This window comes from Acipenser ruthenus, chromosome 2 (assembly GCF_902713425.1).
Source record: "Acipenser ruthenus chromosome 2, fAciRut3.2 maternal haplotype, whole genome shotgun sequence".
In the NCBI taxonomy this organism is placed as follows: domain Eukaryota; kingdom Metazoa; phylum Chordata; class Actinopteri; order Acipenseriformes; family Acipenseridae; genus Acipenser; species Acipenser ruthenus.
Genome location: NC_081190.1, coordinates 89,707,314 through 89,768,261, shown reverse-complemented (window position 1 = coordinate 89,768,261; position 60,948 = coordinate 89,707,314). Strand labels below are relative to the sequence as shown.

Sequence of the window (60,948 nt, the reverse complement as noted above, 5' to 3'; positions counted from 1 at the left end):
TGACAAAAGATGAATGCATATGTATGTATGTATGTGTGTATGTATGTATGTATGTATGTATGTATGTATGTGGGGGGTGGGGGTGTATGTGAGCCTCCATACATAAGCACTAGGCTCTTGCCCTCCCTGTGACACAGCAGAGAGACGGCAGAGCATGTTTGATGATTGAAAAGCACCCCTTTGACAGGAACTTTAAAGTTATTATATTATACAAATAAATACAGATGTGAAACTCGTGCTGTAGGTTCAAGCCGGAAAAAGCAGTTTGTGAGGTTTCAGTTCTCTGTTCTGTGTTCTGAAGCAAAGCTTGACAAACTGCACAAATATCAAGAGCTCTATACAGACACTGCTGTAGCGAGGAGAGACTCGAGCAAAATACAATAAACAAACAAGAGGCCTGAGTGGGATTACGGACAGCATGATGTGGAGTAACTCAGGTAACTTAAATCACTTTACTAACCAGGGTGTCTATTGTGCAAATGGAATACACAGACATCAAAGTTAGAAAGAATGGGTGGGTTACTGTAAGGAAATGTGTGCCCACAACTTCACTTTGCAGATGTTCCACTAGGGAGAAATTCAGGGCTCACATAATTATGTATAAAATGTATATACGCATATATACTGTATAGAAACTGCATGTTGTATCATGTATATTTTGCAGGCTTTTAATAAATGCAAAAATGTTATGTACAAAAAGTTAAGCTATTTTTCAGCCACTCCTTGTGGCACAGTTGTACAATTTACACATCCAATCTTACTATAATGCAGTATAGAGTAAGTTGGTGCCAATATTAAAAAGTGATAGAAGTACATATGTGTAATATAAATACATATAAGCATGAATATTTAAAGATCACACCCTACGAGTTCCTAACACCAAACAACGAACAGTACGCAATTCTTCACATTATTATATTTACAGTTAATGTAAAGTGCAGTGTGCTTACCTGTCCTTATTTAATACATATATTATTCACACCAAACATGAGTTGTATTAATTCGTGGGCTGTTAAACTCTACATGAGAACATCTATTATTTTGTTTTATATAACTATATTAAGTACTCTTGTAAAATCCTCTTTAAAATGTGACTGGTTTCTCAGCATGTTTTGTTATTTGGCACTATTCAGATCTTTTCTAAGGATCTAAATGCACAGTGCAGACTTTTATAAATATATATATATATATATATATATATATATATATATATATATATATATATATATATATATCTTTGCTAATTAATCAATACACAGAAAATAAATGCACAGCAAATAAATTATATATCAAAAGAATATTGTGCATCTATATTGTAGTTTGAGACTGTTTCAATAAGGTTTACACCCCTCTGAATCAGTGGCAAGACCCAAAACTTCTTCTTTATCAAAATAAAAGTACATTGACTTGCAAGACTCAAAAGGTCAGGATTTAAAGCTACAGTACTCGTTCAAATGTATCCTTTGTTATACCAGGGCAGGGTCACCATATGACTCCACGTCACTGGACTGTTTGGGGCCGTTCAGGCTTTCCAACTTACATCACAATGCATTCTAGTATGTTTAACCTGTCGCAGGTATCTTTCACAACAAGACTACACTTAACAGAATGCATTGGGGTACGAGTTGAAAAGAGTTGAAATGTTCTAGTCCTGTCCTGGTGTACATGGAGTCATGTGGTAACCCTACACTAGGGCAAGTTTATTTTACAAATGTTTGTGTTTGTCTCAGGCTGAGAATACTGAAGGGGGAATGTCAGCGAAAAGTCAAATATATGACACAGCATCGCTGGCTAGGGTCAGTTTAATGGTTTTGCAAAATAAGGAACTCTGGTGTTGAATGTCTGAAAAAATGAGTAAAGATATCACTGCTGGTGCATCTGCTAACAACAGAGATCACCAGAATACTGATCACCACACTGATGCTGGGCCTCATTGTAACCATGTGTAACATTGGATGATCTTTGCTTTTTGCTGTTCTTCAAAGCTGACCTGCTAGTCCTATAAACATGTCATACAGTGTTTTAGTGATTAGCTGCTTAGAACAATAGGCCTGATTTATGAAGGGTTCACATCTTAGTACAATTGATGCATAGCTTACTGAAAGGGAAATCAAACCTGTCTATGTGACAAACTAGTAACAAGCAACTGAAGAACATTTTTAACTTCTTCGTTTTTCTTGCTTCTATGGTATTTTTGTGTAATACATCAGACATTGAAAAAGACTTCTAGTCTAGTCTCACTGAATCTACATCGAAGACATTGAGAAATGCTTCCAGTGGAAACCTGAGTCATTGAATTTACATTGAAGACATTGATTAAGATTTCTAGCCTTAGTGTTTACATAGTAGTCAGTGTACATTGTAGGTCAATTTATGTATAATTATTTATAATTCGGGTTTTATTAATTGTATTTTTCGGTGCATATTTTTTAGCTATTTTCGAGTTTTATGTAAACCGTTTTTTTTAGGGCGGGGGGGGGGGGGCTTTCATTTTTGATATACTGTATGAAATTAGTGTTTTCGGTTACTTTCCAAAATGCTTGAGCGGTTTTTTTTGTGTGTGTGTCAAAATATGTATAGTAGTAACACGGCAGTACTTGCACACCTTCTTTCCTTTGCTGTCTTCCACAATGAAATCCCTATGGTCACGAGCACATTCTTCTGGGGTTTTTGTGTGTAGGCATTTTTGTACATTTCGCCACAATTCTGTTATAAATCCTCTGTATCTTAACAGTAATACAGCTTGAAATCCCAATAACAAGCCTCCATTCTGATTGTAATCTCGTTTTAAATCTCGCGGAGACTCCAATAGAAATGTATTTATTATTATTTTTGTAGTAGGTTTTATTTTCTAATGTGAAAAGGGTAAAGTCAACGTGAATTGATTAACCATTTCCACAGTTTTTCCGGTGTTTTCCGGCGTTTATTGGCTAGCCACCAATTTAATTTTTTTTTGTATCGTGGGTGTTTTATCGGGTTTTATCGGTTAAAGCCGAAAATCTGAAGCCCAATTTATAATGTAATATTTCTTGTAAGTAATTTCCATACACAATGAAATCCTGTACATTTAAGAAACTGGAGAAGCTGATGGCATGGATGAGACTGCTTCCTGTTGTGCAGCTGCATGGCAACCACTGTGTGTCTGCTGTCTTTCTTTGTGATTGTTGACTGATCTGATGTCTAGTGATCCTTGGCCCAGTCACTTACTATAACCAGCTTGATTGATTTCACTTCCCTACGCCCCAGCCAATCTTGCACATTAGTAATTTTTAAAAAATGCTCTTGGTTTTGGCAGGTTTACTGGAAGAGAGTGAGAGTACTTCCTCTGAAAATGACGAGGAAAGACAGGTAAGGGGACTGTGTTTTTTTTCTATTTTTTTCCCATACATTTAGTGCCCAATTATTTTACCTCTCATTTTAAAATGTCCAATGATGTTCCCTTACCGTACCGCAGCAATTCCCCCCACAGCTCAAGGGAATTGAAAGTTCAGTGGCCGTCCTCTGATCACACGACCAAGCCAGCTTCCTCTTCTACACCCAGGAACTGAATGTTTGAAATAAAAAAAAACTAAATCTAAATCCTTGAGACTCAATTATTTATAAGAACTGCAAGTATGGAAAAACCCAAGTCTACCACAGACAGCTGGACAGGAGGGCACCTTTATAAAAATAGTAAAAGCATGCCACTCAAAACTATTTTTATTTACCACTTAGGAGTGCTAAACACCAAAGGGTAATAAAGCACAGGCAAGCATTGTAAAGTACATTTCTGTGACGTCACCCTTTGGATCTTTTGACTGATTAATTCTACGAATCTTCTAACGAAATGGCTGTGTGGCTTTGAAGAGAATGGAATGTGAGGCTGATATATTGTTGATTAATAAATCCGGTTTGTGCTACGAATCCCCAGAAAACTAGATTCATCAACTGAACCACAGTAAGAACAATTCAACAGAAAAGTGAATACCATTTTATTACGCAACAATCACTTTCAACAATTAGCTAATTATAGTATTACACATTTCAAACCTAACGCTTAGCAAAGGGCTTGCGATTTCAGTTTAGCATTTCATATTGTTTGCTAAAAGTAATGCAATTATACATTAACAATGTAAAACGTTTTCATAATTACAAATTCATTTCCACATAAACACCCCTCTTCTGATTTTTATTTCACATATCTTGTGGACAGGTTCAGTAACAAGAACAATTTCATTATTCCTTATTAAATCTCCATCAATTACACAGACGTTAGATTTAAACTCAGCTTTTGCATGTCTTTGGTTTAGCCATTGTTCAAACAAGTTTACAGCCCACTTACATTTTTCCTGAGAACTTCTCGAAACCGATCGCTGGCAATGATATTTAGGTCTTCATCTGTTTTCGGTTCGGCAAAACTATCAATAACGTTATCTCCGTTCCAGGTTCACATTCCTTTATTTTTCTAATGCCACTTCCATGTTGTACATTGAAAACACAGTCCTCACGACTATTGTAAGTGGGATTTCAAAATCACGCTCTGAGGAACTCATGACAACATTCCCACAATATGAGAGACAAATATTTCAACTGTTTGAACTAATAACAAAAGAGCAAAAAACAAACAAAAAAAACAGGTCACGTTTTATTTTAAAGGCCTTTTTTTAGTTTATTAACTGTTAACAAACATTGTTAATTTATAGCTAAGAATTAGGGTTAGGGTTAATAAATACCTGATTTAATTTGCTAAACATTACTACAATTTGAATCGATTTCAAGAATATGATCGACTGGGTATTGATTATCCATAGGGCTCTGGTGTTTGATTGATCACCCATAGGCCTCTGGTGTTTGATTGATCATCCATAGGGCTCTAGTGTTTGATTGATCATCCACAGGGCTCTGGTGTTTGCTTGTTTTAGCTGGATTATTATACATTATTAACTAACAGTCATCAGAAAACAAATAATGTACATTAACATGTTTATTAGCAGTTTAAAAAAAAAAAAAAAAAACATCCCTTAAAATAAAACGTGACCAAAAAACAAATATTCAAATTACAAAATTAACAATCAACAGAATCTCATTATCAGACAAGTATCAATTAGGAAGAAATGTTTTACTTTGCATAAACAACTCAAAGTGTTGAATAGGTAACAAAATAATCCAGTTTCTCTCGAAACCACCCGACCCTCGCGGTTGTACATTCATTGAAGTGGTAAAGTAGCGGAATTTTTTATGCAATACGCCTTATTCACGCAGCGGCCATGTTTGGTTGAAAACGAGGCTTGGTGTGCGAGCAATTGTCATGGCCGCCGCAACTACTGATAATATCACTGTGTGGACGAAATCTTTAATATGTGTCCTCAAATAAAAGTAGAAGAAATTGATAATTGGGCAGATAATAATGTGAGGATTCCAAAAAACATACAGCAGAAAGGGTACAGCAATTGGATGGAGGGTTATATTCATGAAGTAGAAGGTAAATTAGCAAGAGTATTTGTGATCGGAAAGTGAATAAGCTACTAACCTATACTAGATTCGTAAAATATGTTTAGATCTCACAGTTTTAGTTAGAGAACGTTTACTTTAATTAATATTGATGTTGATATTAAGCCTCTGTATTGTTTCACGTTTATTTGTTTGGTATAAGCATGTGTTAATTGTTTTCTAAATACAGTTAAGAGGCAGGAGAATGGATGTAGCGTTAGGGCTAAGGCGTTCCGGTCAATGAAAAAGAATGAGTCACTTTACAGAGTTCAGGTAACACCATATCCGAAAACCTAGGCTTGGTTTGTTTCTCCAAGTTTAGTTCTGTTCCGTTATTAATCCCATTATTAAGATTCTGTTCAGTTGTATACTAATCCGCTGTTCCATTAGCACATTCAATGTTTTGTGTGTAGAACAAGTGTAAGTATAATAATAAGAAGGAAAGTAAAGAAATTTTAAAAACAAGAATCAAACGTCCCTCATTCTGTTATTCCTGTACAGTTTATTTGGAGTTAATGTAACGTTAAGGATCTCCTTTCTGACCAAGTATTGTGTAACTCAACCATATTTGCTGTTAACTCGCGTTACTAAACGTTTTTGTAATTTTGTTCAGTCGTGCTTAATAAAGACTCTTATTACACTCGGTGTGTCATATACGTTTTTTTTAATACAAAATGGGCATTGCATCCCACAAGACACATTCCCTTTAGTATCCATGCATAATCTCAAGCTTCTGCATCTTACTTATCTATTGATAAGGACTGATTGGAAATGCTCAATTGGCTCCCGGACAGTATAACTGAAATGTAATCAAATTTGTGATATAATGAAGAATATGTACATTCACACAGAAATGAAAGTTGAGATTTCTCTCCAGGAAATATATATATATATATATATATATATATATATATATATATATATATATATATATATATATATATATATATATATATATATAAATAATACATGTACAGAATTTGGAGTTTTAATATCTAAAAAGGACAATGTGCACTGGGTTATTTCTTAAATCAGAACCACAAAACGGAACGCACCAGTGCAACGCCCGCATAACTTCTCTCCACTGAGTTGGAGACATCAGCGACCGGAAGCTAGCAGCTGCACTCTAAGCCTCGTTTTGAGTTTGGCGTGACTAAGGTGTATGGTTGCGAGTTGGTGGCTGCCCCTCTTCTGCTAAAAGCAGATGTATACGCATTTAGGCTGCTAACGGTAGCACCCCATTTTAGTGTATGGAGCACCTACGATCTCTGCAGCAGCCCCACTACAATGCTTTGCAGGTGAAATTGTGATGTTTTCAAATATTCCAATTGTTGCATTTATACCGAGTATTTATTTGATTTAGAACGACCAATTTGTTTGCTTTTAAACCAATTAAATTAAAAAAAGACTATTTTATGTCCTTTCATTTTAATTCCGTACATGGGCTTGTTTTTTTCTTTATACATTTACACGAAACCTCACTTAATATAATTGTAGGAGTGTCAGCACTGTACTTGCATCCAGAGCGCTTCTGCCAATGAAAATAAAAATACAGGTATTATTATTATTATTTGTTTCTTAGCAGACACCCTTATTCAGGGCGACTTACAATTATTACAAGATATCACATTGTTTTTACATACAATTACCCATTTATACAGTAATTACCCATACCCAAAACAGTATTCGGTTCAACAGAGACAGTCAGTAGCTTAAACACAAGGTAAGTGCTCCGTGATTCTGCTTAGTTTGAAATTTGAATGTGCGGCGGCGCTCAGCCAATAGGCAGGGACCGGACGTTGAAAATAATTGTGGGAAATGTGGGATCAGGCGTAGAAGCAAAGGTATATTTCAAGGTTTTAAAACAACATTTCCCACAATTCTTTTCAACGTCAAGTTGGGCTGCTGCAGAGATCGTAGTTGCTCATACACTAAAATGGGGTGCTACCGTTAGAAGGCTAAATGCGTATAACTTGGCTTCTAGCAGAAGAGGGGCAGCCCCCAACTCGCAACAATTGCATAAAACATTCCGCTACTTTACCACTTCAATGCATGTGCAACCGCGAAGATCGGGTGTCGAAACAGTGAATTATTTTTACTGACACTTGTCATTTTAACATTTACGTAAACCATGGTAAATGCATAGTACAATCATGGGGAAAACTGCATAATCACTGTACACATTTACTGTGGTGAAATTTAAAAAGGGACAAATTAAAGTTGGGAGCTCTTTCTTTCTTTCACCGAGTTGGAGATGAAATGTACCAAGTGATGTATTGTTACTGTGTTGTTGTCTGTCCTGCAGAGCGAGGCCCTAGCTCAGGAGAGAGATGAGGCTGAGGAAAAGCTCACTCAGATCGAGCAAGGTAGAGTCCTGTGTACCCTTGGCCTGGGCCACTTCTGCTACTGCCCACAGTAAAAGTGAAGCAAAGTGAAAGAATGGTGAAGCATAGATTAGCATTGTGAAGCCGTGAGAGGTATGGTAAGGAATAAAACAAATGGCAAGCCATGGTAAACTATTGTAAATGCATAGTGTAACCATTGGGACACTGCAGAAATACTGTGCAAATTTATCGTTGTATAGTTGTATAAGGGTAGTGTAATGTGCAGTTCAGACTGGAGTGATATAGCTTTGAGAAGAGGCTCCATTCACTCTTGTCATCGGTTTCATATTCCAGCTCGTCACACTGTCCTGCATTACCCTCGCCCAAGAGGAAGGTTTGCAAGTTATCTTACCACAGTCTTGTCAAATGATATTCAGAAAGTCTTCAGCCACTGTTGACTGCTATATCTTACGATCTTCCTGCTGTCCTCCTTCGGGACACGGATGCAAATTGCAAACACAATGAATCACATAACTTTTACATCAACCGACCCTTTTAAACTGTTTTCAAGAAACTTGTAAGTCATACAATTGAGCTGCGAAGAAAAAAACAGTAAAACTGAAGTGTGCACATATGAAACAGCATACAGATAAAAGGTACACAGTACTATTTGCGCTCCACCAAAAATCTCCAACCACCAGGAGTGTGTCAAGCCGGAACACGCTGGAACACTGTTCCGGTGTCACAGGAAATTGGTAGACCGTGAAAAAAAGTAGATATCGCCTATACTGCACATGCACGAATATTTTTCAGAAACAAAAACAAAAGGTTTCTTTTCAAACTAAATTCATGTTTAATTGTTATCTTCAGATCGATCACACCGTTGAAATGTTTGTTTTTTTGTCTTAGTTTTTAACAATGTATTTAAATCAAGGCCGTAGCCAGCTATGAGGCATGTTCCTTGGTTAAAATCATACTAATAATTATTTATTTAGATCCTTTTACACGTTGCTTTGCCGCAAATAAAAATGCATTTCAACCCTTTTTTGCATTTGAAGTAAGTGAAATACTTGAAAGTTTATTTCAGACAGTGCGTGACTGACACTGGTAGTTGAGTTGAGGGTTGTGTCGAGTTCACAGGGCTGTGGTTTGCAAGGAGTCTCGCAGCTGGCCAATCACATTAGTAGAAGTCAAATGCATATTCATGAGTATAAATCAGAATACAGCCAAACAGCCTATCAAATAGACTGGTCCGCAGAAAAGCTAGAGCTGCAACCCTCACTGGTTATGATGTGCTTACGCAGCTAAACTCTCTCCATCTTGTCAACACGCTTAAACTCGTTTTATTGCTGAATGTGATTTTATAATTAATATCACACAAAACATTATGTATGCAAGCACTCTTGTCTTCTCGGTATTTGAATAATGACATCACTGTTAAAATGATTTGTTTGTTAGATTAGGATTTAAAACTAATTAATATTTATTTTATTTTATATTGAATTGGAATGTTGCAAAGAAAAATTATGTACAAAACCACGTGGGTCCTGCAAATTTAGAACCTCAGGTACTCAAAAATGAATAGTATTTTATTCAGAAAAAAAACCCTGTTAACTAAACATTGCTATTTAAATAAACAGCACACAATAATGACATCTTTTTTCTTCAATTAGAAAAACTTTGGGGGCAGGGGTGAGCACGTGCATGTGTCGCGGTCATTTATCATGGCTGGCTACGGCCCTGTAAATATTTAAATATGTTTTTAGCAAAAAATATATGATTTAAAAAAAAAAAAAAAAAAAAAAAAAACATTTTTAGTCACTCCTTGACAAACGCTTACTTTCTGCTAAAAAAAAGTCGTTCCTGTCATACTGTAAGCAAGACGTGTTTATGTAAGCTCCCTAAAACTAAAAGTTCCACGGGAAATTTGCAGTGATTTTTGCAGTTTTCCAAATGCATCCTGTGGATTTACCATGTTTAATATGCTGGACCATACCTTACTGCTTCAATATGTATCCATGTTCTAATTCCACGACGATAACAATAAGCTAATCTGATTGTCATGCAATACCTGTAATACACACATTAACGAAAATAATTAGGCCTAATGTGGTTGCAATATTGATATGTAGACTATATTACAACTTAAAAAAGGTAATTGTAAGTCATACACATTTCTGTTCAATTTTTATAAAATTCCAACACATTTTAACATAAGTATAATTGCACATAAAAACTATTGCACGATAAATGCATGATTAGTCACATATACAAAATAATGCATGTCTTAATTTTAATATTTGCACCACGAAAAATAATATACAGTTCCCAGCGTTTAAAAATTTAACTTTACCTTACCACCCTATGTAAACAGGGTAGAAAGGTAAAGTTAACCACTATGATTAAATCATAATAATAGATAATAACGAAAAATACAGTGGATCATAATTAATTTAACAGTATGTCATATTAAAAAGTGTTATATTATTAAAACCATGTGAATTATGTCTAGTACATTAGCGATATTTTTTCTTGTTAACTGTAGTTTGTAGCGGCGATAATGGGTGCTCAACGATTAAAGTTCACGGATAGAAAATGCCAACTAGCGCTGTGAATCCTCCCTTTAATTTGTGAAATTCGCGCATGTGCAAAAAGGCGATATTTACTTTTTTTCAAGGTCTTGATCTGCCCATTTCCTGTGACAGTTGTACTGTTTTCTGTAGGTAGCAGTATAAAATGCAGGTCACACGACTCACAACTCCCACACAACTGTCTGATTCAGTCAGTACTCACGATGCAATGAACAGAGCATTAGGAATTTCTTCTATATGAACTTCTTTAAGAAGGCAAAAAAATGCTGACGAAGATGACAGCAACAGTGCATCGACTAGCTATGGACACAAACACAAACAATGCCATTGACACGCAGACACGTAAAGCAAAACATTCTGACAGGATGGAGAAAAACTCTTTGTGGAAATGTTTGTAGAAATTAGATAAATGCATTACCAGTTGTTTTACTAGAAGTTCACTATACAAATACAATGTTAATTGGTATAATAATTCTTGAAAATATATATTTTACTGGCATTCTAGCTTCAGATTTAAAACTACAACACTGTCCAACACTCATTGGATTGAAATACAAATTATTGCAATTAATACAATATTGCAATTTGTGTTTCTTCTGGAAACCACACACACACAAAAATAAATAAAAATAACGAAAGCTGAGTTATATTGTGCATTTTGATTGAAAATTAAAGTTTATGAATAATAATACTAATACTACTACTAATAAAATAATAATATTATTTGGATCTGTTTGTAGTGTCGCAGCAGCTGCTGGAGGAGTTGAATGCCCTGGAAATGCAGTTTGAGATTGAGCGCTCCTGTCGTGAGAATGCCGAGGTCTTCGCTGCAAAGGTACGCAGTGTAACAGGGCTGAGGCTGGGCACAAACCGGCATTCATGGTTTTAGAGCTTTTAATCTCTTTTCATCCCACCGACAGGGGACAGGACAGAATCCGCAATGGCAGTGCATCACACAGCACTGCCTGTTACAGCAGCAACACTGACACCCTGACTTCCTGGTGGCTTCCATGTTTAGACATCTCCTCTAAGTTTCAAAGTATCAAAATATCTGTGATTGTTATACATGTCTGAAACACTGCTGAAGATTCCTGGTACCTGCTTCCTAGTGAGACTTATAAAAACTTTGTTAGAAGGTTTAAACTCAGCTGCTCAAAATCATTTCAATAGTCTTAGCTCAGTATCTCACAAGGGCTTTCTGTGGGAGACTAAAGGTAAGAGAGTGAAACTACATTAGTGATTATGAGTCTCAACCTCAGCACCTGTGCAGGCTTCCCTGCTGACAGGTGTGATGTGATGTACTGGTTGAGTTATTGCTGCTGTTAAGGCAGTTGTCAGCAGGGAATCTCGCACGTGGGTAGGAGAATAATACTTTTCATTCATAAGTCCTTTCCATTCTACCTTTAAACTAATTAAAAAAAAAATCAGCTGCAATGTTAATCTGTAAAACCTTGTTAAACAACAGTAGCAATTTAATTCCTAATCTACTACTAACCTCCTGCCTCCCTGCTTTCTCCCTGCTGTCCCTCCTGTCTCCCTGCTGTGTCCCTCCTGTCTTCCTGCTATGTCCCTCCTATCGCCTTGCTGTGTCCCTGTTGCCGCTTCCAGGTATCCAAAGAGAACAAGATGCTGAAGCGGATGAGCCAGGCACTGATGCCCATGATCACAGAGCTGCCTGAATACCTGGAGGAGGTGACACTGGAGGCAGAGGCCAGCAGCGACCCTGCCACTGAATCCATCCAGCAATACCAGCAGCAGATCAAAGGTACCAGCAGAGGACCTGAACCAAGGTGGACGGTTTAGTGGGTGATTAGGATTGTGTTAAAAAGAAGACACACTAGCTGCAACACAAAGCACAACACACCTGAAACAGCTACACTATCTGAGGTCGTTATGGTCAGCATCACAGATGATTAGTAAATGGAAGGCACAGCGATGTGTTGCGTGGGAGTTTTAACAATAATCTTGCAGATATTACAGATTGATCAAGAGCCATCAAAGTTTACCATAGTAACATCACAGCAAGCATAATAATGCACAGTAAAAGCATGAAACAGGAATAGGTAAGCAGTGTAAAGCACAGAGAGGTCTGGTAAACATTGTATTGTTATTTATTTATTTTATTTAACCAGGATAGAACCCTGGGGATATACATCGCATTTGCAAGGGGGTCTGGCAAGAAAAGGGAACAAGAAATAACACATTATAAAATCAATGGCAAAAAGAGACAAATCATTCAAACAGGACAAAAACACAATCATCAAAACAAAAATACAGAATCACAGTCATCATCAGTATTTACAGGATTTGTAACCCTGTTCAGATTTAAAATAAATATTTATGAGAGATTTAAAAAGAGGCTGTTTTTATGTTCAAAGGCAACGATTTCCAAACATGAGATGCTTGGTTTACAAAGGCCACGTTGGCATACCGAGGTAAACTATAATAAATGCATAGTGTAGTATAACCATGGGAAAAACATTGGAAAACTGTAAGAATGCCATGACAAAATACTGTGATCACATTTTATAAGGGCGACTTGCACCACAATTTGGGAGTTTCGCGTCTGTCTTTTTAGAAACTGAAAGTTTGATGTACTAGGTAAACACAGATATCCCAGGGGCTCCCGAGTGGCGCATCCAGTAAAGGCGCTCCGCGCGGAGTGCAGGATGTGCCCTAAAGCCTGGAGATCGTAGGTTCGAATCCAGGCTATGTCACAGCCGACCGTGACTGGGAGTTCCTAGGGGGCGGCGCACAATTGGCTGAGCGCTGCCTGGGTAAGGAAGGCTTAGGTCGGCAGGGGAATCCACGGCTCACCATGCATCAGCGACCCCTGGGTCGATAGGGTGCCTGTGGCTCTGCAGTGGAGCCGCCAAATCTGTGTTGTCCTCCGGCACTATAGGTCTGGTGGCATTGCTGTGGATCTGCAGTGCGAAAAATGACGGCTTGGCAGGAGCACGTTTCGGAGGATGCATGTTCCAGCCTCCGTTTCCCGAGTCGGCGGGGGGGTTGCGAGCGGTGAGCCGAGGATACAGATAATAATTGGGCATGCTAAATTGTGGTGAAAAACCAGGGTAAAATGATTGGCGACAACTAAATTAAAAAAAAAAAAAAAAAAAAAAAACACAGATATCCCAATCTTTGTTTTTCTTGGTAAAGACCTTCAAGACAGTATCGACAAACTGCTGAATGAGAAGAAGCAGCTATCGAGTCAAGTGAAGGAACTGCAAGACAAGATCTTCAAACTGACAGAGGAGGTAAGTGATGCTGTGCAGCACAACACAGATACCTCACCCTCCAGCTCTCACAAACTCACCTCTCAACAGCAGCATCCAGCTGTTTCTGCTCCTCCAGCTGTATCTCAAATGTGGGGTCTTAAAGGATTTTAATGATTCAGCATCACCAACAATATGTAGCCCATTCAATACCCTCCCCTATACCTAAACCTAACCCTAAACCGAACCCTAGCATTATTCGTAATTGTAGAAAGCTATTCAACTCATCAGTGCTCGGCCGGTTCCTAGTTGCTGGTTGATCTCATAACTTTGTTAAGTTGGATATTAAAGGATCCCAATGATTTAGCATCAACAACACGGCTGTGTCACCCATTTCATACTCTCACCATTTTCTGTTAAAGCAGCGTCTCCTTCCCTTTGTCCTAGGTCAATCTCCACTTAATTTCCAACTGTGTCCTCTGGTCCTGGTTTCTGTGCTGTGTACTAGCTAGAGTTAATGTGGTCAACTCCTTTTAAGTCCCCCCCCCCCCCCCCAATTCTTCTTTCTACTTTTATAAATTCGGCTCCCTTAACCTCAATCTGAATTCTGGAAATGTAGATGATATAAAGTACCCTTTTAGATGTAGACTTGGTGAGTACTCAGCCTGGTTCACATTCTGTATTGAAATAAATGCATGTGTGTTGTACTGAAGCCTCCCCTCTCGTTGACAGCTCACAGCAGAGAAGGAGGAGAGAGAGTCCCTGCTGAAGGTCCTGCACCAGAACAACAAGGCCATAAAGAGGCTGAGCAGAGGTGGGTTCCCATCAGCTGACCTTTCGATAGGCTCTGAGCCAGCTACGCCCTTGGGTGAGTCTGTCTGAGGGTCCACTCAGGCATCAGCACTCCTTGGAACTTCATCAGCCATGAAACAGCAACAGTGAGAGCTGAGGTCAGAGCAGGCGTGTGGAAGGGGCAGTGCTGTGTGATACACTGCCTTTACGGATTCTGTCCTGTCCCCTGTCGGTGTGATGAGATGAGGTTAAAAGCTCTTAAACCACAAATGCAGATGAGCCCGGAACTTTCACATTGTGGTTGAGACGCTCACTAGCGGTGTGGGGGGTCGCCGGGTCATGCCCAGTCTCCGCCCTGTTACATTGGTGCCGTGACTCGAATCTCATAGAGTGGCTGCAGCCGATCACAGAGGTTAAAGGAGGGAAGAGTGTAACACACGCTCTGCAATGTCAGGTTGTAACAGGCTGCAGGTTCAAGTGTAACAGTGACAGAGAACAGGAATCTGGAAGAAGGGTTGGGTGGGATTCACAGAAGCAGGTTTTCTTGTTTATTTTATTTTGAATTTTGTTTGCATACTATTACTAATATATAATATATAATATATAATAACAATACATTATCTGTGCTTGACCACTGTTCAATAAAGTGTTAAGAAATAAATTGGCAGAACTAAGAACTTTTTAAATAATCAAAATCCTATGGAATTAATTTGTTACAAAAAATGCCAGTACTGGCGTTATATATTTTTTTATTATTGTAGAAAAGATGGCAAGTGCTAAAGCCTGCAGGCATCCCTGTGTCACCCTGTACTCATGTATTGATCTATATTGATGCACAATCTGTGTGCCAGTGTGCCAGCGTGCATATTTTTACTCTGTCGCCTTCCACCTGCTCCTTACTGAGTACAGTGAGTAGAAACGAAGATCATCTATATGCAAAGCACCAGGCTTTACTGCTATAGGTATCTATCTCTCTTAGTAAAAATTGAAATGTTTTTGTCTATTCGGTGTTCAACAGTTTTCCAAACCTAATTAAGGGGGGGGGGTTCTATTCCTTTATTAAGTTTTGTTGAAAATGCCCCTTCATTTAAGGGACATCAGTGTTGGACAGGTTTGCACAATAATATGAAGGTGGTCCGGTGCTTGTATGTTGGACAGTGTGTTGGACAGTGATTTGAAGGTGGTCCTGTGCTTGTGTGTTGGACAGTGTATTGGACAGTGATTTGAAGGTGGTCCTGTGCTTGTGTGTTGGACAGTGATTTGAAGGTGGTCCTGTGCTTGTGTGTTGGACAGTGTGTTGGACAGTGATTTGAAGGTGGTCCTGTGCTTGTGTGTTGGACAGTGTCCCAGATGGTGTCCCAGGAGTACAATGAGGTGTCCACGAGGCTGGAGCTGGAGCAGGATCTCCGGCAGCATGCAGAGGTCTTCGCTCACAGAGTAAGGGCTAATGCTGCAGCTCACCAGGCTTCTCTCATGCCATGTCTAACCATAGCTTTTACCACATCTACTAGGTATCTGCCCCAGTTACAATCAACATTGTCATCTTATGACCTTTACTTTTCTGCCACACTGTTTCCAAACACTAACAAGGCTAAACAAGCAAAACAACTTTCCGTACCTGTGCCTACCTCTACACTGTACTAAATGTGCTTCACCATTCGCTACACTGTACTTTACTATATGGTGACCACAGTATACCACTGTCAACTGCTAACAGAGAGCGTTCAGCCACGAATTATGATTGCACGGATTGCCACTATTATTTTACTTCTGTCCACTATAATCAGCTTAAATAAAAGACATTGCGCTTTGCAACTCCTCTAAAAATACCACAGAAAAAGGATGATTGTAAACTTTGACTTTTTGAATTATAAAAACTTCTTTTTTTGCATCGACTCACAAAGGTTTCAAATAATTATTATACCTGAAGTGTGCATGTACTGTAGTTGCGGATGCTCAAAAGAATGAATTACCAGTATTTTTTTTAAAGACTTGCACGTTTGACACATCAAAGTCTGTGCAAGTAGCCCCTCTAATATGATTGCTGTAGCAATCTTAATAATTGCAAAACAAGCTGTTTAGAGCAACCGTAACTACTGTACTCCTCCCCCCTGTGGACCCTCACGCACACCCGCTTTCCAATACGAACCCTCTTCAAGTCAGAGACTAACGTCATGCCAGACATTACAACAGCGCAGCTGCTCAACTCTTGCAAGACATATATTTAAACTTGTCACACACTCTCCTCCTTGAAAATTTGGTGTGTCCTGCACCCCTCCTCCACCTTGCTGCAAAATCTCTCTCCCTTGCCATCCTTGTTTTATTTGGGGGTTTTCTTCCAGCTCCTTCTTTGTATTTTTAAGTGAATGTACTGGTCTTGAAGGATGAAGGACAGTGGTACTGGCTACAGTCAGGCGGAGTGCCCGCTGACACACCTCTAATGCCATGCTCCTCAACTCTGGGTCTCGTTCAAGCTGCCAATTGTGCCCAGATGAATTGCATTTTTAATGTGGACGAGGGGGCTGATTTACACCCCGGTGCTCATGCCACTTGTGACCCAAGTCAGATTGGACCCAACTTAACCAAGCCTCACGAGGAGAAGGGCCACCGAGCCCCAGCAGTCGTGCCTTTTCATTTCAGGACCAGGGTTAAAGGTTGGAGCAAGATTGTGTGTGAATGAGTTCGAAACTCCAGGTGCAGGTTCGTAATTGAAAACTAAATAATTATGCGATCGATAATTGCCTCAATTCAATGACGACTGACAATAAAACAAAACAAAACAAAACAAAAAACTAAAAAGCGCCTGTCTTCCGTGCCAGTCAAAGCGTTGTTTCAGAGTCCTCTAATGAGGAACCCTGTCTTTTCAGCTCCGAAGGACAGCTATTCATCAGAGTGTGTAATTAGCAATATTGTGCTGATTAAGAGACAAAGAAAAGGTGTTAAAAAAGAAACTGCTTTTAAATAAACTTATGTTTTGACAAATGATGTTTGAAAAACTGCTACTTCCTTTTAAACACAAAAAACGGTGCCCTATTGAAAAGTGTATCCATCCCAGGCTCTAATTGAACTTCAAAACAAGAGCAGCTTTTCTCAACCTCCTGACAGCTCTCCTGCAACAGCCCAGACACTCCAGGGTTGGGATGCTCCTTTCAGCTGGGCTGCAGACCCTTCATTGATTGTCCTCACAGATAGAGACCTTTGTGTACGGTTCAGAGCTGCTTGAACAATGGAACACAATCTCTATCTGTTTGAAGGGGGTGTTCCTGTGGTTCACATACCAAAAGCAAAGAAAAAAAAAAGAGTCGGCGAGTTTTGTGAATCCCACATTTCTTCTTTCTTTTAAAGGGGCGTCATGAAATGTTTTATAAAACTGTCAGTTATTTTATTAGTGAAGGTGTAAAAAAAAAAAAAAAGCATTTGCTTTTGTGCATAAATGAAAGAAAAAAATTCACGACAAAGAAACTATTTGTTTATTTAGTTTTGCCCAGACCTGTCTTGAGCTCCCCCTAGGCCCTAAAGTATGAACTACACCTGAGCCCAGTTCTTAAACTAAAAGGTTGTTGAGCTGAGTGGACAAGTTCCTCATTGTTTCTCCAGCTTCATTCACAATGAAACCACATGTCCTTCAACCATAAAGATGCATAGTTCCTAAAACGAGATTGGGAGTGAGTTTTTAGATCTCTCACTCTCACGCGATGTACAGAGAGAAGGGGAGACACATCTGTAGAAGAGTGGCTAAGCTAGCAGAGAGCATATCTTAAAGAAATAAACAGTGATGTAGTCCTAAATCTGAAGGTACCGGAACACTAATGAAATATTATACAAATTCAAATTGTATTTATATCCTGAACTTCTAGTAACACGTATAATAGGCAATACATTTATCTAATTTCTACAACTATTTCCAGTGTCTTTCTCCGTCTTATCAGAATGCTTTACTTTACGTGTCTGTGTGTGAGTGGCTTTGTTTGTGTTTGTGTCATATTCGACAGTCATAGTCGATGTTGCTGTTGCTGTCGTCTTCATCAGAATTTTTATATTTCTTAATTCGTAATAGAAGAAGTTCCTAATGCTCTTTACATTGCATCAAGAGGACTACTGACTGAATTAGAGACAGGATAAGACATGTGACTTAGATTGCCTATTATGGAAGTTTCTGCTTGGCTACATCACTGCTGCCTGTAGAAAACAGTCCCGGAACTACACCACTGGATATAATGCATGGCTTCTGTGTGTGATGTAACAGGCGGTCATGGATGCTGTGTAGACCACAGTGCTGCTCATGCTACGTGTTTACAAAGCCTGCGTGTCATGATTATGATTGATTGAGGGATGCTTTGCTCCAAAATTGACAGTATCTGCTGCTATTTTATTTTTAATTGATGCCTTATCACATGTAAAGCCTTTCATTTTATTTTGCAAACTTCATCAAGCACTAAAATGAGCTACCAATCAAATATCGGACCGGTTATAATCATCAATAATCAATGCATTGAGAACACGTTATGTTCAAAATCAAGAAAATGTGTGTAGACTTCACAAAATACAACTGAAAATATATGCATTGAGAAAACTATATAGTCTGGTCTTAAAGGATCCCAACGATTCAGCATAAACAACATGGCTAGATAACCCATTCCAAACCCTAACCCCTCTCTGTGTGAAAAAGGGTCTCCTACCTTCTGTTCTAACTCTGTTGCGACCTGATTTTCCACAAGAAAGTGCAAGTCCATCAGAAAGCAAGGCCAGCAAACAAAGATTCCTTAAGCCAAGTGTACTACTACTGCACCTCTGAGGCCTTTACAGTGAATGTATGTGCATGACAGGGATGATTTTGTTAGATATAATGATTTTAACGTGCAGGGTCTCCCCCCGTCCCAATTCTTACCCTGGCTCTCTCAGATGCTGGTGCGTCAGAAGGAGGCGTCCCGTCAGAGCATGATTCTGCTGCAGAGCGCAGAGCCCAGCCAGCAGCTCCTGGAGGCTCTAAACAAGGGGGCCGAGATGAACAAGACCCTGGAGGAGCTGAAACTGCAGCACGAGATCAAGGTGAGCCGTCTATACCTAGTGATGAGACCCAGGCAGCACGAGATCAGGGTGAGCCTCCTCTACTTAGCGATGAGACCCAGGCAGCACGAGATCAGGATGAGCCTCCTCTACCTAGTGATGAGACCCAGGCAGCACGAGATCAGGATGAGCCTCCTCTACCTAGTGATGAGACCCAGGCAGCACGAGATCAGGGTGAGCCTCCTCTACCTAGTGATGAGACCCAGGCAGCACGAGATCAGGGTGAACATTCTCTACCTAGTGATGAGACCCAGGCAGCACGAGATCAGGGTGAGCCTCCTCTACCTAGTGATGAGACCCAGGCAGCACGAGATCAGGATGAGCCTCCTCTACCTAGTGATGAGACCCAGGCAGCACGAGATCAGGGTGAGCCTCCTCTACCTAGTGATGAGACCCAAGCAGCACGAGATCAGGATGAGCCTCCTCTACCTAGTGATGAGACCCAGGCAGCACGAGATCAGGGTGAGCCTCCTCTACCTAGTGATGAGACCCAGGCAGCACGAGATCAGGGTGAGCCTCCTCTACCTAGTGATGAGACCCAGGCAGCACGAGATCAGGGTGAGCCTCCTCTACTTAGCGATGAGACCCAGGCAGCACGAGATCAGGATGAGCCTCCTCTACCTAGTGATGAGACCCAGGCAGCACGAGATCAGGGTGAGCATCCTCTACCGAGTGATGAGACCCAGGCAGCACGAGATCAGGGTGAGCCTCCTCTACCTAGTGATGAGACCCAGGCAGCACGAGATCAGGGTGAGCCTCCTCTACCTAGTGATGAGACCCAGGCAGCACAAGATCAGGATGAGCCTCCTCTACCGAGTGATGAGACCCAGGCAGCACGAGATCAGGATGAGCCTCCTCTACCTAGTGATGAGACCCAGGCAGCACGAGATCAGGATGAGCCTCCTCTACCTAGTGATGAGACCCAGGCAGCACGAGATCAGGGTGAGCCTCCTCTACCGAGTGATGAGACCCAGGCAACACGAGATCAGGGTGAGCCTCCTCTACCTAGTGATGAGACCCAGGCAGCACAAGATCAGGGTGAGCCTCCTCTACCTAGTGATGAGACCCAGGCAGCACGAGATCAGTGTGAACATCCTCTACCTAGTGATGAGATCCAGGCAGCAAGAGATCAGGGTGAGCCTCCTCTACCTAGTGATGAGACCCAGGCAGCACGAGATCAGGGTGAGCATCCTGTACCTAGTGATGAGACCCAGGCAGCACGAGATCAGGGTGAGCATCCTGTACCTAGTGATGAGACCCAAGCAGCACAAGATCAGGGTGAGCCTCCTCTACCTATTGATGAGACCCAGGCAGCACGAGATCAGGGTGAGCCTTACCACCTCAAGGATGAGACCGAAGTAGTATGAACTCAGGGGGAGCCATGCTGGAAATAGCTTTATTTATCAAACCCAGGTAATATGCAAAACAAATTCATTTCCATCACTGGTCTGATGTGTGTGTTCGTGTTTGTCTCTGTGTCTGTCTATCTGTGTGTGTGTGTGTCTCTCTTTCTGTATGCGTGTCTCTGTGTGTGTGTGTGCCTCTTTGTGTGTATGTGTCTGTCTCTGTATGTGTCTGACTGTCTTTGTATCTGTGTGTGTGTCTGTCTCTTGTTCTGTCTGTGTGTCTGGGTCTCACTGCCTGTGTGTGTGTCTGTGTGTATCTCTCGCTCTGTGTATCTGTCTCTGTCTGTCTGTATGTCTGTGTTTTTGTGTGTGTGTGTGTGTGTCTCTGTGTCTCTGTGTGTGCAGGTGAAGGAGCTGAAGGCTCAGTTGGAGGAGAGTGCTCTGCAGAAGGAACTAAGCAGAGTGAAGGTGGCACTGGATCTCAGTGTGGAGGACAAGCAGGAAGCTGAGACCCAGCTGAGCCGAGCCCAGCTCACCATCCTCCAGTTGCAGGAGGAAGGTATGAGAGACAAGACCACAGAGCAGAGCTCTCCTCTCCTCGCTACACCGGCTCTCCCTTACACAAGTTAACCACAGTGAAACATAGCAAAGTGTAGAAGTGAAAGCATGGTAAAGCATACTGTAGGTAAGCATTGTAAAGTCCAGAGAGGTATGGTAAAGCATATTAAAAAACAAACCATGATAAACTAACAAGTGTGCCATAGTAAATTCATAGCAAAGTGTAGAGGTGAAAGCACAGTAAAAGCATGTGAATGAGGAGCTCCCAGGGGGTGGCCCGGGGTAGGGTGGAGGGGGCGGGGGTGGCTTAGGTAGGCCAGGTTGTCCACGACTCACCGCGTACCAGCAACCCCTGTAGTCTGGCCGGGCTCTTGCGGGCTTGCCTGTAAGCTGCCAAGCGCTGTAGCTCTGAGGTGGCTGCATGGTGAGTCTGCAGTGTGAAAAAAGTCTTCAGCTGACGGCACACTTCAGTGGACAGTGTGTGTTCGTCTTCACCGCTCCTGAGTCAGCGCGGGGGTGGTAGCGGTGAGCTTAGCCTAAAAATAATTCGATATGCCAAATTGGTAGAAAATATTTAAATAATTGGCGATTACTAAATTTAAAAAAAAAAAAAAAAAAAAAAAAACACTGATGTGACACCTGGTAGCTACCTTCACTCATACACCTAGCGTTCATAACCCAGAATCTGAGACAAGCATAACCCGTTTCCTTTCATCTTCCATACAGACAATCAAAACAGAGGAAGACTTCCAGTCAAAACGTCTGTCATTGAGTTTATTGAGTTCTTTCAGTATTTTTTAATTCAGCCTATTGAGTGTTTAATAGTTATGATTGAAACAGTTTGATGGGTCTATTTCCAAACAATTATCAAGTTTAATATTAATATTATAATTGCATACTTTTTTTACATTTAAGAATATTTTTTTTTCTTTTCTAGTTAAACAGATGAAAGATGCACTGAAACTGGCTGAATCTCATTCTGCATCAGGAATGAACGAATCAGAGGAAAACACACCTGCAATGGCCCCTCCTCCTCCCCCTCCCCCTCCCCCCCCCCCCTCCCCCTCCACCTCCTCCTCCTCCACCATCCAGCATCACCAGGTAGGACATCAACTGAGAGGCAACACTGATATTACAATGCCTGTCAAACGAAAATATGAAAAAGTTTAATATTATAGCCCTTATAAAAGTTTATCATCGTGAAAGCATCACGAAGTGTAATAAAGCACAATGAAAGCATGGTAAAACATAGGTAGCTAAGGTAAAGCATACTAAAAAAAAAACCTGGCAAGCCATGGTTAACTATGGTAAATGCATAAGTATGTAACCATAGAGAAAAGCATGGGGGAAACTACAAAATGACAAAATGCATTTATAAAGGACCCACTGTTTTTGTCGATCACTAGAATACAGTCTGTTGTTTTATATGCATGGCATGTCATTGCTCCTCTCGTCTTTCTGTAGCCCGCTTGAAGAACTCAGGAACCGCAGGAGGAAGGGCCAGGCGAACCCCCGAGCTACAAACAGTGAGAGTCTTTCTGATCTTCATCCGATTCATACAGATATATTACGAGAAAACAATGGTATTAAAAGCAGGAGCTCGTGTGGTCCAGGTCTAGTCTTCAGTTTGGTTACTGTCACAAACCTGATAGGGAAGGAGCTTGCCGTGCTTTATACAGGAGTATGCATTCATAGTCCTAGTGGTGTAGTGCTAAATCTGAAGGTAGCAGAACGCCACTAAAATATAGCTTTTCTTAAACAATCGTTATTATACAAATCAACATTTCATTTGTATTCTGAACTTCTAGTAACACATATAATAGGTAACGCATTTATCTAATTTCTACAAGTATTTCCACAAGGTGTCTTTCTCCATATTGTCTATGTGTCAGTGGCAGAACTCTGAGCTGCCTATAGAAAATAGTACCGGAACCATGTTCCAGCGCATTCCGTCTCTACTGCTCGACTGCTCAGTGCAAGTGTAACAGGGAGGAAGCTGGGCACAAATACGCAAGTGAGAGTCTTAACCACTGTGCTAAAGATCTAGACTCCTCTGCATTCCTGATTCTAGAGCTTTTAACCTCATCTCAACGGCAGGGTTCAAGATCCGTAACGGCAGTGCATCACACAGCACTGTTAAAACAGTGACGTTTTATAAATGTATAAAGACCTTGGTACATATCCAGAGCAAAACCTTGTTGACTGGTACAATCACAGGGCTTCAGTAACTTTATGCATGCTTCTCCCAGTTTCAAACAAATATTATTTATAAAGTATGTGTGATACACTGCCATTACAGATTTTGTCCCCTGATCAGACCTAGACAATGAGATGAAATGAGGTTAAAAGCTCTAAAACCACGAATCCAGACAAGCCCAGCTCTTCTGCATTGTGGTTAAGACCTTGCTTGTGGTGTGCAGGGTCACCGGTTGGCGCCCAGCCTCCGCCCTCTTACACTCTTCTGTTGATGTGCATTACAGCACAGCCAACTGCTCTGGATGTCAAATCCAAGGCTGTGAATGAGATGATGGAGCGGATCAAGAATGGGATAATTCTGAAACCTGCAAAGAGGAGCACACAGGTAAGGGCAAGGTCTCTGCGAGATTATCATACACTCGTACAAAACAGATGCTGGCCACTGCATATACAGTGTGTCCCATAAGTCAGGCGATGTCATATACCGTGCCAATCAGGATGTCCGCTGCTGAATCAGGTAGCCGTGCCCCGTACACCATGCTTCAAAATTATCTGGATGTGACAGACAATATTAGCAACATCCAGCAGCACTGTAAAGCTGTTTAGGGCTTTCTCTGGATTCCTAATAAGTTTCTGTAAAGGACTGTTCTGATAAGAGTCACAGCAGTTACTCCTGTCTAGTTAGAATAATGGGCAGAGCTACCGTGACTCCAAAGTTGGAAGCTGGGGCAATTATGCTGCTACTGTTCCTGTACATTCATAGACACCTCACACAAAGCCTCACAAAGTGTCACTCTCTGTCAGTAGATTAGGAGCACTCAAAAAGTAGAAACTCTGTTTGTTCTTATTGTTTATATAGAACAGGCAGGAAGTGGCAGGTTTAGGGTAGTGGGTAGACAGGGGGTGTTTGGGGTTCTGCTGTTTAAGGGTACCAGTGTCAGAAAATATATGTCGCCCCCCCCCCCGAATATTCGTTCCCCCTAGGAACCAATATTCAGGAATATAGGTTACCCTTCTGAATATTTGTACCCCTTATTTTTTATAACAAAGTAATCTTACTTTGCATACAAGTCTATTTGCATGCACTTTCAATCAAACCCTTACATTTAAGGGGAGACAGTCGATCTTAAAAACACTTATCTTTTGGCTCGTCCTGTACAGCAAAGAAAACTAATTATAGCCCTGGTTACCACTTTTTCCCAATATAGTCTCTATTTAAATGCAAAGGAAAACTTTAAATGAAAGCAGCAACAAACACATATTTCCCCAGACGGTGAGGTTATATTGGCATATAGAAGCAATACAGATTTGCGAGATATTTTGGTACATAGCAAATATTCTGTAAAACAAAACAAGACCTCAGTCCTGACTAAATATTTTAAACAATTACCTTTTATCAATAATTCAGCTTTGAATAATACATATCATATTCAATGAGGCTTGAATTTAAATATATGCAACATAATCTGTAGTATTCAATGTATGATCTGTACAAAAATATACATACAAATATACAAATATACAAATATGCCTTCTCTATAACAGGATTGCAAGTTAATCTTAATTGGTCTATAACTTGCAGGAAAATAATAGAAGAGCAGTGGATTGTTAGGTTGGAGACGGTCTGTCCCCAGATCGGCACCGTGAGAAGGGAATGAGAACTGCTGCCGGTTTGGTCCGAGGGGATATTTTTATTTCATCTTTGTAGTTGGACTAAATAATATAGAACACAAGTTAACATAGTAGCCTTAGGGAGCCCATGCATATTGTTTGTTCTGGGTACCTGGTTTCAGATGCCCAGATAAACATTTCCCTAACCCTAACCCTAACCCTAACGCTAACCCTAACCCTAACCTTGTCCAGTCTCACTACAATAATACATGATAACAGCCTGCAAACATTGCTTACATTTACTAGCATTAGTACCCTGGGGGTACTAATATTCATGAACCAATATTTGTTTATACCAGTAACAGAGGTAAGAGAACTCAGCATATTGAATGTATCCCTGTGTTTGCCCATTCTAGGACGTTGCTGTTGATGACAGTAGCAACAGCGAATGGAACGCAAAGGTTAGTTCTGTTTTCTTAAAGTTCCGTAATTCTGGAATGTGACAAGTAGAACACAGGAGAGCAGGACACTGGTTTGGTGAGGAAAGTTTGGGGGTTTAAGAAAACAGTGCAACTCATGTGGGCACTACTGTAACTGTAAAATATCTAGCTTGCCTTTTAGTTTCATCTATTTTGTAATTCCCTGTTGGTATCTATGTTACCACTACATTAAAGCTTTGTATGTTGAGAATGTCATTGCTTTATTTGTTTAAGACACAACAGTTTTAACATATGTATAACTTGCTACAGATTCTAATGGGGGCATCATCTATAATAATAATAATAATAATAATAATAATAATAATAATAATAATACATTGATGATGAGACCTGTAAGCATTTTTAGTTTTAGAAAGCAGTAATTATGTAGTATTAAACTAAATGGTCAGTAATTCTTTGATAAATAAAATCTAAAACATGTTTGGATTCAGATATGTTTTATTCCTTTCAGGAACAGCCATTTGAAAAAAGACAGATCGCAGCAAAGGAGTTGCAGGGTCTTCTGGTAAGAGACAGGGTGAAAGCCTGTACAAATACCTCTCTTTGTCAAACTGTCCCTGCTTGTAATAGATGTGAGATACATACACCAGACAAGCGTTTCTTCATGTTTAACACCTTTTAGACTCAGCTTAACACACTTTCAGGTGTGGAAACTTCACTGTAAGAGGACTTCAATACTGCAGCTCACTCTGATGCTTAAGTAAAGAACCTTCAGGCCGTTGGGTCACAAATGACTTTCATACAGAAAGATCAGGACTGACAGGGGACACCTGCGAGTCTGCACTCCCCTAAACTCTAAAGGGGAATGTACTCTGAGGGAATACATAGCCCCTTTTTCAGGAACAGTGGCTTGAAACCTGGTTCCAGGAGACCGGGAGACCTAAGAACATAAGAAAGTTTAAAACGAGAGGAAGCCATTCGGCCCATCTTGCTTGTTTGGTTGTTAGTAGCTTATTGTTCCCAGAATCTCATCAAGCAGCTTCTTGAAGGATCCCAGGGTGTCAGCTTCAACAACATTACTGGGGAGTTGGTTCCAGACCCTCACAATTCTCTGTGTAAAAAAGTGCCTCCTATTTTCTGTTCTGAATGCCCCTTTATCTAATCTCCATTTGTGACCCCTGGTCCTTGTTTGTTTTTTCAGGTCAAAAAAGTCCCCTGGGTCGACATTGTCAATACCTTTTAGAATTTTGAATGCTTGAATCAGATCACCGCATAGTCTTCTTTGTTCAGGACTGAACAGATTAAATTCTTTAAGCTTGTCTGCATATGACATGCCTTTTAAACCTGGAATAATTCTGGTCGCTCTTCTTTGCACTGTCTGCCCAGTTCTGAATGCTGTCTAGATTATTTTGAATGACCTTTGCTGCTACAACGGTGTTTGCCACTCCTCCTATTTTTGTGTTGTCTGCAAATTTAACAAGTTTGCTTACTGTACCAGAATCTAAGTCATTAATGTAGATTAGGAATACCAGAGGACCCAATACTGATCCCTGTGGTACACCACTGGTTACCTCGCTCCATTTTGAGGTTTCCCCTCTAATCAGTACTTTCTGTTTTCTACATGTTAACCACTTTTTAATCCCTATGCATGCATTTCCTTGAATACCTACTGCGTTCAGTTTGAGAAGTAATCTTTTATGCGGGACTTTGTCAAAAGCTTTCTGGAAATCTAAATAAACCATGTCATATGCTTTGCAATTATCCATTGTCGATGTTGCATCCTCAGTAAAATCAAGCAGGTTAGTTAGACACGATCTCCCTTTCCTAAAACCATGCTGACTGTCTCCCAGGATATTGTTACCATATAGGTAATTTTGCATTTTGGATCTTATTATAGTTTACATATATTAGAAGTTAGGCTTATTGGTCTGTAGTTACCTGTTTTTCCCCCTTTTTTTGTCTCCCTTTTTGTGGATTGGTATTACGTTTGTAATTTTACAGTCTGTCGGTACAACCCCTGTGTCAAGAGACTGTTGCATGATCTTGGTTAGAGGTTTGTAAATAACTTCTTCCATTTCTTTGAGTACTATTGGGAGGATCTCATCCAGCCCAGGGGATTTGTTTATTTTAAGAGCTCCTAGTCCCTTTAACACTTCTGCCTCTGTTATGCTAAAGTTATTTAAAACTGGATAGGAACAGGTCGACATGCGGGGCATGTTGTCCGTATCCTCCTTTGTAAAAACTTGTGAAAAGTAATCATTTAATATATTTGCTATTTTTTTCTCTTCGTCTATGATTTTGCCATTAGACATTTTACAACCTCTTTGAATGTTCTCTTGCTGTTATAATATTGGAAAACCTTTTTGGAATTGGTTTTAGCCCCCTTAGCAATGCTCATTTCTATCTCTCTCTTGGCTTTTCTAACTTCCTTTTGGATTTGAGTTTGCAGTTAGGGTTAGGGTTAGTACTCTTTCTGTGTACTTTGTTCTTGGTCCCTTTTAAATGCTCTGTAAAGTGCCTTTTTTCTCTGAATATGTTTTTTAATTGATCTATTAAACTATTTTTGCCATTTTGTTTTAGATTTTGATTTGTCTACTTTTGGGATGTAATTGTTTTGCGCCTCTAGTACTACATTTTTGTAAAAAAGCCACCCTTTTTCTGTGGATGTTTTCTCTATTTTACTCCAATCTACTTCTGTTAGTCTCTGTTTCATTCCTTCATAGTTTGCCTTTTTAAAATTGTAAACCTTAGCTTTAGTCATTACTTTTTGTGTTTTAAAAAGCACTTCAAATGAGACCATGTTGTGATCTGAGTTTGGCAATGGTTCTCTGACCTCTGTTGTAGCTATTCTGTCTTTGTTATTTGAAAAGACTAAATCAAGGCATGCCTCCCCTCTAGTCGGTGCCTTGACAAATTGCGTTAGGAAGCAGTCATTTGTCATTTCTACCATTTCAATTTAATCTGTCGTGCTCCCCATCGGGTTTCCCATTTTATACGGGGGAAGTTGAAATCCCATATTAATATGGCTTCTCCTTTGCTGCATGCATTTCTAATGTCATTGTATAACAGCTTATTTTCCTCTGTATCTGAATTTGGCGGTCTACAGCATGCCCCTATTATTATGCCCATTACATTTGTGTCCATTATTCTGACCCATATTGATTCTGCGTTGTTTTTTTCTTCCAGATTTAACACCTGGGCTTCTAGACTATTTTTAATGTATAGCGCTACCCCTCCGCCTCTTCTGACCTGCCTGTCTTTCCTATACAGTGTATCCCCACTAATATTATATTCGTCTCCATCACTTTCGGTTAACCAAGTTTCTGTAACACCTATCACATCGTAGTTACTTGTTAGGACAGTAGCTTCAAGTTCTAACATTTTGTTTTTGAGAGTTCTAGCATTTTGATAAATACATTTAATGGCTATCTCACCTGAGTTGTTGCCCTTGTTTTGATGTAGTCTCACATCTGTTTTTTTGTTGATTTCTCCCCCCTTCCTTTCTAGTTTAGATGCTTCTGAACCTCCTCGACTTTGTTGTTTCAAACCCCACGTCTCCCCTGGTGTTCCATGCAGTGGCCTGAAACCTAGTCTCCTGAAACCAAGTTCCAAGCCACAGAGTGGCTTTGTGTTCCCTCAGCTTAAGTCCAAAGCACCCAATACTCAAACTAAGGCATGACACCAGCCCGGTACCAGTGACTCGCTCTGCCGGTACCAGATGGTACCACAGCCTGTACCAGTGACCTGGTCGGTACCAGAGCCTGTATCAGTGACCTGGTCGGTACCAGAGCCTGTACCAGTGACCTGGTCGGTACCAGAGATGATACCAATTGGTACCAGAGCCTGCACCAGTGACCTGGTCGGTACCAGAGATGATACCAATTGGTACCAGAGCCTGCACCAGTGACCTGGTCAGTACCAGAGCTGATACCAATCGGTACCAGAGCCTGCACCAGTGACCTGGTCGGTACCAGAGCCTGCACCAGTGACCTGGTCGGTACCAGAGCCTGCACCAGTGCCCTGGTCGATACCAGAGCCGATACCAGTCAGTACCAGAGCTTGTACCAGTGACCTGGTTGGTACCAGATCCTGCACCAGTGACCTGGTCAGTACCAGAGCTGATACCAATCGGTACCAGAGCCTGCACCAGTGACCTGGTCGGTACCAGAGCCTGCACCAGTGACCTGCTCGGTACCAGAGCCTGCACCAGTGACCTGGTCGGTACCAGAGCCTGCACCAGTGACCTGGTCGGTACCAGAGCCTGCACCAGTGACCTGGTCAGTACCAGAGCTGATACCAATCGGTACCAGATCCTGCACCAGTGACCTGGTTGGCACCAGAGTCTGCACCAGTGACCTGGTCGGTACCAGAGCCTGCACCAGTGATCTGGTCGGTACCAGAGCCTGCACCAGTGACCTGGTCGGTACCAGAGCCTGCACCAGTGATCTGGTCGGTACCAGAGCCTGCACCAGTGACCTGGTCGGTACCAGAGCCTGCACTAGTAGACTGTTTCTTCTCACCGCTCTGCAGTGACCCCTACAGGCCAGGCGCCCAGTTAGCTTGGGGGAGGAGATTTGCTGCGCTGGTCTTTTTTCTCTAGAGGCAGGTAGCCTGCAGACATCCGCTCTCAAGTTCCTGGGTGTAAAAAGACGCCAATTGGCTCGTGGGATAGGAGGACGCCCACTAAGCCTCGGGTCCCTGAGCTGTGTGGGGAATCGCTGTGGTGAAGGAGAAAAATAATGATAATAATTGGGCATTGCAAATTGGGAGAAAGTCTGCATCTCTGAAACCGGCGCAGCATGACTCGCCCCATTTGTCCCCTGCAGTGTGGTCAACACAGTCCCCACTCCCTGTTACACCGGGAACTAGGATGACGTCTGACGTATATGGGGCTCTTAAAGGAGCAGCTTTGATATACATGCCCAGGTAATTGAGGATATAAGAGATTATATCCCATTAGGTAATGGTTACATTTCTATCAGGGAACCAGGGTTATGATAATAACCAAACGTTCTGCAGTTTGGGAGAATGTTAGAGAATAAAGGTCCTCCTGTGTTGCAGGACTCCATGAAGAAGCCTGTGAAGCGGAGGTCCTACCGGAGGATCAGCCGAAGGATCCCTGACCAGGAGCTGACCGCGATCCTCCAGAGGAGGAGGAGAGCTATGGAGGACAGGCCGGTTTCCAGTGAAACAAAGCCCCCAGCCACGGGACAGGGGGAGAGCCAGCCCGAGACCACTGCACCATCAGGCACAGTATTCAGGCAGAGAGTCGCGTCAAGCTCTGTCCTTTTCACAGTTTTTATTTCATATCTTATGATGTACAGTTGAGCCTGATATACATGGTATAAAAGTGTCTTCTCGTTGGCAGCTCAGTGGTCCTGTCACCCAAAGTGCAAAACGACACCATAAGAGACATGACATATTGTAATATTAAATTAAAAAACACTAATGCAGACACCCTCATTGAGAAGGTCCTCCAGTTCCAATGCAGGTCCCAGTTTGCAAGGCTGCACGCTGGAATGTTTACCATTTGTGCAATATTGCAACAATAAGCAGAGGCAGAGCTTGAACCAAGGAAAGTCATTCTCTGAATGCAGACATTGTACACTGTACTAGCTATATAAACAGAATACTGTTTCATTCATATATATATATATATATATATATATATATATATAATTTGGATAAAACTAAAACAATGCTTGTTCATGTGTAAATAACACATCAGCCCTAATATTTCACTCCAGTGCAGTCCTGTGGTTGGCTGGAGTGTGCCTCTAACCCTGAACCTAGACAGTGTTAGGAAGCCAAAGCAGTCAGTGAGTGTTTCCTGTCTTGTCCCCTCAGGCTCAAAGGTCTTGTCCTGGGGTGCAAGGAGCAGCAATGCTCCGGTCCTGCGCAGGCTGAGACAGACGAGAACAAACCGGGATTCCAGGATCAGAGCCTCTGAGAGCACCACCTGGTGGAACAGTTAGGAACAGTGCTCCCGAACGCAGCACTGTCTGAGGAGACACCTGGCCCAGGGGTATAAGACTCACGAGAACTGTGAACTACTGAAGATCAAGCAAAGAGATGGTCTTAACCCATGCATTAAAAATATTCATACTTTTCAGCTTTTAGAAGTATTTATCGGCAGATATAAAATAAATCCATTCAATAATGTGTTGATTTCAAAACAAGAAAAGCTGTCCTCCCTTCACCTTTACAACCAGTACCAATCAATGGTAATTAACTTCCACATTGAGTGTTTTAAAAGTCTGGGGGAAACCAATGAAAATAGGATGTGACAAAATTCCATTGCATCTTATCCTGGGTATAGATGTCACCCTGTGCATACAGTAGAACACAGTTCCAAAGTTTTAAAAAGTTTTTTTTTTTTCTAATGTTTAATAGTACTCTGTGAGTTGAATATTTTGTTTTTGTGATATTAAATAAGTAAATGTTTTTTCTTTACTCTCACATGAACAGCACAAGATGACATTTCTTCTTCTAACAATAAGAGAGTTTTAACTGATTTCAGTACCCACAGACTGTCTTCATTTCACTACCCCAGTGCTGTTACACTCCACTCTGTAAAGTAGCACCTGTCTTCATTTCACTACCCCAGTGCTGTTACACTCCACTCTGTAAAGTACCACCTGTCTTCATTTCACTACCCCAGTGCTGTTACACTCCACTCTGTAAAGTACCACCTGTCTTCATTTCACTACCCCAGTGCTGTTACACTCCACTCTGTAAAGTAGCACCTGTCTTCATTTCACTACCCCAGTGCTGTTACACTCTACTCTGTAAAGTAGCACCTGTCTTCATTTCACTACCCAAGTGCTGTTACACTCCACTGTGTAAAGTAGCACCTGTCTTAATTTCACTACCCCAGTGCTGTTACACTCCACTCTGTAAAGTAGCACCTGTCTTCATTTCACTACCCCAGTGCTGTTACACTCCACTCTGTAAAGTAGCACCTGTCTTCATTTCACTACCCCAGTGCTGTTACACTCCACTCTGTAAAGTACCACCTGTGCTTTTATAATACATTCAGATCAAACAATCAACATTCATGAGAAAAGAAAATATAAGAAAATCTACAAACAAGAGGATTTGGACCATCTAAGCTATATAAGCTATAAAAAGTACATCATTAGCAATGTATTAAATTACATCACAAGCACGTTAATAGAGTTCAATAGAAATAAAACACCTTTCACAATGGCACTCGTGGCTACCCGGGTCACAATCACCATGTACCTGGGTTAACCCGGATCCCAGCGACCCACCTCAGGATGTGGATAAACACGCTTTGACCCGGCTTGAGCGAGACAAAATTCATGACGGCAGACAAAATAACAAATAGCCACATCTGCGTGAAGATTTCACTTCCGCATGGAACATTTCTGTTTATTCCGTTTAGCCATATTTGTGTTGCTTGAGACACACCGTAAGCCAGATTAATACTTGTGTCTTTCACCCAGGTCAACGCAGCTTTATCAAAAGCAGTGTGAAATCGCGTGCCCGACCCCGCATGAAACAGGGTCCTGAACTGGGTAGAGCATGCCAGTGTGGAAGAGGCTTAAATGAGTGTAGTTAAGATTGCATCAAATTCCTGAAAGTACCAACACTGTTTGTTTTCAAACACACTGGTAAAAAGCGTAGCAAAGTGTAATAGTACATTAACAGTGAAAATAGCACAGATCAGGTAACTATGGTAAAATATAACTGGAAAATATTTTTTTTTTATTATAATTTTAATTATTATATTTAAAAAATAAAACAGTTACATGCTTAATGGTACATTTCGACTACATGTACTACTGGGATATACGTCGGCCAAACAAATCAACTGAATTCCAAACAAATTCCAATCCCTTCCCTTTAATGTCCCGACGCCTTGGTTACAAATGCAATCAGAGTTTAATGCGGGCAGTTTACAAACACGGATACAAACATCTACGACTCTTATTACTGACAGAGCCATGGCTTTTTAAACATGTAAGTACTGTACATCGCGTTCTTGAAGCAGTATTTTAAATCAATTTAATTATTTCATTTCCTAACCAGAAAGGGTAAACAGAACTAAATAGATTTTTTTTAATTATTTCTAATTAAAAATTAACTAGGATATTAACTAGAAGTTGCTTAACTACTAAAATAGTACATGTACAATGTAAACATAAAAAAGAATTATAATAAGACAAAGGTATTTAGTAATCTTGTGTAGTGTGCAATCTCTTGATCGTAGTTTGTTTCTATGGCAACGTCAAGTCAGCCGCGCACATTGTTTGTGTGTTTTAAAAGAATAAGCTGAAGTATCCTAGTGCTTTCTATTTGTTTACAATGTGTGAAATGCCGGAAAAAACTTAAATAAATAAATAAATAAATAAATAAATAAATAAAATCAGGTCAAACAGCTGGATATGCCCTTTTCTTTCCTGAAGCAGAAGAGAACAGACGAGACCAGGATATGAAATAAAAATTTAAAATCTTGTTCAGCAGAAAGTTGCTTTCTCAAAAGGTTAACTTCATACAGCACTGGATGCAACAGAAGACATAATGTGTGACTCTCAGGATCAAATCCAGAATGTTTCCAAAAAGAACCTCCAACTGCAATTCAGGCCAAAACGCTTGTAGTGTGTGTCAAATGAGTGTTATTACAACACCACAAAAAACACAATTTAAAACCATTCCTCTGTTCCAATTATTATTTTTTTGTTATGTGAAATCTGTTCATGAGAAAATTCCCAAATTGTTGTATTCATGGAAAAATGGACAGAATAATAATAATAATAATAATAATAATAATAATAATAATAATAATAATAATAAAGGAGGTAGCCTATTCTAACTTTTGAGATTGATGTATGTGCTTTATTTTCCATTAAAATATTGAGTTAATGCAGATACATAAACAGATTATGAATAAGTACAGAGATAAACTAATTATCCTTCACAGTTATATAAACAGATATATACATAAGTTGACATATAATATAGAGTTTATAATTTGTAGGATGATCGATGCAGTAACATGTAGTGGATGTTTGTATGTGGAGTTCTCTTAACGCTTACACTGGTCATAATTTTGAAAAAGCATTAGTTAAAAGGAAAAATATCGACTGCAAAAGAAGACCAACAACACATTTATGTCATGGCTTTATTGACTAGTATCGGGATTCATTTAAATTTGTACAAATCATCATTGGCATAAATATTTCAATTATTTTCAGTTTGAGACATTTTTCTTAGTGTTCGTGAATTCCGCAGCACTGCCTTTTTCTGCTTACTACTGAAAACAAATCACAAGTCTTCAGCTTTCTTCAGTGATCATCAGCTGCATCATACATTTTAGATACTTAAATGTATTTTTCTTAAGATGATTACTTAAAAAAAAAAAAAAAAACTGAAAAAAAACAGTCAATTATTTTTTAATAAACAGTCATTACTATTATAACATAGACCAATTAATTGTAACAGTTTTTGAAGATCCAGTTTCAGTTGCTTATAAATAATAATAATAATAATAATAATAATAATAATATTTTAAACTCAGTCCAAGTTATGAACTAACACACATTTAGAGATAAGCAACCACAATGATAAATAAAATATATACTGTTTATTTATGGCCTAAGGTTTTGTAATTGCTCTTATTTGAAATCGTTCTCATCCACTTATCTTACTTACTACGTGCTCTTAGTGAACTTCACTCATATAATATTTTGTATATCTGTAATGTGATATTCTGTAATGTGATATTTTGCAAAGTGATACTTTTTATTGTGATATTTTGTAACAACTGTAAGTCGCCTTGGATAAAGGCGTCTGCTAATAAATAAATACATAATAATAGAGTTTGAATTTATACAGTTAACATACACCTGGATGATTTAACCAATTGAGATTACTGTGTGTATAATTAGTTTCAATACATATTACCCCTTATAAAAATGTGCACAGTAATTTTGCAGGTTTCCCACACTTTTCCCATGATGATGCTATGCATTTTTATTTATGAATTGAATTGTGAGTCGGTGGTAGTTGGATTGGTGCAGCAAGGTCGTTCTTGTTGATATAACGTTGTTTTCGGTTACCTTGATGATGTTCAAAGGGCCTCCAGCATGGGGACTCCCAGGCAGCGCCTGGTCGTGCGCAGGACAGCCGAAAGCGACATGTTCGAGGCGGTTCTAGCCGGGGACCTGTTCTTTCTCCAGTACACTTTGAAGAACGTCACATCCATCACAGTGATGGACAAACAAGTAAGGACCAGCTTTTTAAAGACCAAGTGGAAGCTGGGAAAATGCTGGGTGGTATAACCTCGATTATCCAAACTCCAATTAATCAAACAGCCCCCAGTTAACCTGTCCTGTTGAGTACTGTGCTCTTCTGTCCTGTTGTGTGCTGTGGTCTTCTGTCCTGTTGTGTGCTGTGCTCTTCTGTCCTGTGCTCTTCTGTGCTGTTGTGTGCTGTGGTTTTCTGTCCTGTTGTGTGCTGTGCTCTTCTGTCCTGTTGTGTGCTATGCTCTTCTGTCCTGTTGTGTGCTGTGCTCTTCTGTCCTGTTGTGTGCTGTGCTCTTCTGTCCTGTGCTCTTCTGTCCTGTTGTGTGCTGTGCTCTTCTGTCCTGTTGTGTGCTGTGCTCTTCTGTCCTGTGCTCTTTTGTGCTGTTGTGTGCTGTGGTTTTCTGTCCTGTTGTGTGCTGTGCTGTTCTGTCCTGTTGTGTGCTGTGCTGTTCTGTCCTGTGCTCTTCTGTGCTGTTGTGTGCTGTGGTTTTCTGTCCTGTTGTGTGCTGTGCTCTTCTGTCCTGTTGTGTGCTGTGCTCTTCTGTCCTGTTGTGTGCTGTGCTCTTTTGTCCTGTGCTCTTCTGTGCTGTTGTGTGCTGTGGTTTTCTGTCCTGTTGTGTGCTGTGCTCTTCTGTCCTGTGCTTTTCTGTCCTGTTGTGTGCTGTGCTCTTCTGTCCTGTTGTGTGCTGTGCTCTTCTGTCCTGTTGTGTGCTGTGCTCTTTTGTCCTGTGCTCTTCTGTGCTGTTGTGTGCTGTGGTTTTCTGTCCTGTTGTGTGCTGTGCTCTTCAGTCCTGTGCTTTTCTGTCCTGTTGTGTGCTGTGCTCTTCTGTCCTGTTGTGTGCTGTCCTGTTGTGTGCTGTGCTCTTCTGTCCTGTTGTGTGCTGTGCTCTTCTGTCCTTTTGTCCTAGAAAAGCACGCTCACCAACCCTCAATCTCTGCTATTTACAGAACAGCACAATGCTGTATGTTACATACCGTATTTCCAGGTAAAGAGGTTGAATTACATCTTTTTAGGAGGTGTCGTGATTGGGAAAGTCATCTAAAGAATTTCACTGTTGTAATTCAATTACCCTGCTGTACCTCTGGCACTTGTTTGTTATGTTGGCTTGAAACTGGAACAAAATAATAAACACTTTTAAGGGATGTGTAGAGAGGAGGGGAGGGGGGGGGGGGGTGGTGGTCATTCTACTTCATAATCATTCGTCTTGGCAGGACCCATTGTTACCTTGATTGCTTCAAAACTGCTGAATTGATTTCCTTGAAAAATGCAGAGAGTGATTACCCTTTCTGTCAAGGTGACCACACTTGTTTGTTTTCCATTTTTTCTATGGCCGTAATCTGTACATTTAGATGAATGCACCACTGTGCACAGTAAGGTGTTACAAATATAACTACTGTATACCTCCTTATGTGGCAAACACTGACTCAATCATAAAACGGTGAAACTAACAAGAAACATTGTGAAGTGGACTTTTTTTTAGTTTTATATCAAAGTTTGCATTTATCACAGAAAGATCCCAAAACCCCTGCAGTGTTTATAGTCATAGGCGTTAAACCATTTTGTAATGGTGGTGCAGATTGCTGCAGTTTGGATCTGTTAAGCGTCCCAGTTTTCATAGCAGAACATCCTGCTGACTGGTTGCTTAGTATTTCTTCTTTGTGACGCGGCACTCTGCACATGTCAATAGTCTATAACAGCTGCGGTGCAGTAACATTCACTTTTGTGATCTAGTTAACTATCCATTATTGGTATCACTGAATTCCAATTTAACCAGGTCCTTTACATTTTTTTATGAGAACTAGACACAACATTATTTATTGTAATCAAAAAAACAAAACACAAAAACAGGTTAGATCATATCTGTCCTGAAAAGGCAGCAGTGTGGAGTAGTGGTTAGGGCTCTGGACTCTTGACTGGAGGGTTGTGGGTTCAATCCCCAGTGGGGGACACTGCTGTTGTACCCTTGAGCAATGTACTTTACCTAGATTGCTCCAGTAAAAACCCAACTGTATAAATGGGTAATTGTATGTAAAAATAATGTATAATGTGATATCTTGTAACAATTGTAAGTCGCCCTGGATAAGGGCGTCTGCTAAGAAATAAATAATAATAATAATAATAATAATAATCCATTTCACAGAAGTGCACAGTGTAAGAAACAAACAATATGCATGTGTAACAGTACAGTGTTGTGTGATGCCCTGCTGTTACAGATTTTGACCCCTGTTGGTGAGATGTTAAAAGCTCTACAACTACCCCTACAGATGTCCCTGGCTCTTTTGCATAGTGGTTAAGACACTCGCCGGTTCATGTCCCAGCACTAAAATTGCTACAGTCTCCTTAACCGCCTCTGAGTCACGAAAGCTGGTACGGTTTAACAGCTTTTGAATCCCTGCCAGTCTATGAGCTTAGTGCTGCCCTCTGCTGTCTGTGTGCTGCAGGGCTACACCGTGCTGCACCTGGCTGCGTTGCAGGCCTCGCTGGACTGCATGAAGCTGCTCGTGGAGCAGCAGCACATGGACGTGAACATCCTCGGTGCCGCAGGGAGGAGACCCATCCACCTGGTTATCAGCAAGAAGAACGGGGTCCGCGCTCTCCACTGCCTGAAGTACCTGATCCAGCATGGAGCCTGGGTCAATGTGTAAGACACTCAGGTCAATCCCACTAAGTCAATGTGTAACACAGTCAAATCAAACCCAATAAGTCAACGTGTAACACACTATTATTGTGTTTTGCACCCAGAATAAACGCGAAATGGGTGTAGGTAAACATAAAAGTATTTTGGAACTGTTTACTAGACTGCTGTTTTGAGTCGCAGTCATATACTGCTCAAGATAGGAGGCTGTGTGGTCCAGTGGTTAAAGAAAAGGGTTTGTAACCATGAGGTCCCTGGTTCAAATCCCACCTCAGCCACTGACTCATTGTGTGACCCTGAGCAAGTCACTTAACCTCCTTGTGCTCCGTCTTTCAGGTGAGACGTAGTTGTAAGTGACTCTGCAGCAGATGCATAGTTCACACACCCTAGTCTCTGTAAGTCACCTTGGATAAAGGTGTCTGCTAAATAAACAAATAATAATAATAATAAAATATACTGCAATACTAGTCTGCAGCGTTCAGTGAAAAACTTTTGTTGCCTTCTACTCCCAGTCTGTCTGCAGCATGGGGCCTGACTGTGGCACATTCCAGCTTTACGAAATAGTTGGAGTACAATGGATAAAATCATACATCAGTGATGTTATGCTGCTTTCACACACAGGAACATTGCTACATGCTTTTTAACTCGCTCAGCTCTATATGCTGAGCACTGAGAAGGTGGTGTCATTTTGAGTACAGCGACCATACCACAGCTTCACTATACCAGCATACCTATTTAAAATACATATTGTCAAACATACTCAATATTGTGGCACCTACCACATAAAGTGACGCAATAAGCACATCATCTGCCTTTTCTTAAATGAATAGTAGGCTTCTATATTGGTCATTTTCTTTAGGTTAGCTCCCATTCCAATATATATGTACAACATATCGAAACGTTGGGCAGCTGGCTCTTTGAGCTAATATATATATATATATATATATATATATATATATATATATATATATATATATATATATTCAGCACTCACATATCCAACCCTATAAAATTTGATTTCAGTGATGGTTAAAAGAGTGTGATGCATATCTGATTATTTCATTTTGGCCCATTCCAACCCTTGTCAGTTTTTCAGGGAAGACAAAAACAATGTCAAAAATTCATACCTGAAAGAAAGGACTGTGTTTTAAAATAAGCAGGCTTCCATTTTGTTGGTACAGTGCTATATTTTCAACATAAGTATTTTAACTCAGAATGATATGATTCTAAAAATATCACTTGCCAAAAGAGACGACACGTGGACTGTAATACCGTACACACTTTTAAATCCGGTACGTATTGTAGCAGCATGTCAAATTCCCCATTAACGACCCAACAGCAAAATTCAATCAAAATGCTACCCATGTACAGAACTGCATACAACGTAAAAGGCAATGCAATTAAGCAAAAGATTTAAAAAACCAACAGTTTCCAGAATTAAAACAGTTGCCAAAGTCAGTATTCTCTGTGCAAAATATAGTTCACTTGCAAAAAAATATACATCACAGTATCTAAAACTGTTTAATGATTGACATTACAGTAGCTGGTCTCGTTCGCTTTGTTTTTGCTGCATTTTCGTCAGGTGAAAGAAAAAAAACGCGGGCTATGACAGTAATCAAATAAATTGTAACATTGAAGGGATGGGCTTTGTATCAAAAAACTGGTGATGGGAGTCAGGAATTGCATGTGACAGGTAAGTGCGTTAATTTGTTACATATATATAATGAATTGATTTGTTTCTTAATACAAGGACGGTAAAAGGTGACTGACGTGTATCTGAGTGTCGTATATCCGAGTGCTGACCATATATACTTACACCTTTTAGCTGGATTTTAGCACTAGGGCATTATAATAAAGGTAATATCACCCACCTTCTGCCTATTATCACCACACTGAAATCTCCTGTATGCCAGAATATAATGGACATCAACGGGGACTAGCTCCTGATGTAAGTGAATATGTACTCCCTCCTCCCCTTCTCTGTTTCAGTGAGAACCAAGAGCGCGAGACGCCCCTGCACAAGGCTGCCTGCGAAGGGATGCTGGATTGTGTCACCCTGCTGGTGGATTCAGGGGCCGACCCCAGAGCCCAGGACTGCCGAGGGAACACGCCGCTCTCCAACACCAAGCTCTGGGGGCACCAGGACTGTGGCAGGTTCGATCTGCTTTTACACAGCATTTTATTGTGCTTTTATTTGAAGTGCAGTGGTACTTGCTCCTTTTTCTTTAAAGACTTGGAAACTTTCTAAGTTACAGAAAGCTTACCCTTGGAAGGATAGTTGGATAGTTTCAGTCTTATACTGAGAATAAAACATCTGGGGACACAGAGACTGCGACAGGTTTGCTCAAACTATTTACTGGATTTTATTTGTGGTAGTGCACTTGTAGGTCTTTCAGTGCATTCTATTCCAGGGCCTTGTTCCAACCAACTCGTGGTTGCACTAGTTATGTATAAATTAAAATGAAGCTTAGTTATTTTGTTACCAATACAGAATGACAAGATTCACTCTAGTGGGGGACAATTGTTCATTTTACCCCAAAACATGTTTCTGCAGTGGTGACTGATACGAGTAAGTAGCAAGTAATGTCTTGTTTCCAATGCTTTTGCACAGGTATAGTTGAGCTAGCCGGTCTGGGCAGTGTAGCTGGAAGGTGTTTCCACTACAGCTCCACCTCAGACAGTACAGTTTTGTATCTCATACCAACAGGGCCAAACTGTGCCGTGCGGAAGTACATCACCGAAAGGCATATGCTGTTTGGAACAATGCTGCTTTTCTGTTATTGCCTGACAAAACCTCACTAATAAGACTACTGACAGCTGTGTAAAGACCAGAAATAAAAACAACCATAAATGTTTGTTCAACTCCGTTAATCTTCGCTTGTTTGCATATATTCAATCAATCCCAAAATCCAACGTGACCTTTTACTGCTGCACTACTACTTCCTTGGTCACTTATACCTGACAAAATGACACTGGAATGCAGACAGCCATCTTTAACTACACCTCGCCCAGACCATCCAGCAGCTAATCCAGGGAAAAGGCAGTGGAAACGAGGCATAGGAGGCCAGAGAGGGATACAAGAGGCAGTAAATGTCCCACCCCTAGTTTCCATGCTGGAGACTGTCGGTGTTCTACCCCTGTGAAGGTACGACTGGATGCATCGTCCTGAGTGATTGTGTGACCCCAGAGGGTGCTGCTGTTGTCTTTGCAGGTACCTGAAGGACGTCATGTGGAAGAAAGACAAGGCGGAACAGGCTCAAGAGCTCATCAACCTCAAGCACCTCAAATGCAAGATTCTGAAATGTGAAATAGACAAAACGGAGGAATTCACAGTAAGTCAGGCAGCCAGAAAGTGTATAACGGTACTACTTTCTTCTTCCCATTTAGGCAGCTTGCACGGCCACATCCTACAGCAGCTTCCCAGTGTTCTGTGTGAATGGGCCCTAGCTATAATTTAAACATGCACACACACAAACCCGGAAACAGAGAATTCTTACTTCAAGAATTAACCAGCAATGGAAAGCCCAGCTGATCCGCTTTTCATACTGTAGTTAAGTTGTCTGTTACTAATTGAGACTAACATAAAGCACTGTGTGAGCGAGAAGAGGCTCGATCAAGGCACCTCCCTTACTAACACACCATTTGCCACATTTAGACAGAATCCAATAGTTTTTGTAGTGTTCCTAATGTTTTAGATGCTAATTCTTCACCTGCTTTTTTCTATAAAAAGGGAAATTACCTGCAAGGAATGATCAAAAATGCAACATTTCCTACGAAAGTTGTTTCACCTGTAATGGAACCACGTGGCAAATTTTAAGAAATGTGTCTATTGCCACGTTGTTATTTTTGTCCCACGTGCATTGAATCCCATGTATGCAATTTTGCTGATTTTAAAGGCATTTTCCACTTTGTATCCTTTGTTTTTAATGGGAGCACATCTCTAAAACAATTTAGTCTTTTAATATTTATCACATCTCATAATGGTAGACAACATACTCTCAAGCTGTTTAAAGATTGTGTAAGTGGACCTACATAGAATTAAATACACTTGAGAAAAAATAAGTACATGGCAATAGACAAGTTAATTCATGCAAATATACTGTGATTCCATAACAGGTGAAACAACTTCCTCAGCAAATACTTTTATGTCCATCAGCTACAGGCACAATTCCATATCTTATAGAGACGGTGTCAGTTCTCAGCTCTGACTATTTCTTCCAGTAATAAAATAAAATAAAAACCAAGGGTCCGAGTCTCGCTCTAATATCAATCCTTCCCCATTTTCATCTGATTCCAGAAGAAAAAAGAACAAGTCAACCAGTTGAAGTTTGAGAGCTGGATCGACCAGAAGGGCTTTTCAGACAAGCTGAAAACCGTCAAGGTCCCTGGAACTAGAACCCCCCACAGTCCCCACTCCCTCGCTAAAGGGTTGAAGGGCACAATTCCCGCTGGAGAGCTGCCTGGGAGTGCTGCTGGAAAGGGGTCCTGGAAGAAAACTACCAGCATGAAGAAGCCCGAAGCAGATAAAAAGGCAAAACAGATGGGACACCCAGCGGAAAAAGTACAGCAGGTAGAACCTGAGGCCACAGCAGGGAACGTGCCCTCCATGGCCCCCAAAGAGCCCTGGAACCTCAGCACCAATCCTGCCAGCCCACTTGTCACAGAGATCAGCCGCCCCCCTGGGGTCAGACTGGGCACACACCCTGAGGAGAGCCCGGGGCAGCACGACTTCAGGGAGTTCCTGTGCCTCTCGCAGGGGAGCGACGGCCATGTGCAGATCCACACCTTCCGAGGAGACAATGTCTTGCCTGCGCCCAGACTGCCCCTGGAGGTGCTGAAGAAGAGCCTTTTCCCCGGTGACCACCTCGGCAGGATCCAGGTCCCACAGGATTTCCACTCGAGATATATCCTGGACCTCCAGAGGAGACGTCCCCCTAGCCAGGAGCAGGTGTGGTCAGAGATGGCAATGCACCTCTCTGAAACGCTGGAGCCCAGAAGGTACTAGCCCTACGCAGACCCCTGTATCCCTCCATCCATCTACTACAATTCTGGCTTTTCCATTCCTGATGCCGTTCATACACAGCAAGGTGGTATTCTGTGCAGTAAAAACCTCTATAATCCCAAGTGTGAAAATGTTTACATGACTTTCCAAAAGAATATACATTTAGCCTATTTACCTGTAGATAGAACACATAACAGTACTGCACGGTTCTGTAAACAGCACATACTGAGGGCTGGTTAGCATGTTTTCTGTGACAACAGGGCAGAAAAGCACAGCATGCAACAAGGCAGGTTACCAAGGGGCTGTTTTGATAACAGAGGGGTTCAGATAACCAAGGTTTTACTTTATGTGATCATTCTAATTCTAACAATTATAATTATGCATGATACGAATAAGAATTCACAGTTCCACAGAATAGTGGGACTTCAGTTCCTACCAGCATACTCTTCTCCTGTACTAGCAAGACCCCAAACACCTGCTGAGATGCTTTGCTTCCGTTTCTGTTGCTCGCTGAGGCACAGCCTCAATGCTTTCTATGTTCAGAATCACTAACCTTGTCAATCCTAATAAAAACAGACTTGCACTGAAAACTCAACCCGCTTTTGACTTTTTTTAAAACTTTTTTTTTTTTTTTTAAGTCAAAATTCACATACAGTAGGCTTGCAACACCATATAGTGTAATTTGGATGTATGGAATATCATTGAATGTGCAATAGAATATACAGAACACAATTGGTCAGATGTGTAAAAAATTTTACTTGGGTCATAAAAGATCATTATTAAAAGGAAACTCCTTTTTTCTTGTTTGTGATTTTCCTTTTGATAAGTTTCCAGTTGGGGGTTGCTATTCAAAATCATTTTGGAAAAGGGGTTCCCCCCCATCCACCACCAAACAAAAAAGTTTGGGAACCTCTGGTTTAGGGTCAGTTTAATGAGCTTGGTTGCACATCGGGGAACGTGCCCTCCATAGGCCCCAAAGCAGCCTGGAACCTCAACACCAATCCCACCGTCCCCCTGGGGTCAGAGTGGGCATGCAGCCCGAGGAGGGCCCGGGGCAGCGCGACTTCAGGGAGTTCCTGTGCGTCTCGCAGGGGAGGGGCGGTCATAGGCAGATGCACAAGCTCCGGGAAGGAGACAAGGTCTTGCCTGCCCCTGGAGGTGCTGAAGACGATCTTGGACCCCGCAATCACCATGGAGAACGTGTGGCAATGTCACAGAATCACATGCACTCTGGACAAGCATGTCTTGAAACAGTGGTGCCCCAACCTTTTCGTTACAGAGCCCCTTTATGTTTAAAGTAAGATATAACTTACTATGAGTAAGACAGTTGATGTTTTTTTAAAAGCTTACTTTGAATAAACCATTGTTGTAAAAGTTCAGGAAACAAAAAATACATATTCATATTTTGTATGTTATTATTAAACTAATGCAAAAAGGACACAGGTTTACACTTGAAAAACAGAATTGATGCCAATCCTGGTCCAAAATCACTGTAAAAAAAAAAAAAATTATATATATATATATAGAGAGAGAGAGAGAGAATACAAAAATAAATTCATACTAAATCAGACCAACACTGGCTGTAATATCATTCCTTGTTTTTCTGTCTTTTTTTTTTTTTTTTTTTTTTATTAATTTATTTATTTAATTTGCTAACAGCATCTTCTTTTTTCCTTCCGGGTTTTATGTTTTATCTAGCAGGCAAATCACAGACCTCCTTTTTCCATTTCCATCATTAAAGCAGAAATCTCCAGTCAGACTGCCAATAACAGGCATACGATACAAAAACAATGACAGTTAATCCCAAATCATTCAGAGAAGCACAGGCGGTCTGGAGGGCAGGCACGAACACAGCCACTCGGATCTGCCCCTTACTCTGTGCTCTGGCTTCTCTCCAGGTCGCTTCTTCTCTCGCTCACATCATCCCTTCCTTTTCTTTGTTTCCCTCTCATGCCGTACAGTCTTTGTGTTCTCAAATCAAAGTGACAGGATTCCTATTAAAATAAAAAGTCAAAGTCGACAACCAGGATCCTTTTTTTTTCCCCCCTCTTTCCCTTAAATTCTTCTCTCCACAGAGCGCAGATGTGCAAAAAGCAATGTGGTGTTTTTTTTTCCTGGTTTCTTATACCTACGTTTTCCCTGTTCCTTCCTCTCCAATGTTCTCAGTACATTTTCTGCCTGCTGGGCAGCACTGCCTCTTTGAGGAATGAGAATATGACCAGGATTCCAGAGCGCTTGCCTCTCTTTCCTTTGGTGAAGTAGTTTGATACCACGTCATCTGCAAGGTGACAGAGGGAAAGTGTAAACAGGTTAAAGTATAAATAAATAAATAAATGAATAAAGTAAAGTCGGAAGTAAGAGCTGAACTGAGGGGTGTCCTGAAAAAACTTGATAACCAATCACTGCTTTTTATTACCAATCAAATACAATTCTGTTTGTGGGTTATCATTATTTTTTTTTTTCAAAGCAGGTGGCATCTGAAACTGTGGGATAACAGAACACACCTCAATACAAAACACATCTTGATCACTATCACATTAGTAACAAGTATCTCAGTAACTTGCTTACAATGTAATTCACATCTTTGATCAAATAAAAAACTACTCTGAACTTGCTTACTGCACTGCTATAATGAGATCATTTTTTAGGCAGTTTTAACATTTCAGCTTTGTCTATCAAGTGTTCGAAAGTTTGAAAATTTACTTTTGTAGGTATCTGAACACACACAACACACTGTCACCTCCAGGCACATGCAACAGGGTTCAATTTCCTCCCCCGAAGTCTCTTACCTCCGTGCTGCACTGTGGAAGGAAGCACGTTCTCCCCGGCCGACAGCGATACGAAGAAAGCGAAGGGTATTACCCACAGGCAGATCGTGAAGTACGCCAGGACCTGAAAGTGCACAGGAGGACACATTAAAAGGGGGATCCCAATACAGAGGGTCGGACTACAAGCACCTGACTAAAGCATCATCTCTCTGCGCAAGCTCGGATGCCTCCTAAACGATACTATGTGTGGCATTAAGGGGACTGGGACTAGTTTCACAAAGCATTTCTGGGTAGCAGTCTTCTAAATCCAATTCACTTCCATAAAAAAAAAATAACACATTTATCCTTCAATCATACAGGATTGAGGAGTGCATTTCTACTTAACTTTATTGTTCTATCTGAAAATATTGTTTTTTATAAAACAGGTAGAAAGAAATAAGATAGCTTGCTAGCTAGCAGTGCTTTGTGAAACTGGCCCGATACCTGAAGCAATTGTGCCGTTTTTAGAGCCAGGTGCTTTCACTCTACCTGCACACATCTTGTTTAATAATATTATTATTATTATTATTATTATTATTATTATTATTATTATTATTATTATTATTATTATTATTATTAATAATAATAATAATAATAATAATATTCTTATACATTTCTTGTTTTCAATTGTTTTATTTAGATTTTTTATTGTCATTATTATTTATTCTGTTTTAACCGGCACTGCGATACTGACGTACAGTATGAACAGCACAAGAAGTTAACACTTGAAGGAATGTTAACAGTACATTGTATTACGACCTTTGCGTTTACAACTCTTGAATTTCAAATTTAGAAACTACAATATTTATGCAAGATAGGTCGACAGGCAGAAAAAGTAACAGAGATTTCTTACCTCAGAGAATGGATAATATTCCTCTGCAAAGAACTGGAATGCCATGTAGTGATTGACAATGACCAGCACTGAGAGAGAGAGAGAGAGAGAGAGAGAGAGAGAGAGAGAGAGAGAGAGAGCACAAATGCACTAATAAGAAATGCAGCAAGGGCAGCAGTTTTTAGTTTTTTTGTGTAAAAATAGGTTAGCGCAGAGTCAAGTGACTTCTGCACAGCAACCGATAGCCTCTGAAAACAAACCGTTGTCAAGCTGTGTAACATACGACCGGAGGACATGGCTAATTATGTTCACAACATACGTGACCAAAAAAATAATACATACAAACTAAAATTAGGTGTTGTAGATTTAAAGCAATGCCCATACAACCAGCCGGACGATTTCTAGGTCATTATTATTATTATTATTAATATTATTATTATTATTATTATTATTATTATTATTATTAATAGCTAGGACTTAAGAAAGCCCAAAAAAATTGAATGTCTTCATTTTATCAACTCTTACAATATTAAAGTCATACAGTAAACTAAATCATACATCTATATATATGTTGGGTTAATTTGACTGGAGCAACGTGGGTAAAGTAGACTGCCTTGCTCAAGAGTACAGCAGCAGTGTCCCACGGGGGATTGTTAGTGTTCATTTGTTGTTCAGTGTTTAATTTGTAATGCTTCTCATTGTGTGTCGTGTCTGTGGGTGTTTCTGGCTGCATGATAACCCTAGTGTGTCCAGCTTCGACGCTGCACCCTGAGAAGGCTGGCTAGCGATAGAAGGTTAGCGCTGCCCCCCACGTTAACGTTGTTTTGGGGTGAGTGTTTTACCATAATTTTGTTTTTTGGGTATGTACCTGTTCAACTAGGAACCTGGGTCACAGACCGTGATTATCACTTATCTTGGACTACCTGATGTTAATGTAGGTAAACTAGTATGTAGTACTAAAAAAGACATTGAGCAAATTAATGCATAATGCACTTATTACTAAAATTAATCTTCACATTACTAGCGTGTTACAATACTTTTTTTTTTAAGTGTTATAATTGTGTATTACTGTAATTTGTACTGTAAGTATAACTATGTTTACCATGAATAAAATGCTCACTGCAGATGGTTCTTGAGTCTGGTGGACTCCATTTAGACCCTTCTTCATGCTGCCAATGTATAGCAGAAAGCCACTTCCCTTCTATCTGGGCCTAAACGCCTCTTCAGAAGTTCAGAAAATGACAACCGCTTGTCTTTCATGTAGTCGTGGTGGTGGCCCCCAACAACACAACTCTTCAGCATTGTATTATAATAGGTGGTAACAACTCTTCAATTAATAAATGAAACGGTGTCTGCCTTGGTTTGTTTTCAGCGGCTCCGTATTTGCTATGCGGTTACTATGTGCGTGCGCACCAAATTGCCCGGATGTCACGATATGACATGCATCACAATACTTGTGATGACCCTGATGGGGCTACTTCTTCGATGCATGATGAGATCAAATCAACATTTAAAGATATTTTGTTGAGAGAACAAATTTAATTATATAGGGAGAGTATGTATTCACACCAACTACGTGCACATTCTTCATTCAAGAACCACTTAGTGATCCACAATGAGCTATGCTGTGCTTTTGGTCTTGTATCCCGTTACAAGTGACAAAAACCTCTATTCTGATATCATACATTATGTTTAGAAAGTATCACAATTCATTAACACACAATTAACCGTTTTATCCCTAACACTGGGGAGGTAACAAAGCTTTACAAGAACTCTCCTCACATGGATACTTAATTACATAGAAGAGAGTGTCATTGAAAGAACATATTCTCTACAGCAATGACACTATATTATAATTGAACTCTGCTCATCACATCAGGCTGTATCTGTAGTGTAAACACAGTGATGGAAATAATCCATTCCTGGTTTTACTGTGAGTTTAACAAGACACACCTGAGCTTGTCACCTGTACACTAGCTAATGAAGCTCACATTAAAACCTGGAGTGGGTGAAACCGCTATGCAATAGGAGTCTTGTTTCCATTCCTGAAACAGGTTTGCCGGAATGAAGCATTCGAACCTGAGACGTTCCCCACTCACCGCAGGACAGGATGAAGTTGGGCGAGGTGAGCAGGATATAAGGGAAAGTCTGCAGCAGCCCAAAGTAGACAAGGTTTGTGAAGAGCCCCACGCTCATCATCACTGCAGGGAATCCCTCGAACAGGTAGAGCCCGACCAGCACCGCCGTGGAGAACTGCAGGACAGGGGCAGACGGCAGCAATTCAGAACCTTTTTATTACTCTGTATTAACAAACAGCAATGTCTTCCACCGGTCAACTGAGCTGTGGAAAAATGTCACAAGTATATTATGAAGATGAAAGCAGTCCCTGTATAATACTACTGCACTATACTGTATGTGCATTCCATATCAGAATGTAATTCGGTGCCTTGGGTTGTGTCGTTACTCTTTGGGATTCCGAAATGCCCTCCCGGATTCCACTGCGTCATTGTCAAATCTCTCTGGGTTTAAATTTGCTGTTCAGCATCATCTGTGCTTGAGATGAACTTGTTTTATTTTATGTTTCAATTTGTCTTTGTATGTGCATGTGTGTACGTACTGTACATGTGTAAGTATATGTGTAAGTATATGCAGTATTCCCTCAAACTTAAGACGCAGCCCAAACGCCCCACCCTCCATTTGAGGAAAAAATAAAACACATAAGAAAATGACGTATGGAAGCAGTTTGCAGCCATCTGCTGTCAAAAAGAGCATTACAGATAAGCGCTGCTTCTCATTTCCAGTCGTGATTACTCACACCTGTTTTTCTCCCTTTTTGTGAACTGTGACATTGCTTGGCGTGTTGAAAAATATGGGGGTCTGATCAGCATTTCCAATCTGTCCAAGCTGGTACAGTTTGTTGGAATGAAGCCTACTAATGAAACGCTGAAATTGTAAAAGCTTCTCTTTGAATTCCTCAGGAAGCTAATGACGCTTGTTTGAAAACGGGTCATGGATGATTTGAGATTGGGCAATAACATTTTTGTTTGTCATTTTTCAGACAGTGATGTTCCTGTTTGTGTACTCCGGCAGTCACGTCTTTTGATGGCAATTTAAAAAAAAAAAAAAATGAAAAAAAAATACATCTCTCTACATCTGTATACTTGTATTGTATTCACTTGTATGCTGTACTAAGAAAATCCATGGTACTGAGAAAAAAAAACATAAGTTCAAAAGTTCACCTCACATATTTTGGAAATGAGGAAAGGTCGGACATGAGATCATATCCAATACATGTTAAAGGAGTTACTAGCACTTTTTAAATACTATTCATTCGTAAAACAAACCAAATAATTCGATTTAATTGGGTCTTGTGACATATGAAGCGAGACAGTACAGCAGCCACATACATGAACGAGAAAATAAAAGCGTCACATATTACGCCTGGGTTTTCAACGTTTACTCTAAAAATCGATGTCCTGTCCGTACCACGATCGGGACACGGGGCAAAGCCCCTAATATTGGGAGAATCCCGATTTTAACGGGACGTCTGGTCACCCTACACATAAATCAAGCATTGTCAGTTGTTTCACATGCAAAAACATGTTTTGAAAGTTCTACTGACAAGCTTGTTATCCCGAATAGTCTGAGTTTTAAAGCCAACTGAACGAGAACTAATTCTCATTATGAACTGACACTGTAACCAGCTGCACTTGTAGTTGTGAATGAATGAACGAACGCTCTGTTTCCAGTCAGAGGTCAGTCAAGTGAAACAAGACTGTCAAGTAGAGTTCAGTCATGTAAAACGACAGTGTTGAGTCATCCACCAGTCTAATAGTTTTTATCCCTTCGGTTCACCAACATTGTTCAAAACAGTTTGTCTCTTTAGCACACGTCTTTCGGTGATGTACTTCCATACAGCACAGTTTAGTCCCATTGGTATACAAAACTGTCGCCCCGAGGCGGTCCAGTTCAGCTAAACCTGCGGAAAGGCAGTTGGAACAAAGCATTATATATAAAGCTTCTGTTTACTTACCCATATCATGTACTTGATGATTCTGCTGGTCGCTACTGTGTATTCTTCTATTACCTCTGCCAGGTAGTAGAGCCCTGCAGCTGTGAAAGAGAAGTTATAACAGAGCCGTGTGGTTGTTGTTTAGGGTGAGTTACACAAAGGATTGGAAGCAGGACTAGTGCACATTTCTAATGTTTCTTATGCATTGTTCACGTGTCAGGCAAACGCAAACTCACACCGTTACCTGTTCATTCAAATGCAGTTCCACGTCTTTGTGCTGCAAACTGATACAAAATAAAAGCGTGAGTTTCACACTGTCAAGTGTACTGTTTATATCAACAGATACTGATGCTGAATGAGGAGGAGAGAGAGGGAGGGCGATGATTGCGTGTACGTATCAGTGTGTATGTATGTATGTGTATCAGTGTTTGTACAGGCCTATGGTGGCAGTTCAAAGTTTATATTTCTGTAGTGTGTACAATACATAAATTGCACACAAGGTTACCGTTTGTAAACAACACAAATGTAAATGTCTGAAGCTAAAACTGAGAAAGAATGGCCTCCTCTTGTTTGTAAACTGTCATGTTTTTACTATTACAATAATATTGGAAGGACAACACATTAACTGTATAAACAACAAAACGAAGGAAAGCGTGCAATATAAATGTTACATACATTTAAATTATTATTAGTCGTAGCAGTATCATCATCATCATCACCACCTCTGCGTCGGGAGAACAATCAGATATTCTTTTCTTGATCGGCTTGCATACTACTAGTGTCTGCTTATTTATGGCGTCTACGTGGACAGGTTGCAAGTTGCTTAAGTTTTACATCTTGCAGAAAATGTAAACAGAAACGACATCCTGCATTCTTTTAAACTACATATGGACTTTTCTTGCAAATACACATCACCATACGATATTGTTTGTCAAGCCCCGGGAAAACAAAGTGTAGCTGCAACACATAAAGTGACGCGCCGCCACCCCTCGATTACATCTTATTCCAGTGCAGCTGACTTAAACTTGGCCTTCGTCACTGAGAACTACCGAGGCCGCACACAGAATGAGCGCAGGGGGCACTCTTTTTTTTTTTATTTAAGAAAAGTAATTGCCACTCACCAATTGCTAATGTGACAAATAAGATTTGTATCACCAGGGAGAGCCAGCTGAGCAAATAAGTAAACCACATTGCTTATATAAAACTATTTTTAAAAAAAAACAGTGTTAAGAAGACTAAATAGAATACAACAAAGTTCCTCCCACCAAACGCTGGAGCCAGGGAGGCAAGAGCGGTGACAAAACACTGAAGGGAAGGTTTGAAATTCTCCTTACAAAAACGACAGCGACACCTACAGGTTAGGAAGTTATAAACAATCTCACTCTGAAATTGAAATTGAAGTTGAAGATGCCCTCTAACGATATAATTTGGAACTGCACCTGGCTGAATCAGCGCCACATCTGTGCAGGTCAGCTCCGTGCAAACCCGGTGTCACGTGACTGTGGTTCTGCTGTTGATTAAAAGTAGCGGTAATGGTTTTATTTCGGGCAGTCACTGCCATTTAGCATGCTTTGTTCTTCATGAAGGTTTGCTCCACCGTATTACACTGTTTGGCAATGCAGTCTTCATTTATATTTAAAAAGATGTAGCAAGCATTCATTTATAGATTCCATTGTGGTTTGAATTACTAAGAGCAAGGGGGCTGACGTATGTGGTGAGCTCCAATTTCTATTATTATTATTATTATTATTATTATTATTATTATTATTATTATTATTATTATTATTATTATTATTATTATTTAAATTGCTCTTGTACATTGCCATGGGATGGGCTTGCCATGAAAGGTGCTATATAAGTCTAATTGTGTCATTGCTGAAGACAGCAGTCATATCCAGTGGAAATCTTGAACCTGGAAAAGAAACAGCTTTTGAAATCAGTCCCATTGCAGTCCCACCCCCTTGTCTTTTCCAGCACTGACCTGCATGTGTTCATTTTTACAGCTGAGATACAGAAGTGAGAGTTGTCCCTGGCTCTTATCATCAAGTTTAATGCATCACTAGCCTGCTTGCTCATTAAATAACTAGGGGCCCCTGAGTAGATAATTGTCTCTGTGTTATTAAAAATCCATCCCACATGTGCAGTGGTACCGCAAATATTACCCATTTCCTACCAATGCACAATGGCTGTGTGCATGTGACAGTCGTTCTGCATTGGTGACTGGTACAAGACTGCTACAGAATTCAATGTGTTGAAAAATTGAAATCCTAAGCAATGAGCGCACACACGCGTCGCTCTTGTTGTGCAGCAGAGGGTGCTGTCAGGGACTGAGTGCATGGAACGCCCCCCATTATAAAAAAACACACATGTAGTATCACAAACCATTTAAATTTTCTTTTTAACCTTTCCCTTACTATGTACGGTCTTTGCAATCATTCTTGGTGGTTTGGGTTTTGAGAGTTGTTCCAGTATTGCGTTATTATCATTTTTCTCTAAATCTGAGCTTCTTTGAGCTTGTCTGAAGAATTCTACGTGCCGGACTGGACAGCATTCCTAACCCATTCCATACCCTCACCACTCTGTGTAAAGAAGTGTCTCCTTAGCTCTGTCCTAAGTCTATTTCCACTTAATTTCCAACTGTGTCCTCTGGACCTGGCTTCTGTGCTTCTCCTAAAGTATTGGCGAGGGATAACATTGTCAACCACTTTCAAGATTTAAAAAAAAAACAAAAAAAACATTAAAACACCATTAATACTTCCATGAATTAAATGATCTATTAGCATCAGCAGAACTGACAACTGTACCTCCTGTAATCCTGCTGGGTTTCTAATTGACATCCCTATAGAAGAAGTGTGAGATAGAGCTTGTTTAGCAGTGTGTGATCAATCAGCTTTTGGTATTCCTGGGAAGAAAAAGAAGCAGTGAAGAAAGAGAGTGGCCCTGACCTGTATCCGTGTTTTCTTTGGCAGAGTAAAGAGTCAGACGCCTCTTGAAAGCTTTTAATCCCGTGTTCCAGCGAGGCGGACCGAGACTAGAGAACACTTAGAGCTGCTGACCGATGACTATTTAACTGCAAACAAACACTCGGAACAGAAACGTTTTTTTAAAAGCACATTGGTGTTATTGGCTCCGTTTAATGAGCTGCATGCTGGTGCTGCAGTAACAGAGCTACTGGTTCTTTGCAGGAAGAGATTACAGTGTAGTTTACCACTCAGCATTGGATCCTAGTTTTATATTGTTTTATATATATATATATATATATATATATATATATATATATATATATATATATATATATAGTGTTTTTTTTTGGCACCTGAGCATACTCCATGATGCTTTCAAATTAGACTTTACATGTAGAATCTACACAAACTACTCCACATTGATAAAGTTAAAAAATGCATATATAATATAAATAAGTAAGATGTACAGAGAAAAACAGATTCATCTATTTTGCTACTGCAGCCCTAAATGAGCTCAGGTGCAAATGATTTGTTTGAAATGTCACAAAATTAGTGAAATGGTTTCTGACTATGTGTACTCAAAGTGGTTTAACTTGTAGATAATTTCCCTCAGGTATATAAAGACTTTCAAGATGCAACTCACATAGTGATCCAACAAAACAACCATGAAGACCAAGGAGCTTTCGAAAAAAGTCAGGGATAAAGTGGTAGAGAGGCACAGAGCAGGAGAAGGGAACAAGAACATTTCAAAGGAACTGATTATCCCTCTCAGCACAGTGAAGTCCATCATTATGAAGTGGAAGATGCATCATACCACCCAGACACTACCCAGATCAGGGCCCCCTCCCAAACTGAGTAGCCGCACAAGCAGGAAACTGGTTCACTCTGAAGCCAACAATGACCTGGAGAGATATGCAAAGTTCTGTGTCTGAGATTTTGTGGTCAGACGAGACAAAAATGGAACTTTTCGGTCTAAATTAGAAGCGTTACGTCTGGCGCAAGCCCAACACTGCACATCACCCAGTCAACACCACCCCAACTGTCAAGCATGGTGGTTGCAGCATCATGTTATGGCGATGCTTCTCTTCAGCAGGGACTGGGAAGTTTGTCAGGATAGAGGGGAGAATGGATGGTGCAAAGTACAGGCGAATCCTTGAGGAAAACATGTTTGAGTCAGCCAAGACTCTGAAACTGGGGAGGAAATTCACATTTCAGCAGGACAAGCACAAAGCCAAAGCCACACTGGAGTGGTTGAACAACAAGAGAATTAATGTTCTTGAGTGGCCCAGTCAAAGTCCTGACTTGAATCCAATTGAAAATTTATGTTGAGACTTGAAAATTGCAGTCTATCGACGATCCCCAACAAACTTATCAGAACTGGAGCAATTTTCCCGTGAAAAATGGGCAAAAATGTCACCATCCTACTGTGCAAAGCTAGTAGAGACCTATCCAAATAGACTCATAGCAGTAATTGCTGCAAAAGGTACTTCTACCAAGTACTAACTTGAGGGGCTGAATACTTATGCAATCAGTAAATTTCATTTTGTACATTTTCTTCCTCCTTCTCATAACAGTGTTCAGTTTAACCACTACAGCTTTGAATAAAAAAAAGTTCATTTGAAAAACTGTGCACACATTATTTGTAATTCAACAAAATGTGACATTATTGGTAGGGGGTGAATACTTCTGCAAACCACTGTGTATATATAATTAATTAAATATACTATAGCTAATTTTAATGTGACAGCATTTTCATCTGATGCAAAATATCTGATATACATTTGATATAGAATATACATGTTATACAGAACTTTCAAATGGCTTGTTGCGGACAGGCTCTGTGGTGACATCAGACCAGGAAGTATAAGACACAGTTTTGTCCGCGGTCCGCTGTCTGCTGTCATGTGCCGTTTTGTTTATTATTATTATTATTTATTTCTTAGCAGATGCCCTTATCCAGGGCGACTTACAATTGTTACAAGATATCACATTATACATTATTTCACATTATACAGATATCACATTATTTTTACATACAATTACCCATTTATACAGTTGGGTTTTTACTGGAGCAATCTAGGTAAAGTACCTTGCTCAAGGGTACAACAGCAGTGTCCCCCGCCGGGGATTGAACCCATGACCCTCCGGTCAAGAGTCCAGAGCCCTAACCACTACACCACACTGCTTATTTGAAGAGTTGTGTAGGGTTTTTGTTTAACCCTTTTGTTTGTTCCTGTGTTTGTAAATATATAATAAAGTATGCCAAGGCGCTTTAAACTGAAGTTCTGTGTTTGGGGTTTGCTATCTCTGCCGCTGACCAGCCTTGACTGCCACATTGTTCTTTTAAAGCATGTGAGCAGGGGTTAATTGACAATCAATAAAGTTATTTACAAGTTATTTACAAACCGCTAACCAAGATCATGCAACAGTCTCTTGAATACCGATCCACAAAAAGTGAGACAAAACCGAATCAGGTAACTATAGACCAATAAGCCTGACTTCTATTATATGTAAACTTATGGAAACTATAATGATCCAAAATGGAAAATTACCTATATGGTAACAATATCCTGGGAGACAGTCAGCATTGTTTTAGGAAAGCGAGATCGTGTCTAACTAACCTGCTTGACTTTTTTGAGGATGCAACATTGACAACGGATCATTGCAAAGCATATGACATGGTTTATTTAGATTTCCAGAAAGCTTTTGACAAAGTCCCGCATAAAAGATTAATTCTCAAACTGAACGCAGTAGGGATTCAAGGAAATGCATGCACATGGATTAGGGAGTGGTTAACATGTAGAAAACAGAAGGTACTGATTAGAGGAGAAACCTCAAAATGGAGTGAGGTAACCAGTGGTGTACCACAGGGATCAGTATTAGGTCCTCTGCTATTCCTAATCTACATTAATGATTTAGATTCTGGTATAGTAAGCAAACTTGTTAAATTTGCAGACGACACAAAAAAAGAGGAGTGGCTGTTGCAGCAGCAAAGGTCATTCAAAATGATCTAGACAGCATTCAGAACTGGGCAGACACATGGCAAATGACATATAATAGAGAAAAGTGTAAAGTATCGCATGTAGGCAATATAAATGTGCATTATAAATATCATATGGGAGATACTGAAATTGAAGAAGGGAACTATGAAAAAGACCTAGGAGTTTATGTTGACTCAGAAATGTCTTCAACTAGACAATGTGGGGAAGCTATAAAAAAGGCCAACAAGATGCTCGGATATATTGTGAGAAGTGTTGAATTTAAATCAAGGGAAGTAATGTTAAAACTTTACAATGCATTAGTAAGACCTCACCTAGAATATTGTGTTCAGTTCTGGTCACCTCGTTACAAAAAGGATATTGCTGCTCTAGAAAGAGTGCAAAGAACAGCAAGCAGAATTATCCCGGGTTTAAACGGCATGTCGTATGCAGACAGGCTAAAAGAATTGAATCTGTTCAGTCTTGAACAAAGAAGACTACGCGGCGATCTGATTCAAACATTCAAAATCCTAAAAGGTATAGACAATGTCAACCCAGGGGACTTCTTTGACCTAAAAAAAGAAACAAGGACCAGGGGTCACAAATGGAGATTAGATAAAGGGGCATTCAGAACAGAAAATAGGAGGCACTTTTTTACACAGAGAATTGTAAGGGTCTGGAACCAACTCCCCAGTAATGTTGTTGAAGCTGAAACCCTGGGATCCTTCAAGAAGCTGCTTGATAAGATTCTGTAATCAATAAGCTACTAACAACCAAACAAGCAAGATGGACTGAATGGCCTCCTCTCATTTGTAAACTTTCTTATGTTCTTATGTTCTTATGTACTTATGTTCTTATGTAAAGTAAAAACAGACTCTCAAACTCACACACACACACAGTAAAGTAAAAACAAGCTCAGTAAACCACACACGCATACAGCAAAGTAAAAACTGACTCTCAAACTCACATATGCACACACACACTCACACAGTAAAGTAGATACAAACTCAGTAAATCACACACAAACACGAACACATTCACACACTGACACTGACACACTCACTCACACACAAACACTGACACACTCACTCACACACAAACACAGACATACACACTCACACAGAAACGCAGACACACTCACTCACACAGAAACGCAGACACACACACTCACACACAAACACTGACACACTCACACACAAACACTGACACACACACTCACTCACTCACACACACAAACACTGACATACACACTCACTCACACACAAACACAGACACACACTGACACATACACTCACACAGAAACACAGACACACACACACACACTCACACACACACACACTGACACACACAAATACTGACGCACACTCACACAGAAACACAGACACACTCACTCACACACAAACACAGACACACACACTCACACACAAACACTGACACCCAAACAGCCTGTCAAAATGAGCATTAGAACTATGCTGTGGGACTCGGAATATACTATTGGGTATATGTGATGGAAATATAATGAGTTCTAGTTGTAAATCTCCCTCTCGACCTGTGAGGGTACTAAGTAGCGAAAGGTAAAGGCTTTGGACAGGTTGGCCTGACAGTTCATTCCCTGGGTCAGGAAGTCAGTCAGCCTGGAAGAAGGCGAGACTCTGGTGAGGGAATGTATTGACCTGGAAGGTAAATGAGGTAGCAGCTGCAGGCAATAGAGTCAGCTGTAATCGTTTACCAAGGGGTCATGCATAAATGCATAAAAGGGGCCAGAGAATTGTAAATCTTTTCCTTCGCTTGGGTTTCAGAGATACGAGGAGTCTGAAAGGACCGGGAGATATCCCCAAAATAAAAATAAAGAGTTTGTGAGTGTTTTGTTGGTATTTTCTGTTTAGTAACTGTCTGTGTTTTTTTTTGTTAAATAGCACTAAACGGCTAAACACAAATCTGGATCTGTCGCCAGGGGCCAGCACAAAGCCGGATCACCACAGCACTTGTTTTTCACCAATAGCACGTAATATATTGCACTTCACCACAAGCACTGAGAGCACTCACTTTGGACCTGTGATTGTGTGTGTCTAATTGTGTGTGTTTTGTACCGTGTTTATTGTTTGCGGGACTGCAACCCTTTTTTATTACTGCGCAATACACATTGCTGTGTATTGCCAGCTCATTATTGTTTTCTGGCTGGTCATCAGACAATTGGATTTCTAATCATTAAAACCCTCATTTCACCCGTACTTTGTTGTATGTTTGTTCTTGGAATTACTGCATCTGCACTGCACCTGATATGCACCTGCTACCAATCTACCACTTTGCCACAGTATATCATTGATTACAATAGTGTTCATTATTAAAATATCTTCTAAAAATACAGAACATTGTGCTGTATGTGTACATCATATTGTGATATACAGTAAGACAGCCATAAACATACTCATTGCAGTGTGTGCTATATTTTTCTACAGTGCTTTTATGTCATTGCTTTTTAATAATGTACAGCAACTTACTTGCATGCAAACCTTCCTAAAGTGATATTACATGGGGTGCAAATCAGTTGTATCACTGATAACTGTGATTGATGTTAACCAGAGTGAGACAATGATCGCTGTACTACAATACAGAGTTCATCCCCTATGACTTTCATTATATTCTGTCCAGGACTTTACAATGTGTTGACAGTAAGAGGAGGACCGTATTAACAGGAGCGATGCTGAGTGAATTTGAGTGGATTTGAAAAGAGGACCGTTGAGGGATGCCATGATATTTAGTAAGTGAGCTGGCAGAGTGCCTGAAATGAAACAGGTAAGTGAATATCAATGTAATGCTAGAGAGTAGGAGGGTGCTCTGGCAGTCTTTGAAGAATCGTGGGCTGGGAATGCGGGCCTGGTTCATATTTCATGAGCTACCTTAAGAAGACCCCTGGCCCTGGGGAGGGGGGGGGGGGGGGCGTCTCTGTAAGTGCGCTGATGCCTCCAGTGCAGCCTCTCTGGTAACGCTGCTGCTGCTGCTCACTGAAGCGGCTTGGTGCTAATGTACCCTGGCACATTCTCCAGCTCAACGTCAAATTGTGACCCGGCTGTGCGCAGTGACCGCACCGTGACCCCGCTCCGCATAGACACAGAGAGGGAGGAAGGGGAGTGATGGGGGAGAGGGAGAGAGGGAAGGGGATAGAGAGAGAGACTGTTCAGCAGACAGACAGCAAGGGGGAGGTGAGGAGGGAGGGAGCGATAGGAAGAGAGAGAGGGGAGAGCGATTGCGAGGGCCAGATAGGTGTAAGTGGGGAGAGAGTAAAAGTGAGGGGTAAGTGGGAAAGGGAGAAAAAGAGTGAAGGGGAGAGAGCAATATATTTGCGGTGGGGGGTTATTTTTCTGATATTTCTATCCAACTCCTCTACATAAGACTATGAACACACTGAGTATTTAACACAATAATTCATCCCTTATAGGTAGGTATAGTAAAGGACATTAATAAACATGGCAAGGGGGCTCCTGAGTGGCACATCAGGTAAAGGCACTCCGCGTGGAGTGCAGGATGTGCCCCATAGCCTGGAGATTGCCAGTCCAGGCTATTCCACTGCCAACCATGGACGGGAGTTCCTAGGGAGCAGCACACAATTGGCCAAGCACCACCCAGGTGGGGAGGGCTTAGGTCGGCCAGGGTGTCCTCGGCTCACTGCGCACCAGCAACCCCTGTATACTGGCCAGACACCTGCAGGCCTGCCTGTAAGTTGCACCGAGCTGCGTGGTCCTCTGACACTGTAGCTCTGAGGTGGCTGCATGGCGGGCCTGCAGAGTGGAAAGAAGTGGACGGCTGGTGGCACATGTTTCGGAGGACGCGTGTGTCA

General features: G+C 40.7%; 3 protein-coding genes across 4 annotated transcripts; 2 read left to right on the top strand and 1 right to left on the bottom strand.

Annotated features, from left to right (window-relative positions):
• Positions 1-212: 212 nt before the first annotated feature.
• On the top strand, positions 213-31,979 carry LOC117408429 (shootin-1). The gene is given in 18 exon segments (XM_034909309.2): positions 213-437; positions 3,296-3,348; positions 7,775-7,835; positions 11,125-11,219; positions 11,993-12,149; positions 13,544-13,641; positions 14,332-14,413; positions 15,734-15,828; positions 19,294-19,440; positions 21,210-21,363; positions 22,300-22,409; positions 22,411-22,463; positions 22,827-22,888; positions 23,843-23,943; positions 25,586-25,630; positions 26,121-26,174; positions 30,671-30,857; positions 31,457-31,979. Coding segments are annotated over 18 exon segments (1,701 nt in total). The 5' UTR covers positions 213-418; the 3' UTR covers positions 31,585-31,979.
• A 1,499-nt stretch (positions 31,980-33,478) lies between these two features.
• LOC117408845 (ankyrin repeat domain-containing protein 53) lies at positions 33,479-44,108 on the top strand. 2 transcript variants are annotated; one of them, XM_059003464.1, is made up of 6 exons: positions 33,479-33,595; positions 35,712-35,859; positions 38,323-38,522; positions 40,506-40,670; positions 41,728-41,848; positions 42,817-44,108. In XM_059003464.1, coding segments are annotated over exons 1-6 (1,341 nt in total). In that variant the 5' UTR covers positions 33,479-33,593; the 3' UTR covers positions 43,522-44,108. The 2 variants fall into 2 exon arrangements, with proteins under 2 accessions (XP_058859447.1, XP_033870090.3); XM_034014199.3 differs by having other exon boundaries at positions 42,814-44,108.
• A 1,018-nt stretch (positions 44,109-45,126) lies between these two features.
• Positions 45,127-52,487, bottom strand: LOC117408578 (protein TEX261-like). Its single transcript, XM_034013694.3, has 7 exons — positions 52,291-52,487; positions 51,191-51,270; positions 49,257-49,410; positions 47,179-47,246; positions 46,308-46,410; positions 45,651-45,796; positions 45,127-45,512 (listed from the first exon to the last, which is right to left on the bottom strand). Exons 1-6 carry the CDS (start codon positions 52,358-52,360, stop codon positions 45,681-45,683), a joined length of 591 nt encoding a protein of 196 aa, XP_033869585.1. The 5' UTR covers positions 52,361-52,487; the 3' UTR covers positions 45,127-45,512; positions 45,651-45,680.
• Between the last annotated feature and the right edge of the window lie 8,461 nt (positions 52,488-60,948).

Bases quoted from the DNA above. Each gene is read 5' to 3' on its own strand.
- LOC117408845 (XM_034014199.3), top strand. The intron at 35,860-38,322 runs GTAAGGACCAGC...TGTGTGCTGCAG, and splicing joins TCACAGTGATGGACAAACAA to GGCTACACCGTGCTGCACCT. The intron at 41,849-42,813 runs GTAAGTCAGGCA...ATCTGATTCCAG, and splicing joins ACAAAACGGAGGAATTCACA to AAGAAAAAAGAACAAGTCAA.
- LOC117408578 (XM_034013694.3), bottom strand. From the start codon at position 52,360: ATGTGGTTTACTTATTTGCTCAGCTGGCTCTCCCTGGTGATACAAATC. The intron at 49,411-51,190 runs GTAAGTAAACAG...CCTGTCCTGCAG, and splicing joins TCATCAAGTACATGATATGG to TTCTCCACGGCGGTGCTGGT. The intron at 45,797-46,307 runs GTAAGAGACTTC...GTCACCTTGCAG, and splicing joins TTCCACAGTGCAGCACGGAG to ATGACGTGGTATCAAACTAC.